This window comes from Dama dama, chromosome 22, assembly GCF_033118175.1.
Source record: "Dama dama isolate Ldn47 chromosome 22, ASM3311817v1, whole genome shotgun sequence".
NCBI lineage: Eukaryota > Metazoa > Chordata > Mammalia > Artiodactyla > Cervidae > Dama > Dama dama.
The window spans coordinates 51,912,478-51,984,566 of NC_083702.1; the positions used below are offsets into that span (position 1 = coordinate 51,912,478).

The following is a 72,089-nucleotide window of genomic DNA, read 5'->3' on the forward strand; positions in this document are numbered from 1 at the left end:
CATGGATGAGTCTATGCCGCTCTCCACAGAATTAACACTGATTGCCGCTTCCTGTCTGCCCAACCAGCTTGAGAGTCACGTCAAGCCGTTTATTTTTCCTAGTAATGCATTTTCTGTGTTTTATGAACTGATATCTATGAGAAAATAATATTTTGCTCAAAATAAGAGGGTAGATCCATAATTAGCTCCTCTCATGTTCCAGGTTAGTGTTTATTAATGGTTCCTTCAAACTGGATGCCCCAGGATTAAGTATATTGGATGCTTTGAGGATTTAGTCATTGATTGTAACTAAGAATAACCACATTTCATAGATAATAGACTTTGTTAAGAACCATATTAGGCAGTTTGCACAGCTTACCTTTTAATCCATAAAATGCTGCAAAGGAGCTATTATCCTTTCTCTTTCTCTTTACCTTTTATAAACACATGAGGGAACTGAGGCCTAAAGGAACTGGGTAGGACTAATCAGTGGTGAAGCCTGGCACGAAGCTCGGGATGTAGGACTTCCAAATTATTCTGTTGCCCCTACCTTTTCTGGACAAAAGTACATGGAAAACACCACAGGTGTTCTTTGACCAAAAATGGAAATGTAGGAAAAAATGAAATGTTTTTTCTACAGTTAGAATTTTAGAGTAGAGAGACAAAAGATGATAATTACAGGCCAATGGCAGTCAAAAGGATAATGCTGATTAGATGGAATGGAAGATGCCCCTAGTTACTATGTTCAATATCAACTTCCAGTGCCCATGGGCAGGAACTCTCAAACTATGGTCTACCAAAAGTCTTGTGGTTCCTAGACTGCTCTTGTGTAATATTCAAGATAATTTAAAGTATTTCCTTGACCTCTGCATGCTTAAAATTTATATCCTGTACTTCCAACCGTCTCACTGGTGCTGAGCTCTAGGTACTAGGACACAGTAAATAGCAAACAGAACCTGCCCATGTCCTCAGTGAGTTGATAGTCTAGCTGGTGATGTAGGTATTTTCCTAAATGATTAAAAATATAAAACGAAAATGACAGTTGTTATTCTATGGCACTGACTCTCTTTTTGCTTGTGAAATCTCTCTTGACTGGCTCATTAAATCAGCTCCTCCTCTGCTGATTTATTCCAGCGAGGCAGTTCTTTTTCAGCCTTGAATAGGAGGGAGGATCTTGGGGGACTTGGCTATGGTAAAATGGTCTGCAAACTAAAGATATTTGGGAACCACTGACCTATAGCAATGCCCTGAGAATTGCATTAGAGAACATTTCAATTCCCCATCTCTCTTTCTCAGAGTTCATACATTTGCATGCAGAGAACGTGAAGGCCAAGGTCAGAAAGCAGTTTGATGTAAAACCTCTCTGGAGCAAATCAGCATTGCCTTACCCTAGAAAATGCAAAAATGCATGCAAACTTAGGTATTTTTATCTTGCACTGTGTATGTGGAATAAATGCTTATTTTCTGACTGCACAGAGATCTTTCCCTTTTTTGAGAGAAATTATCTGCTGATTAAGGCTTCTACTTTGGGGACAGTGAGCTTGAAATCTTGACTGGGTTCTTAAATCTTCATGCTAAGAGCACCAAGTGTATTTTCTGATGAAATGAGGAGGTAAGTGTTTATTTAAAGAGATCAAAAAGTTCATCCTGCTTGGGACAGCACTAATGGTACTCACTACAAATTTATGTTCACCTCTTACGCATCAAGGGCAGAGAGCATCCTGGTACTTGGCTTTGACAAGCCATCTTCACATGGACTATGTTACTCATTTTGAGAAAAAGAAGATGGAAGCCAGTTTATTTTAAAAAAGGCATTTGGTTGTGAAAACTGGGCATCTCGCATTGGGTTGCAGCCTCTCAGAAGAAGAAAATAATTACAATTTGCTTTAAAATACTATGGACTCCCCATCATCACCTATCTGAAAGGAGGCAAAGAAAAAGGGACAGAGCTTGAAACTGGAAAAGAAAAAAAACAATCCCAACTTTTGTGAATGTATAGGCATTCAACTCACACTGTTCATTAACACACATATTGCTAACGTTTGGCAATGAAGCAGACATTTTTCTTGAGTAGGGTCGAAAAACTAATTATTCACCATATGGTGGTTGGCGCAGCAACAATTGCTAAAGTCGTGGAAGCAAAGGGAAGTTGGCTGAGTGATTTCTTTGGGCAGTTTGCACAGCTCTGACTCTCTTGACATATGCCATTCATGTGGCCTCTGGAGAACAGATGGGCCAGGGCTGGGAACGGAGGGGACGTCGTGGCTGGGATCTGGTGGCAGCCCTCGTCTCTTTATCCTTCAGAATGACTTGGAGTCACATGGCATGCGAAAATAACAAGTAGGGGATTGTACTCAGAGGATTTCCCTGCCTTCTTTTATAAAGCCACAGCGTAATTTTGACTGCCTTTTCGTATTTTGTTTATTAAAGGGATCAGGGTTTTAGATGAAAGAGATTCCTTGGTTGTGGGTAGAGTCTAGACTGTGCCAGTGACCCTTGCTCATTGTCAGCAGGAAAAATGCTGGCAGTTTGATAAGGGATAAGAAAATAGAGGGTTTTTTAAAATTAAAATTTAAATTACTCCTTGTTTGTTTTCCTCCCATTTGTAAATCTCACATCAGCAGGTTAAGATAAGAGCTGGTTCAGATAGGATACTCAAACCTTCTGAAGCGAGTTAGTATGGGTTATTATTATTATTATTTTCTCTTCAGAGGATCCCAGGCAGCAATGCTGAGCGTCAGATGGGCATTGAATAGATACAGCTTGGGTGCTTTCTGGATATTACATTGTCCAAAAGAAACAAGATAGAAGAAGGAGGAAAAAGTCACCAATTAGAGAGTAGCCGGGTATTAATATGCATAAAACAGATTAAACTGAAATTGTTCGCTCAGTAACTTCAATTTTAACTAAGAAGCACTAGCAGTTAGGGAGGGCCTGCAAGCTGCAACCTTGGGAAGGTACTTAGGCTGCCATTCTTGCTTTGCAATGATAGCCCTGGAACTCATACTAAATATAGGCCTTTGTTCTTGGTCATAATTCTGGACTTTGACTTCCAAAGCTGACTCCTCACAGAGAGAGACATCTTGAGTGACAGCTATGGTGTTTTACATTTCAGAGCTTTTAAAAGCAAAATTGCTTGGTGATTTGAAATGAAAGAATTACAGGCATTTTTTCTTGTCTTCCTACATTTTGAAATTTTATCATTGAAAATTCGATCCTAGTACAAGAAGACTATCTTGAAACCAGGTGGTTAAACAACAGAAAAGTATTTTCTCATAGTTCTGGGGACTGGAAGTCTGAAATCAAGTTGTGGGCAGGGCTTGTTCCCTATAGGAGGGTTCTCCCTTGCCTCTTTTGTGTTTCTGGTCTTTGCCAGCAATCCTTTGTGTTCCTTAGTTTTCAGCTGCATCATCTGATCATCATCAGATGACCTCACTGAGTGTCTCTGGGGCTCTTCGCCCTTTCTAAGGACACTGGCCATAGTAGATTAAGGGCCCACTACTATTCCAATTGGCCTCATCTTAACTTACACCTAAAGTTCATCCTTAAAGACTCTTTTCAAATAGGTCACTTTCACAGGTACATAGTTAGGACTTGAATAGCTCTTTCTGGGGACAAAATTCAACTCATAGTAGGTGCCCAGCATGGGACAGGTATGGCTGAGAAGACAGTAGCAACCAGCTAGATATAATCCTGCCCCTGGAAAGCCTCCGTGAAACAGACAGAAAGACAAGCACATACAGTATTTTCAGGTAGCTGTTGTTCAGTTGCTCAGTTGTGTCCGACTCTTTTGACCCCAGACTGCCACATGACAGGTTTCCTTGTCCTTCATCATCTCCTAGAGTTTGCTCAAACTCATGTCCATTGAGTCGGTGATGCCATCCAACCATCTCATCCTCTGTCATCCCCTTCTCCTCATGCCTTCAATCTTTCCCAGCATCAGAGTCTTTTCCAGTGAGTTGGCTCTTTGCATCAAGTGACCAGAATATTGGAGCTTTAGCTTCAGCATCAGTCCTTCTGATGAATATTCAGGGTTGATTTCCCTTAGGACTGACTGATTTCCTTTAGGATTTTCACGTAGGGATAAGTACTATTTAGAAAATCAGACAGGGTAAAAATATTAAAATATAGGTGGCTATTTTAACTGGAGCAGTCAGTAGAGGACTCCTTTCCACCCCCTCAGATTTATTGAGGTGTGACTAACAAATAAAAATTGTATATACTTAAAGTGTGAAAGATGATATTTTGATATATGTATACATTGTGAAATGATTCCCAAATTCAAGCTAATTAACATATTCATCACTTCACATAGTTACCATATGTTTATTAATTTTTTTGTGGTGAAGACACTTGTGACCTACTCTTATAGCAAATTTCAAGCATACAATGCAGTATTATTAACTATAGTCACCCTTTAGTCTCCAGAATTTATCTGATAACCAAAGTTTGTACCCTTGGACCAGCATCTCACCATGTTTCCGTCCCACTGAGCCCTTGGAAACCACTTTTCCATTCTGTTTCTCTGTGTCCAGCCTTATAGATTCCATGTGTAAGTGAGATCACCCAGTATTTGTCTTTCTGTATCTGGCTTATTTCACTCAGCATAATGTTCCCCAGGTTTCCGTGTTCATCTATGTTGTTGCAAATGGCAGATTTCCTTCTTTTTTTTAAGGCTTAATATTATTTGTATTACATAATATTAATCTTTCTATTCATATGTATATATACATTTTCATTATCATTCATCTGTTGATGAACACTTATTTCCATATTTTAGCTATTGTGAGCAATGCTGTACTAAACATGGGCATGCAGATATCTCTTTGAGAGAGTAATTTCATCTCTTTGGGTATATATCCAGAAGTGGGATTGCTGGATGATACAGTAGTTCTATTTTTTAGTTTTTGAGGTTCATCCATTTTGTTTTTCATAATGACTATATAAACTTACATTATCACCAACCATGTTTAAGAGTTGCCTTTTCTCTATATCCTTGCCAACACTTATCATTTGACTTTTTGATAATAGCCATACTACCAGGTGTAGAGTGATATCTCATTGTGGTTTTGATTTGCATTCTCTGATGATTAGTGATATTGAACACCTTGGCCATTTATATGTTTTCTTTAGAAAAATGTCTATTCAGGTCCTGTACCCAGTTTTTAATAAGGTGGTTACTTTTTTTGTTATTGAGTAATATGGGTTTTAGATATTAGCCACTTTTCAGATATATGGTTTGCAAATATATTTTATCATTCTACAGGTTGCATTTTCATTTCGTTGATTCTTTCCTTTGCTATGCAGAGGCTTTTTGTTTGTTTGATTTAGTCCAACTTGTTTACTTTTGGTTTTTTTGCCTGTGCTTCTGATATCATATCCAAAAAATAATTGCCAAGACCAATGTCATGGAGCTTTTCCTCTGTGTTCTTCTAGGTGTTTGACATTTAAGTGTTTAATCAATGTTGAGTTGGATTTTCTATATGGTGTAAAATACAGGTTCAATTTCATTGTTTCGCATTTGGGAATCTAGTTTTCCCAACACTGTTTGTTGAGAGACTTTCTTTTCTCCTTTGCCTTTGTCCTGGTGACTTTGTCAAAAATAAGTTGGCTGGATGTGCATGGCTTTATTTCTTTCTTTGCTCTCTGTTCTGTTTCATTGGCCTATAAATCTGTTTTATGCCAATATCATACTGTTTTGGTCACTGTAACATTGTAATATAATTTGAAATTAGGAAATATGATACCTCCAGCTCTGTTTTTCTTTAGGTAGGCAGGGTATTTGGTAGCTCCGTACAAATTTTAGGATTTTTTTTTTCTATTTCTGTAAAAAATGTCATTGACATTTTGATAGGGATTGCATTGAATCTGGATTCATTGCAATAGAGATTGCACTGAATCTGAAGATCGGTGAGGGCAGTGCTCTGAAGATCACTTTGTTGAACTCTGTTAGAACTGAAGATCAATTTGTTAGATAATAAGGACATTTTGACAATATTAATCCTAAGTCATGAATACAGGATATCTTTTCATTTATTTGTGTCCTTATTTTCTTTCATTAATGTTTTATAGTGTTCAGTGTATAGATATTTAACTTCCTTGGTTCAATTTATTCCTAAGTATTTTATTTTTTGAACTTTTTATAAGTGGGATTGTTTTCTTAATTTTTTGGAAAGTTCATTATTAGCATATAGGAACATGATGGAATTTGTATGATGACTTTTGTATTCTATAACTTTACTGAATTTATCTATTAGTTCTAACAGTTTTTTGGTGTAGCCGTTAGGATTTTCTGTCATGTAATCTACATGTAAGATAAGATCATGTATTCTACAAACAGAGATAATTTTCCTTTTTCTTTTCTGATTTGGATTTCTTTCATTTCTTTTTCTTGCCTGATTGTTGTGACTAAGACTTCTAATACTGTGATTAATAAAAGTGGTGAGAGTAGATACCCTTATCTTATTCCTAATCTTAGAGAAAAAGCTAAAAACCATTGTGTGTGATATTAGCTATGGGTTTGTCTTGTATAGCCTTTTATGTTGATGTGCATTCCTTCTATACCTAATTTATTGAAAGTTTTTATCATGAAAGAATGTAGAAGTTTGTCAGATTTTTTTTTCTGCAGCTACTGAGATGATAATATGAATTTTTTCCCTCATTATGTTAATGTGGAATATCACATTTACTCATTTGTGTATGTTGAACTATCCTTGCAACCCAGGGATGGGTCCCATTTGATTGCAGTATATGATTCATTTATTGTGCTGTTGAATTCAGCACATTTGCTAGGTTTTTTTTTGTTTTTCTGTTTTTTTTTAGAATTTTTGCCATCTATGTTCATCAGTATTTTGGCCTGTGATTCTCTTTCCTTGTAGTGTCCTTGCCTGATTTTGGTATCAGAGTACTGCTGGCTTTGTAAAATGAACTTAGAAGTGTTTCTTCCTTTTCAATTTTTTGGGGAGAGTTTGAAGAGGATTGGTATTAATTCTTCCTTAAATGTTTGGTAGAATTCCCCAGTAGAACCACCTGGTTCTGTACTTTTCTTTTTGGGGGCAGATTTTGGATACTTAAGGACTCTTAAACGGCTATGTCAGCAACTTCCCTGTGCTGTTCTTAGTCTTCCACTTCAAATTCACCCGCACTTAATTGCCTGAAGGATTTTCCCCAAACACTGCTTTCACCACAGTGACTTAGTGCCTCTGGGATAGAAGAAAGCTTTAGTGCTGCTATCAGTGGAATGAGATGATCATGAGAGTTAAATGAGCTAGTTTTGTGGAAGGTACTAAGCTCGGTACCCAGCACACACACACACAGGTCCTTGAGAAGCAAGTGCTCCAGTGTGTGAGGTTTTTCATTTTCTTCTTTTACTCCTTCTTTCTTTATACTTCTTTTGAAGAAACTTTTTTCATTGTCATCCTCTTTTCTTCCTCTGTGTATTTCTTAGAACTTCCCCCTCCCAATTTCTGTTAATTGAAATCCTCACCACTTCCCAGAGCCCATTTCAAAGACTGTGCATCTCCCCACTGCATAGGGTGGGAAGGTTAGAACCCATCCACTTACGACTTCTCTGCAGGACTTTACACCTCCAAGCCTACACGTCTACGCTGTGTCCTAACTCATCTCCCCCGGTTGGCAAGGACTATTTCTATGTCCAGCTCTTTTATTTCATTCCATATGTTTAGGATGCTAACACATTTGGCTGTTGTTCATACTTTTTTCTAAGATAAATATTTATTTGTTAATGGACTTGAATTTTATTAACATAATCTCAGATTTGCTGAGGTTCAGAACTGTATTTGGAGCAGTGGATTGGACATATGAGTCTTATGCTCTTTTCCTAAGAAAGGTGCAATCTAAGACAGTGGTTCTACAGGCTAGTCTGACTTTCAGGTATGCACGGTTTTCCTTGGAAAGCAGATTAAAAAGAAAAAAGACAAAAAAACTCACCAGAAAAAAGTATAAGTAGGTGGATATTAAAGTTTTTTGTTTTTCTTTTCAGAACAAATAACTTACATGTTTATATTTGTGTTATCTACTTGACTCTATAGATATTTGAAATTGTTAACACCTGGTCTATAGGTAGGAATGTAATATTTGAACATGAGTCAATATGTGAGAGCAAGAGCAATGTGTTCCATGATTTATAAGGAGCTTTCTTGCACATTATACATGAATCTTATGTCAAGTTCCTGAGATAGAGGGAAATAGTTATCCTTATTTTATGGGTGATATTACTAAGGTTCAGAGAGTTTGATTTCTGTTCACCTGTCATGAAGCAGCTAATGCTGCTGCTGTTTGTGTGCTCAGTCATGTCCGGCTCTTTGAGACCCCATGGACCGTAGCCCATCATTCTCCTCTGTCCATGGAATTTTCCAGCCAAGGATACTGGAATGGGTTGCCATGTCCTGCTCCAGGGGATCTGATCTTCCCATCCCAGGGGTCAAATCTGCATCTCTATCGTCTCCTGCATTGGGATGGGTTCTTACCACTAGCACCATCTGAGAAGCCCAAATGAGCTAATATTCATCCCCAAATCTTCTGTCTCTACATTTAGTTGCACCTCTATAGTCATGAAAATAGTGCATTATTGTTCAAAACATTTACTGCCTTGAATTGTGGGAGGATTTTACTTCTCTGCCTCATTGACATCAAGGTTGGCTATGTGACTTGTTTTGGCCGGTGAGGTATGAAGAGAAGTGTGTCATTTCTGTGCAGAAATTGTGAGAGCTGTGTCCTCTTTCCCCTCTGCTCTGATACCAGCAGTGCTCCACACAGAGCCTGCTCTTCTGCAGGAGACCGAGGATGAAGCTGATGTGGAGCAGAGCTAATGCCAACTTGTAGATGAACAGAAATAGAGAACGAGAATAATTCTTCATTTCCATTAACTGCAAAATTAGCAGGTTGTTTGTTACTGCAGCATAAGTTAGTCTTAAACTGACTCATTAATATAGCTTGAAACCAAGTGCTAGGTGATTTCTTATGAGCAGTAGATCTAGAAGAGTGGTTCAGACAATCCTACTTATAGGGCTGGAGCAATCAGTCGTAAACATAACACAATAATGGATGACTACTTTAATCATCCTAGCTTCCCTCCCCTTCTAGAAAAAGTCAGGCCCTATGTTTCTGCAGAGGTATCATGCTGTGGTCATGTAATAGACCAGAGTCTTTTCTGGTCCTAACTATCTTGTGCCATATGGTAGAGAAGCAGGTTCAATCTCTGGGTCGGGAAGCTCCCCTGGAGTTAGGCATGGCACCCCATTCCAGTATTTATGCCTGGAGAATTCCATGGACAGAGGAGCCTGGTGGGCTACAGTCCATGGGGTTGCAAAGAGTCAGACACGAATGAAATAATTTAGCACAGCACAGCACAACCTTCAGGAACCTGATGTTTCTGAGCTTCAGTTATCTCATCTGTAAAATGGGAATATTAATGTCTACTAACCCTACATGCCAGAACTACTGTGAGAAGTTGCTATCCCATTGGTGCAGGTTTCCACGACAGCTTTTGTTACCCTATGTGGCAACAGTATGTTTGCTTATTTTGCTCCTTCTGGACTGGAGTCTCTAGAAGGTCGAGATGGGGTTTCCTTTAGTTATTGCTATAAGACCACTCTTTAGCACAGTGCCTTGCACAGAGTAGATGGTAACATGAATTTTTAGGTGAAAGTTGTAAGTCTTCTTTGAGAGTGAATGACGCATGGAGCAAAGGCCTTTCCAAGAGGTGGTAGTTGTCCTGTTGACTTTCATGAAAGCACACCCAGTCACGTCTGCCTCTGCACACTCTGGAGAAATGGGAGCGCTAACAGTTTGTAGAAGAGTAGTCATCAGTCCCTCCCCATCCAAGTGCAAGTAGACATGAGAAGACAGAGCACAATCAGAGCCTAAATTTTACCAGCTAATGGTAAAGCTGGATGGGAGCCAGTGGCAGTTTTGCTTGCTGTGCTTACAGAATGAGCACTGAAAGGACCAGGTGAGTCCATCCTGTGCAAGAGCAGTGGGCATAGAAGGAAAAAGGAGCATGACAGAAGCAATACACCCTATTTTCCTGCTTTGGGAACAGTGATTCCTGTAGCTGGCAACCTGGCCAGTCTTACCCTGGGAAGAGGAGGAAGCTTGGGGATGGGAGAGAGGACCAATGAGACTTGGACATTGAGTTCCTCCTACACTTAAATATAAACACATGGAAACAAGATAGATGAGGAAGGCAGGTCATCTTTGCAAACAAAGGAGTCCAGTAAGGAACACAGATAACTATAATTCATGATGATACAGTGGTGAGAAATAAAGCCCAAGGAGGGTTAGAACAGAGAAAAATGATGAAAAAGGATACAACTAGAAAGCAAAAGATGAGGATTTAGGAATAAAAGTGATAGATAAGCACAATGTTGTGCTTGTCTTGGCCAACTATTGAAATAAATTCAGGCCATATTGTGCCTCTATTCTGCGGGCTTGAGCAGCCAACCACTTCAGTTTAAAGTTAATGGTTACAGATTATCCAGACTTTGACACCAAGGGACTTATTGACGCTAATGGGTCTAATCCTATTAGAACTCTCTGTGCTCTCCTGGGAGCCATTCCTTTACCTCCAGTGGAACTACCTCCTCATTCTTGAATTTACAGAATAAGATAAAACAGTCTGAAAATCATTAGTAACATCAACACAGATGTAGGTCTGCAAAATTAAGAGCCACATCTTCTGTATATAGCTCGATCTGCAATAGGATTGACTCATTAAATTTTTAAAGTGGAATATTAAAAGTATGATACTCATCCCAACCCAACAGTATAAATAGAGAATGCTCTGATATTGGTCTGAGTGTAAGGGAGGGTGTTATAAAGTCACATGAGAGTTGTTTGTTACTTATATTTTGTTATTGCTTCTGCCACTGGAAAGGTGAATGAGCAAAGGAAGTACAACAACATTTTATCTCCCTTGAAAGTTTATGGCACTCTAATTTTCTTAAATTTCGGAGTTATAAATCACAGTCTGTTTTGAAGTCTGACATCTTTGCCTGCCCAAATGAGTCATTTCACTTGACAATTTCTTTTTATCGCCTTTGTCAAAAAGACTGTCCAAAATGAACAGTGATATTATCATACAGCAATATTAGAGTCATAAAAAAGTCTTCAAGAATATTTATTGACATGAAAATTTCTAACAGTGGAGAGTTAGATTAAAAACGCATAAACATAAAATCATCTGTATTATTGTAGGTGTTATATTATGTGTGTGTATGTGTGTATATATATATATATCTTTCCATGGGTACATATATACATTACACATTTTACATATATTATGTTAATATATATTACAATCATCTGTTTCCCCATAAAGAAAGAACAGAGAAAGACCAGAATAAAAATAGCATGAAAATGCTAATAGTGATTATATATTTTTCCTTTTTAATGCTTTATTTGCCAAGTTTTGTGCCATGAGCATGTATGCTTTTATTATTGGCAAATTGAAAGCCTTTCTGTTTTGAAAAGCCCAATAGCATCATTTGGTTTAGTCTCTTTTGGACTATCTTAGTAGCCACTGAAAAAGCAAGGTGACAAAGTAAAAGATGTTAACAATTCTTACACGCAAACCTGTGACCCCTGTGCTGTGAAAAGGCAGTGACGGGAGCCCTCTGTGTGTGCCTGTCGGGTAAGTGCCGCCTCCTGTGCTGCCTCAGCCCCGAATGCATATCTATCTCACTGTCCTCAGCACATCATTTCACAGTCTCCTCTGCATTTTTTTCCCTCCCTCCCTAGGTCAGGATATTCTGAAGGGCACAAACCATGCTTTAGCTATCTTTGTATTCCTAGCTTTCGGCACGGTAGCTAGAACATACTAGGTGCTCCATAATTGTTTTCAACTCAGAAATGGTCAAGAAATACAGAGGAGGACCAGCTCCCTTTCCTTCCGAGGCACTGATTTCATAGTGTTGGAAGAATCTTTGGAATTGACCTACCCTCACCCAGGACAGACTGCCCCCTCCACATTCATTCCATTCTGTCAGCACAATGGCTTGCCCACTCCTGGAGCTAGGAAACCAGTGCTGGGAGAGGAAATGTATTCTGTCACGGCCTGCCTGTACTTATTGGAAAGGTGGTCCACCTAAGTGGTAGTGACTCAGTCATGGCTGACTCTTTGTAGCTCACAAGTTCCTCTGCCCATGGGATTCTCTAGGCAAGAATACTGGAGTGGGTTGCCATGCTCCCCTCCAGGGTATCTTTCCTGACCCAGGGATCAAACCAGGATCTCCCACGTTGCAGATTCTTTACGTCTGATCCACCAGGGAAGCCTTCTAAAGAACTGAAATATTTTTGGTTCAATAAATGTTTTCATTAAATGGAACTGGACAGTGGGGGAAGGACTGGGTTTGTGGGAGGGGGAGAGATGCATTCTGGTATTGCTGTAGAAATAATGAAAGCATAGCTGGAAGAGGATGTCTTTAATAAAAGCATGTCAGTATGTATGATACTCTTTATATAGCTGGCAGAGACTGAATTTGGAATATAAGACTCTCTGATGTTTTTATCTGCTCTGATTTCCCTTTTCCTCTGGTAACATCACCGTCCTCCCCTGCTAGCAGTTTCCTACAACTTGGGTGGGACGACCCTACTCCAAATTTCTAGGAATGAATGAGTCTAAGATCGAAATAAGTTAAAATATTCATCAGAGCATTTAATTCTGCTGGGCACTGTGATGCAGGTTTGGGGATTGGCATCTGATCCAAGGAGAGGCCATGACATCTTGCCCTGGTGATTTTACTGAAACTGATGAGAAAGAGGAATGCTTTCCCCTTGATGAGATGGCTAACCTGTAGGATGCCAGCCTGGAGCATGGGTGACCTACTTTATCCTCATCCTTATCTCCACCAGAGGAGACTGTCTGAGAATGGAGTGGATGCAGGAAAAGTAGTGCCAGAGATGGATCTGAATTCTGAGGGCATCATTTCTACACACTTCAATTCAGTTATTCCTGAGTCAAGATCCTCCTCTTTTTTTTTTTTTTTTTTTCAGTGCAAAGTAATAAGCTTGCTTTTTTTTTTTTTTTTTTTTGCTTAAGCCTGTTTGAGTAGATTCTAGTCCTTTTCAATGAATGGAAACCCATCTAATACAGAGGTCTGTTTTCATACCTCTGTAAGATTGAATTCCTAGCACTGGAAGAGTCTTTGGAATTGATCCACCCTCACCCAGAACAGACCACCCTTCTCAACATTCACTCAATTCTTTCAACAATATGTGAATGGAAAACCAGTGCTGGGAGAGATAAGCCATTGTACTCTTGCTGCCTGTATTTACTGGAAAGATGTCTTCAAGATCTGGTCTTCATCTGTCCTCTAGAGTAACACAGGCTAGTGGTCCTGTCCCTTCAGCTATGTGAGCATCACTGAAAATCAGGTTCCTTTCTCAATCAAACTTATCTTATCCAGACTAAATATCATCTCTCCCTTTCAGTTCAGTTGCTCAGTCATGTCCGACTCTTTGTGACCCCATGGACTGCAGCACACCAGGCCTCCCTGTCCATCACCAACTCCCGGAGTTTACTCAAACTCATGTCCATTGAGTCAGTGACGCCATCCAACTGTCTCATCCTCTGTCGTCCACTTCTCCTCCTGCCTTCAATCTTTCCCAGCATCAGGATCTTTTCAAATGAGTCAGCTCTTCACATCAGGTGGCCAAAGTATTGGAGTTTCAGCTTCAACACCAATCCTTCCAATGCATATTCAGGACTGATTTCCTTTAGGGTGGACTGGTTGGATCTCCCTGCAGTCCAAGGGACTCTCAAGAGTCTTCTCCAACACCACAGTTCAAAAGCATCAATTCTTTGACGCTCAGCTTTCTTTATAGTCCAACTCTCACATCCATACATGACCACTGGAAAAACCATAGGCTTGACTAGATGGACCTTTGTTGACAAAGTAATGTCTCTGCTTTTTAATATGCTGTCTAAGTTGGTCAAACCTTTCCTTCCAAGGAGTAAGCATCTTTTCATTTCATGGCTGCAGTCAACATCTGCAGTGATTCTGGAGCCCTGAAAAATAAAGTCTGCCACTGTTTCCACTGTTTCTCCATCTATTTGCCATGAAGTGATGGGACCGGATACCATGATCTTAGTTTTCTGAATGTTGAGCTTTAAGTCAACCTTTTCACTCTTCTCTTTTATTTTTATCATGAGGCTCTTTAGTTCTTCTCCACTTTCTGCCATAAGAGTGGTGTCATCTGCATATCCGAGGTTATTGATATTTCTTCTGGCAATCCTGATTCCAACTTGCGCTTCCTCCAGCCCAGCATTTCTCATTATGTACTCTGCATGTAAGTTAAATAAGCAGGGTGACAATATACAGCCTTGATATACTCCTTTTCCTATTAGTACAAGGTTTTTCTCTGAGTGTGATCTGCAGTGTTTTCAGATAGAATATAGGACACTCAGTTTATCCTTCAGATCATTTTTAGTGGTATAAGCATGTCCCATGCAATACATTTTTGTTTATCTGAAATTCAGGCCGACCTAGGCACCCTGGAATTTTGTCTGTTAAATCTGACAACCCTAACCACAGAGAATCTGTATCGGAATCACCTGGGAGCTCCCCACCCTGGGGATCCTGATTCAAAATGTGTACACTTGTTCACTGAAGCTTGAGAAAGACTGCTTTATTTCTCACACTCTTACTTGTCTTCCCTCAGGCATGCTCTTCTTGAATAATGTTCCACATTTTTGGAATGCTCAAAAGTAAAGCAATCTTAAGCAGCATCAAGGCTCTGGGGTATTTTGTGAAACATACTGAGTGCTTTTTATACATCAGACACAGGTCTAGGTAATGAACAAGAGTACATAGGACCCTGCCTTTTGGAATGGGCACTCCAGTAGGAGAGCCAGGCAGTAAACAAGTGAACAAACAAACAGATTATTATATCACTTTAGGCAGTGATAAGTCCTATGTCATTTTCTTCATTTCATATTTCTTCAAGTTAATTTAAGGAAAAAGTACTGAGATTGAGAGGTGATATTTTAGATAATGTGATCAAAGAAGGCCTCTCAGAGGAGGTGAGATTTCTGCAAAGACTGAAGGAGGCAAGAGGTTGAGTCAATGCCGATGTCCAGGGGAAATAACATTCTAAGCAGAGGCAAGAGCAAAGGCATGGGATCTAGGAGGGAATAATCTCAGGGAGGTCAAGAGGCTAGAGTGGAGCTAAAAAGATGGAGTGTGGTAAGGTGGTAGGTTGGCATGGAGGTAAGAAGGAAGTAGACCACATCAGATCTTGTGACCATGATTTGTTGTTGTTTAGTTGCTCAGTCATGCCCAATTCTTTTGCAACCCCATTGACTGTAGCCTGCCAGGCTCCTTTGTCCATGAGATTTCCCAGGCACGAATACTGGAGTGGGTGGCCATTTCCTTCTCCAGGGGGTCTAAGAGGTTTTCATCTTTCCGTAAGTGCAGGGGGAAGTCATTGGAAGAGTTTGAATAAAGAAGATTTAATTTAATCTGATTTAATCTCTAAAAAGATGCCTCTGGTGGCTCCATGGAGAATAGGCTGAGGAGCACAAGGATGGACATTGGACCCTGATGTTGAGCTTATCGTAGGGTCTTGGTTCCTGCCTTTGGCAACCTGTTCTTGTCTTGCTGACTTTCTCCCAGTCCTCTCTAGAGCTCCATAGTAAATCGGTGGAAGAATATGAGCTCTGACATCCAATGGCCTTGGCCAGCTGTGCCAATTAGTATCTGTGGGATACTAGCCAAGACTCTTAACTACCCGGGGCCTTGTTTTCTTAATTAAAAAAAAAATGAGGGTAATAATTATACCTACCTCATCAGGTTTTTGTGGGAAATTAAATTAGTAAGTACACGTAAAATGCTTGGAACAGTTCCTGGCACATCACAATAAATAATAAATGCCCAGTAAATGTTAGATACTATCATGACTCAGCACAGCACTCTCTTTCTTAGGACAATATTGCCCACTTCCCCTATTCATCTGGCTAATTTCTGCTCATCCTTTACACTTCCTATTGTCATAAGAAGTCTCCCCTATCACCTTTGCCCCACTTAATTGGACCCAACAAGTCACAAGTCCAGGGGTAGGGAGACACACTCTTATTTTGCGATGGTGCAGAGTTGTATTCCAAAGTAACGGTTGAGAATTAGGGCCATTTTTGGAGGCTTCCACCACAGAAGCCAAGAGAATCACAGCCAAAAGTTGCTGAAACACACACTTTTGGTCATTAAGGACCCCAGGGGCCTTGTTCCAAGATAACTTAAGCATCATGCTGTGACCTTCAAGGGTGATCTTATAAGAACCGGTTTCCCTGCTGCCCAGAGTGCTGGCTCTTTCCTTGGCTGGATTTGCTACTTTCTCAAGGGAAATGTTGCAAAAGGCAGTCTGGGGGGTTGAGAGCCTGACAGGGCTGTGAGGGAGGAGGACCTGTGCACCAGTGGACACACACACTTTGAGCCATGTAAGGATCTCTCAGTGGAGACAACTCCAGTTGGATGGTAAAGCTTGGGGCCACCGGGCTCGGGTCTGTAAACATCAGATCCTCCTAATGCTGCTGTTCTGGTTTGCCACCAAGTTGGTGCTCAGAAAGGCAGTCCCCCAACTCTGCCCGTGAATGAGGCCCGCCTGCCAACACCAGTTCCAGCTGTGAACATGTAATCAGCTCTTCTACGGCCCCAAAAGGAGTCCCCGAGGCCTAAATTTAATTTTCATGCATATTTGTCATCTCGCTCTACTTTATGCAAACACAGTTCTGTCGCCAACACAGGCGCCAACTGTTTTGTTTGGATAATTGCTACAAGTCAACCCCAAACTACAGGGAGCTCCCTTTTTCAGAAAGCACGTTTTGGTTAATTTTCCGTTCACCACCAAATGATACCTTCCTTCGGCACCTCCTTCAGGGGTTCCGCGATGATTTCTGTAGGCATTTTCTTCCTTTTGAAGCGGTTCAACGCCAACTTCAGGTTTATTATCCTCCGCGCTGGGTCGGTTGGAAGGAGCAAAGAAAACAGGGGCACCGCGGATCATTTGCGGCTGCTGTTTTTCTTCCAAATAATTCTCTATTCATCTTGTCACAATCGGCCGGTCCTAGAGTGGCTGAACTAACCCGAGTAGAGGTTTGTGGCCATAATAGAGATGAGGAGAGAGAGGAAAATGAACTCTTGGAAAACAAAGGTCTTATTTTCATGGAAATGAATAGAAACTCTGAAATAAGGATGAGACATATGGAAAAGCATAAAATATGAACAGAACATTTTAAAATAGAAGGTCCTCAGAAACGCTCCATATGGCCCAGCGGTATTTAAGGTAACAGAAAACAGTCCATGGTGCAGCTGCAAATGTTCATTCCTGGGGTTCAGGACTCAGTTCACAAAACTGCACTTTCCACTTTGTCTTGAAGAAGGCTTCCTTTGTCTAACTCCTGGGACTAATTCTTTTAGGGTTAGGGGGAGAGTTAAACTAATAAGTTATTAATTAAGATCTGAAATTTTAGTTAATTGTATTTCACTCTTAATGAAGTAATACATTACTCATAAGTCATCATCATTTCTCATCCTTTCCTACTTAAAAATCAATAGTTATGAAATAGTTATGAGTCAATAGTTATGAAAACTTCATGCAATTTTAGAGTTTATTGAGAGCTTATGGACTCTAAATATTGCAGCATAGTAATATTGCAGGGTTTATAATTGAAATATCAATCTAAAAATGATACAGGACATTAAAATGACCTCCCCTAAAAGCACAGTTGACATACACCGTTAATGCCAGTCAGTGACTACTATTCGAAGAGTCAACAGAGGAGTTTCTGATTTTTGCCATAGTATTAAAAATGATTTGGGGAAATTGATGTGAACATCAAATAAGTTTGTTATTTAGAATTCTCCGTAGATAGTATGCATTTCAATATTCTTTTTGCCCTGTAGAAAATGAAGATAATATTTGATCTACCAAATATGAAGCTAGGCCACATAGAATGATCACATCAGAGTCTGTCATATGACAGACTTAGCAAAGGAGAGTGCTTCTTTTTAATATCCTGAGTTGGGGTGGAACTCAGATCTCTGGATACCAGCTTTGTTTTTTTCTTGATTTGCATCTTAAGCTTGAATTTTGAAAATGAAATGTAATCAAGAGGAAAAAGAGAGAGAAATATATAACTCCACACAAAATTAATGAATCTGTTTTTGTATATTCAATAGCACCTCTATATTTCTGACAGTGAGCATCAGAAATCTTCCTCTTACTTACCTTTTAAGTCTGTAATCTCTGCCAGTGCTTTAACCATGCTATTGTACTGACCTTTGTTTCTTCATTTTATGTTGTCTGCACAGTCCTGATCAACTAATTTAATTTTTCCTGTTGCTAAACTGTATTTTTTTTTTTTTTTTGGCTGAGTTGACTGGATGTTTGGCTTTGTATAGACACAGCCTCACTGTAAGTTGGCCCCCTAATTCAATAATTCACCATGAAGACTGGTTTTTATCCTCAGTGTGTTGAACAGGCATCTAATCAACCATTAATTTCCTTTTTGTTGGATGAACATAATAACTATTTCTGTCTTTCTTTCTAATGGGAGACAGAGGCAAAGAGGCTTAGTGGCTGCCCTAAGTCAGAAATGAAGGTTGTGGAATTCAGCTTTATGAATCCGTATAGTATTCAGGATTGATGTGGTGAGAAAAGACCAGACTTTGGGGGAAAAAGAGATGGAAGAAGAGATGGATATGTATACCTATTGGGTGCTAACCATTGTGCTAAGTACTTTAAGTCAAGCCTAGAGGATTGCTTCTGCCGATGAAGAGTTTGGAAGAGTTTGGGACAAGCCTCTTAGTTTCACTAGGTCTATTTCTTCATCATCTGTAGAGTGCAACAGATAGAGTGGAACTGAGCAATATTTTATTTTTTTATGATACATAAATGCAATATTTCCAGTAGAAAATGAGCAATTATTATTGTTACCGGCAGCCTTGTCATTATTGTTCTTGTCTTTTGAATTCATTAAGAGATGGTAATAAATGTTACTATATTTATGAGGATCAAAAGTCTTCATAACTTATCTAAGTAACTTTTTTATAAGTATCCCATTTATTTAAGAGTTACAGCAGATGAACCTAATAGCATTCTTATGAATTTAGACATTTGTGATGGAGAGATCAGTTTAAATTTGTAAAGAAGCACAGTTTCAGTTAATGTGATACAATAATAGTGACTAGTTTTATTAAAACTATTTGAATAGACGTGGAGATCAATCAGAATTGCATTGGTCAGAAAGAGAGGTGTCTTATATATCTAAATTAAATGGAATTTGGGGTGAATCAGGCCTCAAGGAAGGTCTGAACCAGGGAATATGAGCTTCCTTAAGACCTTCCATCTTGTGCCTCTCATTCTCTCTGCATGTCACTTTTATTTTCTCAGAGCAGCTTCTTCAACGAAAGCTGAAAACATGGCCTCCAATAACTTTCATTTCACATGTCACAGCATCCCCTCCTGAAAGGAACTGAAATATAGTCTCTTAGGTCCTAAGAACAAAAGCCCATTGAAACAGTCTCATTGTCTAAGCTTGCATCAATTGCATGAACCTGGACCCATCAACTATGGAAAGGAAGTAAGGTACCATCTTGATGATTTTATCATTGTAGTGAAATCTAATAATCACAAGACTCTCATTCTATGACTTAGAGCCATAGAATCATTGTCCCATGTGTATGTCTGAGTGGACAGACTAAAATATGATTATATGTAAATAAAACAGTGCCAACAGAGATTTCTTTAGAATCTTAAATGCTTGTTCTTATAACTTACGGCATTTACTTGGAAAATATTCATTCACAGAGTGCAACATGGTAGGCAGTGTGTTGAATTCAAAAAAGTATAACTATACAGATTCTTCCCTCAAATAATTTATATTTTTTTTGTTAAAAAATGTGCACTTATCTAAGACTTTCAATTATACTGTGGTTCATGTCCATTGGGAATACAGGAAGAACTAGAGCCATTCAGAATTCAGGGAGAGGGCTGCGAGCATGAGCAGCAGGGGGAAGCTTCATCAAAACAGTAGCGCATATCCTGGGCCTTGAAGGCTAATTCGCTGTCAACAGGTGGACAGCATTCTACATGAAGGACATTCTAAGTGGAATTAACATACAAAGGGGGAAAGAAGACCTCAATGCCAAAACAAGTAGCTAAGTGTTGTCACTGGTATATTATGTATGTAAGTACTTTGCCTAGCAAACACCCTTTGCAAAGATGATTTAGGCTGACTTTCTCCTGTCCCTTATCTGGTTATGCTTTGTTCTTAAATAATGGAATGTGAATTGGCGAGGCTTCACTGTAGTTGCTATTCTTCTCTGTAATACAATAAAGGTGAATTGCTCCAATGCTGAATCCTTCCTTCATGTGCACAAAAATTTCTTTTATTTAACAGAAACTTGTTACAAGTCAAGAGATAATAAATTCAAACTTTGTTCCAGTTTTGTTATTGAAAGTTACTACTTATGTACAAAAGTTTGTGGAGCACCTATGAGGGTGAAATTGACATATCCCATCTCTCTTCTTATGAAGTTTGGAGTAATTTTGAAGACAAGTTGATTGAATAAGCGTTTTCAAGTGTTGAGTGTTATGATAAAGCAAATCCGAAGAATGATGACAACATACAGCATAAGGATCTGAGCAGACCAGGAGTTGTGAAAAACCATGGAGGGAGTAGAAACTAGTCAGAGGAACAGGGGCTGTGGAAAATACACCAGACAGAAAGAAACTGTCTAAATGTCAGGAGAGAGTATGAGAGTATGATGCATCCAAGGAACTAAACAGAATTTTCTCCTTTCTTTCTTGCCCTCTTTTATTCCCTCCCCGACCCCTCGCATGACTGTGATAGTAAGGTCAGAGTGAGGGAGCTGAGATATACACTTATTCACTAATCATTCTCTTGATTATATTCTTTCAGCTTTCTTAAATAATTTTCAACTTTTATTTTAAAATGACGTTTAATAAGCAGAACACCATATTTCTAGGATTGAACATAGAATAGTTTCTGATCAAGACCGTCAAGTAAGAAAGCTTGCTACCTGCTCTTTGCTGTTGTTGAGACACTCAGTTGTGTCCGACTCTTTTCTATCCCATGGACTGCAGCATGCCAGGCTTCCCTGTCCTTCACTGTCTCCCAGAGTTTGCTCAAACTCATGTCCATTGAGTCAATGATGCCATGAAAGCATCTCATCCTCTGTCGTCCCCTTCTCCTCCAGCCTTCAATCTTTCCCAGCATCAGGGTCTTTTCCAATGAGTCAGCTCTTTGCATCAGGTGGCCAAAGTATTGGAGCTTCATTATTTCATAAGGGTTGCTAAACCTGCTCTTAGATTTAGTATTAAATGCATGTGCTACCATTTAGCTTTATTCAATTCTGCTGTCATACTTTATGTAGCTTTTAACCAAGATGCAGTGTTGTCCTCAGTCCTAGACCTTTGAGTTCTTTTGTGCTAGTTGTAGTAAACCTAATTGACAGAATTTTCATGAACTTGTTGGTCTTTACTATTAAGAAGACCATTCAAGACTCTAAGCTTTAAACTATGTGATTTCTCTTCTCAGTGTGGAAAGTTATGTCTTTAAGAAGGAGATATCATTTGGTCTAATGATAACATGTTATTAAATTAATATTTTAATTGGGTTGCCTGATTATTCTAACCCCCTGCAGCCTTGAGGTATATTCCTTAAACATAATCTCTTGCCATAATGTCTGCTGCTTCAAAGAAGTGAAAGGAGATTTGTTAAGAGAGGGGGTCATCACTCAAGATCATTGCCTCGTTGGTGTCAGCTGTCAGACTAATACATTTATTTGGACAACAGTAGTTTCTGACCGTTTATAAAGTTCTCTTTCTCGGTTGTGAAATATGATGGATGTGCCATACCAGTGACCTTTACACAAGGCCACATGTTAATATTCAGGACCTTCCTTTTGTTGGCCTCAAACAATGGCTGTCATTAAGAAAGCTTGGTTTGCCAATATGCCCTCTGTTAGGATGCTGGACTACTCCTGATTGGTCACTAGGAAGTATCATGTGCCTTTGATGGAAATGACACGGAAGATGTATGGTCGAGGTGCTGTGCCCAGCACCACTGCTGTGCGGGGGAGAAAACCACTATGACCCAAACAGCCCTGCCTTCAGACAATGTCGCACCAACCAAAGACAGCATATTGGGAAGAAAAATGCTTGTAAACTGCGTGTGTTAGAAGATGTATTGGCCAGACGGCCATAGGGCAAACTTTGAACTATTGAAATCTTTAGAAATATTGTTTGGTTCTGAAACAATACTTACAAACCTAATTAATCAAGCATAGATGGTTTATTTTCAGGCTTTCCACAGTGTGTTGCTTTAATGCAAGAATAGGGTCCGTTGGGTTCTTTTTGCTGTTTCACAGAGGCATGCAAAAACTCAGCATGGGCATTCATGTTCATACAAGTTGAAGCTCTAAATTTCAAAATAATATCTACATAGATCTCTGGTGATCCCTTCAACAAAGGCCGGGGTTGGGGGTAGCCTGGATTCCTTTTTCAATTGTTTCCGATTCTATGTGTGACTTTTTCTTCCCACCCTTCTTAATGTTAGTCATCAGCATCATTTAAGAAAGATCATCATTCCCATTGCACTCTCTGGCTTAAGGGGAAAACACTTTTGCATTTTTTCTTATAGAATAAATACAATAAAGGGTTTCTTTCCTGAATATGTGCCCTTGAATGATGTGATTTAAAATGTTTTCCAGTCTTAGTATCTCATTTTAAAAGGGTCACTGAGAAACTGCACATTCTCAAGAGGGAAAGGGTGAGCAACTTAAAAACCATTTTATCTAAGAAGGCTGGGGTGCCATCTGGAGTGTTACAGATAGGCAGACAGGTAGCAGAAGCCTTTTGTGTCTCAAGCAAGCTGTGGCTGAAATAGCTCATCATTCAGATGAAAGAATTGTCCAAGTACTTGGTTGCATGCAAAACAGTGCTTGGCCAGAGTTTTAGCAAGACATGAAATATTACGCTGGGTCATGGCAGTTGAATGCGTGAGTACAATCCCCAAGGGTCAACTCCTGGTTATTTATTTAGAGGCAAATTATCGACTTTGTGGATTATCCATGTGCTCCCCACTGTGTCCTCCAGGGCTATGCCACTGTGTACCAGCTGGTCAGAATACCAGAGGCAGGAGAAAGGAAAGGGGTGGAAACTCAACCCACAATCACATTGCTTGTAAGCAATTCAGATTGAAGATGTGGTGGGAGGAGAGATGTTATTGGGAAAATGAAAAAATTAAAATCACTATGCAGTCCTGTTTTATACCCACCAGAATGGCACACATTGAAAAACACAATAAAGTAATAGCAGTGTTGACAAATATGTGGAATAATAGGAAGATTTATATACTGCTGGTAGGAGTGTCAGTTGGTAAAACCACTTTCGAAAACCGTAATATTGAAGACATGGATACACTAGGAATTGGCCATTCTGCTCCTAGAGAGATTAGAGTATATGCAACAGTGGACATGTATTTTAAAATGTTTATAGCAACCTCTTTTGTAATATTAAGAACAAAACAAAAGCAAATTTCATGCATATGCTTATCAGTAAGGGAATGGATGAATAATTTGTAGATATTTGTATAATGAAATTGAGTTGGTCTGTGGCTATTTGTTTCCTTTAAATAATAGGTATATGTCATTTATGGGCTTCCCAGGTGGCTCAGTGGTAAAGAATCCATTTGCCAAGCAGGAGACATGGATTTGATCCCTGGATTGGAAAGATCCTCTGGAGAAGGAAATGGCAACCCACCCCAGTATTCTTGCCTGGGAAAGCCTATGGACAGAGGAGCCTGGTGGGCTATAGTCCTTGGGGTCACAAAGAGTTGGACACAATTTAACAACTAAACAGCAGCATATGTCACCTATACTCTTGTAGCCATGATATTAAGTTATTAAACGTGAAATTCCCTACATACAACAATTTTTATCCTACAAAACAGCAATTTTATATGGTAACATAATATTTCCAAAAATAAAGTAGTTAAATAAAAGATGTTTCATGCAATGAAAAATAACCTCAGAGACTCACAGAATTATTAGCGCTAGAGGATATTTTAAAGGTCATTTTAATTTTTCCATCACTGAAGAAATCAAGGTCTTTAGACAGTTATTCAATGGATTCACCAGAAACCAAATGTAGTGGCTCTCAAATTATACCTCATGTTTAAGACATTTAAAAACAAAATATTTGGACATGCATCTGTATCCCTGGTTTGAAGACTCTATGATTAATGCAACTACATAAGGTGGATGGTGTCATGGGAGAAGGGTGAAGTGTATCTGAATACACCTGGGTGACCTTCCAGTGTCCTTTTACCAGAGGACTCTGATCCCTTGTGTCCTTTTACTAGAGGAAGAGAGGTGGTTGAGTGACATCAGGAGAAGGCACATCCCTCCCCCAGAAGGCAGGGAAGGCACCCTCTTACTCAGCAGAGTCCCTCAGCTAGGACAACTGCCTGCCCCTCTTGTGGTCATTTCATCCTCCCACATCCCTGGCAGACATCAGTAAATTCACCGTAGAGTGAGACACAGTACTGGAACTCTTAAAAAACTGATGCTCAAAGGGGTACTGGTGCCCAAAAATGAAAGTTTCTTAGTAGAGGATATGACGAGCCAGAATGAATGATTATGGTGAACTGAGCAACATGGGCTAATCCTCGAGGAAAGACTTGCCTTGTTGCACCCAGGCAAGTCTGCAGAAAGAGAGGATGGAGGGGGATAAGGTGGACAGAATGAATAAAATGAGGTAAACTCTGGTTGAATGAAAAGGTATTATTTTCCACTTGAGTCCTTATTGCTGAAAGAGTCCATTTAGGAGCTACAGAAGGAGAGAAAGGAAGAACACTTTCCAACAATAGCAACAACAATAATAGCATCTAAGGCTTACTGAGTACCCCCTATGTGTCACATAGGGCTCTAAACTCTTGCTTATTAACTACTTTAAAATCTGCACCTCAACCTCAAGTGGTAGATATGATCATTATTGCCATTTTGTGAATGGGAAAACTGAGGCACAGGGCACTTAAGTAGCTTGACTTAGGCAGCATAGCCCGGAAGAGGTGAACCAGATTTGATCCAAGAAGTCTGGGCTCAGAGCTTGTGCACTTGGCCTCTAGGCTCTACAATGTTCAGGTCAGGGCTTGATGCCTTCAACCTCCTCCCATGGGCTTAAAAATGTCTCGTTCCACCCCTAGGGGAAGTGGTGACATTGAGGTGGCAGACTTCATTCAAATCCATTATGTGGTCTAAGAATACTTTAAAAGCATGTGTCATTAGAGTTTTTAATATTAAATGAAGACCTAGTTAAGGTTTAGGTTTGATTTTAGTTATGTAGGAGATGGGTTTCCCTGGTGGCTCAGATGGTAAAGAATCTGCTTGCAATGCAGGAGACATGGGTTCCATCCCTCGATTGGGAAGATTCCCTGGAGAAGGGAGTGGCAATCCACTCCAGTATTCTTGCCTGGAGAATTCCATGGGCAGAGGAGCCTGGAGGGCTACAGTCTCTGGGGTCACTAAGAGTCAGACACAACTGAGCAACTAACACACTTTCATGCAGGAGATGAAATAAATTATTTGGCTTCTATTTTGAGCTTTCCAGGTGGCTCAGATGGTGAAGAATCTGCCTGTAGTGTGCAAGACCTGGGTTTGATCCCTGGGTTGGGAAGATCCTCTGGAGAAGAAAATGGCAACCCACTCCAGTATTCTTGCCTGGAGAATCCCAAGGACAGAGGAGCCTGGTGGGCTACAGTCCATGGGGTCACAAAGAGTTGGACACGACTGAGTAACTAACACACACAGCCCCTATTTATGCATACAGTTCAGGGCAAGATGAGCTTTGGGAATGAATTTCCTCTGGATTTTTATTTCTCCTTCTAGGACAAGTGCCTCTAGTCTCTTCATAACATGCTGGAGTTAGAAGCCCAAGAGAGCAAAAGACATAGGTCAGGGACACAAACACTTAGAAGTTCTGTGTTGAGGGAGAAATGCCAGGAGCATGTGTGAGGAGTATGCCACCCTGCTCCGTGGCAGCTCAGAGGGGCTCAGCGTGCAGGGGGTACCACAATTGTCTTTTCCTAATGAACAGAAAATGAATAAATCTGCATCTGTCATGATGTATCATGAGCTATTTCACAGCTCAAGAGAAAGATGAATTGTTTCTGTGAAAAAATAACACTCAGCTCTGAGGTTTATCTTATTTGCCTTGAAATCTCCTGTCTGCCACAATATTATTTCAAGAGAAATAGCAACAGATGGAACACCTGTGCTACAGCTTAAGAGGCAGAGTTGCCTACACATTGAAAGAACCTGCTAAACTTGAATGTCAGGAAGAATTTCTTAAGATAAGAAACACCCAAAAATAAGTAGCTGAGAAAAGTAGGGTCTTTGCATCAGTGAGTGAGCATGGGGAGAGGTTTGGGTTAGACTGTGGGCTTTCGTGGGACCTGATTTCAGTCACCAGTCCTCAGGCAGAGTACTTAGTCTAAGGTGCCCTGTCTTCTTCTGCACAGAAGTCATGCTGGTTGCATCAACTGCTGGCAAAGGCATGTCCAGAAAGGTGGTCAGTGCTCACTATTTGTGAGCCGTTGTCGCGGACGTATGTATCCCTCCCTTCATTAAGCTGCTTCCCTGGTGGCTCCGTGGTAAAGAATCCACCTACCAATACAGGAGACACAGGTTTGATCCCTGGGTCAGGAAGATCCCTTGAAGGGATCATCCCATGGACAGAGGAGCTTGGCGGGCTACAGTCCATAGGGTCACAAAGAGTTGGACACAACTGAGCAATTTAGTACTTCATCAAGCCCAGTTTAGGGTAGTCACCTGTTTCTTCTCACACCACTGGAATTGATGGGGCAGTAAAAAAAGACCAAACTCCTTAAAAATCTAAGACCTGTGTCCCAACCCCAGCTTCTCTGGTGCTTGATTCATGGTATAGACAGATGCTTGCTCTTCAACCTCAGGTTCCTCCTGAGTGAATAAGCTGAAGAGTTGTGGTCTAAATCAAGTGGGTGATTACTGGTGTGAAAGCAAATAGCATAAGGAATATCTAAGCTGTAAAGTAGCAGATACTTCTGGTGTCTGTTCTGAGAACTGTTCACAGAGAGATAATGCTTGGAGGAGAGAGACCTCCCTGAAGTCATGGCTTTAGCTTGTTCATGAATGTTTGGGATGTGTACAGTTTGTAACAGTACCTGACACTTCTGACGACTGAGACTTGTGGATATACGCATCATAGCCCCCAAGGGGCTTACTAACTACAAGGCTGGGACCCTGGGACCATGTGCTTGTATTTTTCAGAGCCTGCCAGATATTGGTGCATGAGCAGCTAAGATCGGGAAATACTGAAGCAGACTCAAGAGCCAAATAATGTAACAAAGAGCACTGGAATTTCAATCCTGAGCAAGGGATTTGGGCTCAAGTTCTGCCACTATCTTGGTAGGGAGATTTGAAAAATTGAAAAAAATAAAGAAAAAGCCATTGGAAATTGCAAAGGCCATTGCATTTCTATCAACACTCTCTGGTTGTTTAATGCCCAGACTACTGGTGAAATCAAGATTTCCAGGAAAAAATCCTGGAAATCTGGAATCAAGCTGGAATCAAGATGGCCAGGAGAAATATCAATAACCTCAGATACACAGATGACACTACCCTTATGGCAGAAAGTGAAGAAGAACTAAAGAGCCTCTTGATGAAGTGAAAGAGGAGAGTGAAAAAGTTGGCTTAAAACTCAACATTCAGAAAACTAAGATCGTGGCATCCAGTCCCATCACTTCATGGCAAATAGATGGGGAAATAATGGTAACAGTGAGAGACTTTATCTTTTTTGGCTCCAAAATTACTGCAGATGGTGACTGCAGCCATGAAATTAAAAGATGCTTGCTCCTAGGAAGAAAAGCTATGACCAACCTAGACAGCATATTAAAAAGCTGAGACATTACTTTGCCAACAAAGGTCCATCTAGTCAAGGCTATGGTTTTTCCAATAGTCATGTATGGATGTGAGAGTTGGGCCATAAAGCTGAGCGCCAAAGAATTGATGCTTTTGAACTGTGATGTTGGAGAAGACTCTTGAGAGTCCTTGGACTGTAAGGAGATCCAACTAGTCCATCCTAAAGGAAATCATCCCTGAATATTCATTGGAAGGACTATTGCTGACGCTGAGGATCCAATACTTTGGCCACCTGATGTGAAGAGCTGACTCATTTGAAAAGACCCTGATGCTGGGAAAGATTGAAGGCAGGAGGAGAAGGGGATGACAGAGGATGAGATGGTTGGATGGCATCACCGAGTCAATGGACATGTGTTTGAGCAAGCGCTGGGGGTTGGTGAAGGACAGGGAAGCCTGGCGTGCTGCAGTCCATGGGGTCGCAAAGAGTCAGACATGACTGAGCGACTGAACAGAACTGAACTGGTGAAAGCGAAAGCGACTCAGTCGTGTCCTACTCTTTGCGACCCCATGGACTATATAGTCCATGGAATTCTTCAGGCCACAATACTGGAGTGGGTAGCCTTTCCCTTCTCCAGGGGATTTTCCTAATCCAGGGAATGAACCCAGGTCTCCCAAATTGTGGACAGATTCTTTACCAGCTGAGCCACAAGGGAAGCCCAGACTACTGGTGGTTCTAGTCAATTCAGGAAACCTGGCAGTTGTATCATAGAGGAAACCTGAAATTCATGCGGGTGAAACTGGGAGGCTCTGAGTTACTGTGCTGAAGTCCATTTTGCAAAAAATCAGCTGATCAATTTAACCTCAAAATGATGGATTCTGTTGATGTGGGTAACATTTTGCCTTTGTTATGGTGCCTTAGTATATGATAGGAGTTCAATGAAGATTGGTTGAATAACTAAACAAACATAGTCACCAGCTGTCTCAACATCATATAAGTTGACTTTGATAATTATTCCCTATATAAAACTTGTCTATTTTCCTTTCTATCTATCTAAATGTGCCTTTTATGTGGCAAGTACAAAGTTACTTACTTGCTTTTCTGATAAGCAGTGAAATCTCTGATGCAGAGGCAGTGAGACTGAGGGCCCTGGTGGCATTTAAACAGAAGTGGGTGATGATGGATGGTGAGGGTCAGCCTCGATGACCTTTAAGTTCTCTTTCAACCCATAACTTCTGGAGTATGAGAGTGCTTACAGTGCTTTCAGGCCTTCCATTCTGTTTTTGATACCTGAACAAAAGAAAGAGGGCAGATCAAATGCTGTGGGTCCCAAGGTTGTTGATTTTCCTTTGGGATCAAGAGTCCCATAGCTACTGTTTTCAAAGATTCTAGAAGTTTTTCTGCATTTGGGAAAGACTAATATATTTGTGTACCAATTCAAACTCTGGGCTTTATGATGAAAAGGACGAGACAGTTAAGATTAAAATGAAAAGCTGGGTCTTCACAAAGTGTTGGAAGAAGTTGAGACTTCTAGAACTCTATAGTCTACTTAAGCACAGAACTTGCAAATGCATCCCCCTGGCTCCAAGCCAAGTATTTAACAAATCATGTTCTGAGATGAAGATGGTATGAGAGGAGATAAATGATGGTGTGATTTTATAGGGCTGGCCGCAGCTCAAAGATGCACACTGGTGGCCCATGGTGATTCAAAGAGCAGGTGTTATGTGGAATCCAAACCATGTATTTTTCTAAATTGAGTTACCAACATTTAAAAATCAGAAACTTTTACTTATATAAAAAACATATGTCTGCTTCTCCTGAAAATCCAGAAAAATCTGTCTTCACTGGGCCCACATCCCCTCTGGACAATAAAAGAAGGTCTGAGAAGTGACTGCCCCTTCTGATGGAATATACTCCCAGGGTGCTCCCACTTGACCTCTTCTCTCATTTCTAATATTATCTGTGGGGCCTATGGAGGCATTTCTTTTGATTCCCTACTGAAGACCAAGCTGTGGTTTAGGACTGGTGTGTCCTGGTACCTAACATGGTGAGCATCTTTGCCACTTGACAGAACCTTGAGCACTGGGAATGTAAGTCTTTTTAAGAGCTGGTACACCCAGGGAGACTTCTCTGGTGGTCCAGTGGTTAAGGCCTCGCCTTCAATGCAGGGGGCATGGGTTTGATCCCTGGTCAGGAAAATAAGATCCCCCATGTCTCAGGGCCAAAAAAAAAAAAAAAAAAAACCACCAAAGTAAAATATAAAGAATCAATGTTGTAACAAATTCAGTAAAGACTTTAAAAATGGTCCACATTATAAAATCTAAAAAAAAAAAATTATTTTTTTTCCAGAAGGGAGTTGTCATATCCTGGCACAGTTTCTGCCACACAGTACAACTGAAGAAATCCACTTCATTCCTCTCTCCACTCCACACTTCCTCACCTCTTAGGTTTTATTCTTGCCTATTCCCCAAGTCTAAACAATTTTTTTTTCCAGTGAAAAGGGCTGCTGTTAATAATTATCCTTAGATAACACGTGTGAGTTGGACCCTTTGTGGGTATATTAGTTTCCGAGGACTGTCATAACAAAAGCCCCAAACTGGATGACTTAAAACAGAATTATTATCTCACAGTTCTGGAGGCAGAAGTTGGAGATTCAGGTGTCATCAGGATTGGCACCTTCTGGAGGTTCTAGGGGAGAATCCGTTTTGTGTCTTTCTCTTAGCTTCTGGAGGATGCTGCAGTCCTTGGTTACCTTGGCTTGGAGCTACGTCACTCCACTCTCTGTCTCTGCCATCACATGGCATTCTTCCTGTGTGTCTGTTTTTTCTCCTTATAAGGACACTAGTCACATTGGACTAAGGCCTTAACACTAACAACCTCAAGATTTCGCTGATGGCTTAGCAGTTAATCTGTCTGCAATGCAGAAGACACAGGAGATGCTGGTTTGATCCTTGGGTCGGGAAGAACCCTGGAGGGGAGTATGGTAACCCACTCCAGTATTCTTGCCTGGAGAATCCCATGGACAGAGGAGCCTGGCAGGCTACAGTCCATAGATTCGCAAAGAGTCAGACATGACAGAAGAGACTTAGTCCAAAACACAGCAACCTCATCCTGATTTGACCGCATCTACAAAGACTGTATTAACAAATAAGGTACGATCACCTATATAGAAGGTTAAAACCTCAACATATCTTCTTGGGGGGCTCAACTAAGCCCATAAGCTTCAAACAAACTTTCTCACCTGAAAAAAATAGAGCCAATAATTCTATTTGTTAGATGAGGTTCTCATGAGGCTACATGACCAGCATGCCCAGGCTCTCATTCAGCACCTGCAGCATAGCTTGACCTCAAGAAAAGCATGGTCCATGTCTTTTCTTCTAGTCCATGTGTTTTCTCTCCTCTTTTTCTCTTGCTTGGGCACCTGGATCCTTGGCTTCTTTGTCATTTTGTTTGCTCAGGAGAGAAACATGAAACAAACAAAATCCATCCATGACTTGATTTCATCCTTCCTGCCATTAATTTAGTAGGTGATATCGAAGTGTATTCCTTCAAAATAGTTTCCTTTTATAGTATTTCCAGAAAGGATTTAGTCCCCAATGGCAAATAGAAGACTGCTCTACGTTCACCAGTACAGCACCCCCTGGGCCTCCTGCTGCCAGTATAGCTTCTTTCAAAGAAGAAAGCCATGGAGAAGTGAGTCCCTCCCCAACACCATCCAGTGAGTGGGAAGAGACCCCACTCATCTTTACTTTCAGGCAAAACATGAACATGGGAGCCAGAGGCACACCCAAACGGACCTGGGGTAGTTTATTTCTAGAACAGTGAATGACAAAAACGTGTGTTCAGGCCCACTCGGTAAACCCTTTGCACCTGGAGGCTGTAGGGACACACCCAGGGGCCAATGAGACTTCAGAACCTGCCCTCTTGCAGTTCCAAGGGAGATTCTGTCCCATCTGTTGAGTATTAGTTCGCGGTTTCTGTTTTTTTACCTCTTTTCATTTGGTCATATTTTGCTTTTAACCTCAATAGAAACAAGCAAAATTATTTGACTCAATAGCAGATCCTGTTCTAGAACATTCTACAAAAACTGTAGTTGCCAAGTTTTCATGGAAATCCACTTGTTGCCATATATTATATTGGAGGAGAGAACAGGTGTGAACTGATGACACATGTTTGATGATTCAGTTATTGTACCTGATAATGGTGATGAGGGCAGTTATCATCATTAGCAACCTAGCCTCCATTTATGAAGCTCTCACCACATGCCAGATACTGTGCTGAGCATTTCACATTATTTTATGAAATCCTCATATAACTCTCTTGGGCAGTTAATGTTATTATCCCCACTTTACAGATAAGGAGGTGGTGCTAGTGGTAAAGAAACTGCTTGCCAATGCAGGAGTCATAAGAGATGCGGGTTTGATCCCTGGATCTAGAAGATCCCCTGGAGAAGGGCATGGCAACCCACTCCAGTATTCTTATCTGGAGAATCCCATGGACAGAGGGGCCTGGCAGGAGTCCACAGGGTCACAAAAAGCCAGACATGACTGAAGCGACTTTAGCATGCACGTACACAGACAAGGAAGGTGTAAATTCATAGCACAAGTTAATGTGTATAAAAATTAAGTATAAAACTGCATAATAGGATGAATGAAGATGGACCAGAAAGAATAAGCTTTGAAATCATGGAAACCTGAGCTCAGAACCAGAAAGACTTGAGCTCAAATTTCTGCTTTCTCCTGTTTCAGTTCTTTAGCCATGATCAAGTCCCATAAACATTCTCTGAGCCTGGTATTTTCTGTAAACTGACAATCACTGCCCTGATGAAATGTTGATATAAAATTCCCTGAACACAGCAGGGCTGACTAAATGGTGGTTGTGAGGATAGTGGTGGTGTTCTGACTGCAGGAGAGGAAATGTAAGGAAACAACGTGTACCTCCAAATATTCTAGAAAGTGTCATGTAGAATAAGGATTCATTTCAGTTCAGTTCAGTTGCTCAGTCATGTCTGACTGTTTGCTGCCCCATGAACTGCAGCACGCCAGGCCTCCCTGTCCATCACCAACTCCTGGAGTCCACCCAAACCCATGTCCATCAAGTTGGTGATGCCATTCAACCATTTCATCCTCTGTTGTCCCCTTCTCTTCCTGCCCTCAATCTTTCCCAGCATCAGGGTCTTTTCAAATGAATCAGCTCTTCTCATCAGGTGGCCAAAGTATTGGAGTTTCAGCTTCAACATCAGTCCTTCCAATGAACACCCAGGACTGATCTCCTTTGGATGGACTGGTTGGATCTCCTTGCAGTCCAAGGGACTCTCAAGAGTCTTCTCCAACACCACACTTCAAAAGCATCAGTTCATCGGCACTCAGCTTTCTTCACAGTCCAACTCTCACATCCATACATGACCACTGGAAACACCATAGCCTTGACTAGACAGACCTTTGTTGGTAAAGTAATGTCTCTGCTTCTTAATATGCTGTCTAGGTTGGTCATAACTTTCCTTCCAAGGAGTAAGCGTCTTTTAATTTCATGGCTGCCATCACCATCTGCAGTGATTTTGGAGCCCCCAAAAATAAAGTCAGCAACTGTTTCCACTGTTTCTCCATCTATTTGCCATGAAGTGATGGGACCAGATGCCATGATCTTAGTTTTCTGAATGTTGAACTTTAAGCCAACTTTTTCACTCTCCTCTTTCACTTTCATCAAGAGGCTCTTATTGTTCTTCACTTTCTGCCATAAGGGTGGTGACATCTGCATATCTGAGGTTATTGATATTTCTCCTGGCAATCTTGATTCCAGCTTGTGCTTCATCCAGCCCAGTGCTTCTCATGATGTACTCTGTATATAAGTTAAATAAGCAGGGTGACAATATACAGCCTTGACGTACTCCTTTTCCTATTTGGAACCAGTCTGTTGTTCTATGTCCAGTTCTAACTGTTGCTTCCTCACCTGCCCCCAAGGTCAGGGGTGGCGGCCAAGAGGATAAGAATAGACTCATTTTATGTAGCTCCTTTATGGTTTTATAATGTGCTAGTTTCTGCTGTTGAACAAAGTGAATCAGCTATATGTATTCATATATCCCCTCCCTCTTGGACTCTGCAGCATCCCATCCCTCTAGGTCATCATGGAGCACCAAGCTGAGCTCACTGTGTTATGCAGCAGGTTCCCGCTAGCTATCTGTTTTACACATGATAGTGTATATGTATCAGTCCTAATCTCCTGATTCCTCCCACCCTGCCCTCCCTCGATTGTGTCCACAAGTTCGTTCTTTACATCTGTATCTCTATTCCTACCCTGCAAATAGGTTCATCCATACAGCTTTTGTAGATTCCACATTTATGCATTAACATTAAACGTTTGTTTTTCTCTTTCTGACTTACTTCACCCGGTATGACAGACTCTAGGTTGATCTACATCTCTACAAATGACCTAATTTCATTCCTTGTTATGGTTGAGTAATATTCCATTGTATGTATGTTCCACATCTTCTTCATCCATTCATCTGTCAATGGACATTTATATTGCTTCTATGTCCTGGATATTGCAAATAGTGCTGCAATGAACGTTGGGGTGCATGTGTTGTTTTGAATTATGGTTTTCTCAGGGTATATGCCCAGGAGTGGGACTCTTGGGTCATATGGTAGTTCTATATCTAGTTTTTTTGAGAAGCTTTCATACTGTTATCCATAATGGCTGTATCAATTTGTATTTCCTCCAACAGTGCAAGAGGGTTCCCTTTTCTCCACACTCTCTCTAGCATTTATTGTTTGTCGATTTTTTTGATGATGGCCATACTGTATTTTAGGTAACTTTATGGGTAGATTCTGATGCAAATATTTGTATAGTTTGTTGGAACTGACAAATAGAAGAGAGATTTTGAGAGCTTTCTTTGAACTAGAGAATAATATCCTTCCTGGGCTGTAAATTGTAAGGTTGGTGCTGGGAGATTTCCACCAAAGATGTTGAGTCAGAGATTCTTCTTTTCTGGGAGGATGGGCTTAATGATTGGATGTTGAGGATGCTGGCTAGTTAATACACTTTGAGCCTTATGTATAAGGCAATGTAATAAAATCTGAATATGCATCTGCAATTATGGTCCATATGGGTATCTTCTGAGATAAGAACTGTTATCTCCCCATGGCTTAGATGAGGAACTAGAGGCTTATAGAGATTCTGTTACTTTAGGGAGGGAGGAACCAGGATTCAAGCCTCCATTCTGACTCCAGGTCAGAGCACTCCTATTTTAAGATTCTAAATGTGACACTAATAGCACTTGGGTACTGAACACCACAAAGAAGGTTGAGTGCTGACGAACTGACACTTTCGAAATGTGGTGCTAGAGAAGACTCTTCAGAGTGCCTTGGACAGCAAGGAGATTAAACCAGTCCATCCTAAAGGAAATCAACCCTGAGTATTCATTGGAAGGACTGATGCTGAAGCTGAAGCTCCAATACTTTGGCCACCTGATGCAAAGAACTGACTCATTGGAAAAGACCCTGATGCTGGGAGAGATTGAGGGCAGGAGGAGAAGGGGACGGCAGAGGATGAGATGGTTATATAACATCACCAACTCAATGGCCATGAATATGATCAAACTCTGGGAGAGAGTGAGGACAGAGGAGCCAGGCATGTTACAGTTCATGGGGTCCAAAGAATCGGACACAACTTAGCAACCGAACAGCACCAGCAACAATTGAGCACTTACTATGTACTAGATGGTTTACATTTTATTATGTTCTTCCCTCAGATACTTGCTAAGTTTGAAGAAATGTAAAGGCTTCACAGGTGGCTCAGTGGTAAAGAATCCAAGTCCCAGTGCAGAAGATTGGGTTTGATCACTGGGTAGGTAAGAGCCCCTGGAAAGTAATAGGAAACTCACTCCAGTATTCTTGTCTGGAGAATCCCATGGACAGAGGAGCCTGTTGGGCTACAGTCCATGGGGTCACAGAGAGTCGGACGTGACTGAGCACATACGCACACATTTCCACACCCACTTTGGGAATGCAAGATGCATTTGAAGTCTACATGTTTTTTTAATTTGCCAGTGATGCCTTTCAGTTCAGTTCAGTTCAGTTGCTCAGTCGTGTCTGACTGTTTGTGACCCCATGAGCCACAGCATGCCAGGCCTCCCTGTCCATCACCAACTCCCAAAGTTCACCCAAACTCATGTCCATTGAGTCAGTGATGCCATTCAACCATCTCATCCTCTGTTGTCCCTTTCTCCTTCTGCCCTCAATCTTTCCCAGCATCAGGGCCTTTTCAAATGAGTCAGCTTTTCGCATCAGGTGGCCAAAGTATTGGAGCTTCAGTTTCAATATCAGTCCTTCCAGTGAATACCCATGACTGATCTCCTTGTAGTCCAAGGGACTCTCAAGAGTCTTCTCCAACACCATAGTTCAAAAGCATCAATTCTTCAGCACTCAGCTTTCTTTATAGTCCAACTCTCACATCCTCACATGACCACTAGAAAAACCATAGCCTTGACTAGACGGACCTTTTGTTGACAAAGTAATGTCTCTGCTTTTTAATATGCTGTCTAGGTTCCTCATAACTTTCCCTCCAAGAAGTAATCGTCTTTTAATTTCATGGCTGCCATCACCATCTGCAGTGATTTTGGAGCCCCCCCAAAGAATAACGTCAGCCACTGTTTCTACTGTTTCCCTATCTATTTGCCCTGAAGTGACAGGACCAGATGCCATGATCTTAGTTTTCTGAATGTTGAGCTTTAAGCCAACTTTTTCACTCTCCTCTTGCACTTTCATCCAGAGGTTCTTCAGTTCTTCTTCACTTTCTGCCATAAGGATGGTGTCATCTGCATATCTGAGGTTATTGATATTTCTCCTGGCAATCTTGATTCCAACTTGTGCTTCCTCCAGCCCTGCGTTTCTCATGATGTACTCTACATGTAAGTTAAATAAGCAGAGTGACAATATACAGCCGTGACATACTCCTTTTCCTATTTGGAACCAGTCTGTTGTTCCATGTTCAGTTCTAACTGTTGCTTCCTGACCTGCATACAGATATCTCAAGAGGTGGGTCAGGTGGTCTGGTATTCCCATCTCTTTCAGAATTTTCCATAGTTTGTTGTGATCCACACAGTCAAAGGCTTTGGCATAGTCAATAAAGCAGAAGTAGATGTTTTTCTGGAACTCTCTTGCTTTTTCAATGATCCAGCAGATGTTGGCAATTTGATTTGTGGTTCCTCTGCCTTTTCTAAAACCAGCTGAATATCTGGAAGTTCAAGTATTGCTGAAGCCTGGCTTGGAGAATTTTGAGCATTACTTTGCTAGCGTGTGAGATGAGTGCAATTGTGCAGTAGCTTGAACATTCTTTGGCATTGCCTTTCTTTGGGATTGGGATGAAAACTGACCTTTTCCAGTCCTGTGACCACTGCTGAGTTTTCCAAATTTGCTGACATATTGAGTGCAGCACTTTCACAGCATCATCTTTTAGGATTTGAAATAGCGCCACTGGAATTCCATCACCTCCACTAGCTTTGTTCGTAGTGATGCTTCCTAAGGCCCAGTTGACTTCACATTCCAGGATGTCTGGCTCTAGATGAGTGATCACACCATCGTAATTATCTGGGTCATGAAGATCTCTTTTGTATAGTTCTTCTGCGTATTCTTGCCCCCTCTTCTTAATATCTTCTGCTTCTGTTAGGTCCCTACCATTTCTGTCCTTTATTGAGCCCATCTTTGCACAAAATATTCCCTTGGTATCTCTAATTTTCTTGAAGAGATCTCTAGTCTTTCCCATTCTATTGTTTTCCTCTATTTCTTTCCATTGATCAGTGAAGAAGGCTTTCTTATCTCTCCTTGCTATTCTTTGGAACTCTGCATTGAGATGCTTATATCTTTCCTTTTCGCTTCCCTTCTTTTCACAGCTATTTGTAAGGCCTCCTCAGACAGCCATTTTGCCTTTTTTGCATTTCTTTTTCTCGGGGATGGTCTTGATCCCTATCTCCTGTACAATGTCACAAACCTCTGTCCATAGTTCATCAGGCACTCTGTCTATCAGATCTAGTCCCTTAAATCTATTTCTCACTTCCACTGTATAATCATAAGGGATTTGATTTAGGTCATACCTGAATGGTCTAGTGGTTTTCCCCACTTTCTTCAATTTAAGCCTGAATTTGGCAATAAGGAGTTCATGATCTGAGCCACAGTCAGGTCTCAGTTTTGTTTTTGCTGACTGTATAGAGCTTCTCCCTCTTTGGCTGCAAAGAATATAATCAATCTGATTTCGGTGTTAGCCATCTGGTGATGCCTTGTGTTGTTCCAAATAATTGAGCCATTTGCATGCTAGTCAAAGTCCTTTAAAAGCTCATAGAAAGAGATTTAAAGCATGTTAGTTATCTTAATATACGACTGAAGAATTAGCTTTTAATTTGCATAGGTCAATGGACAGGATTTCTTAAATAAAAATGGTTTTTTTTTGCACTTGTTACATGGCATGTGGGATGTTAGTTCCCCAACCAGGGGTTGAACCTGTGCCCCCTGCATTTGAAATGGGGATTCTTAACCACTGAACTGCCAGGAAAGTCCCCCGAAAATGATCTTATATGTATGACATATATTAAGATTTGATATATATATATATATATATATATATCTACATAGAAATGCATGTGTTGTATATATATATATATATATTACTTGAATAAAGAAAAAAATCAAACCTATTATTAGTATATATGTATGCCTTGTGTAGAGCCAACATCTGATTGAAACACTGTTTTAATTTTCCCATGGTTTGACATTTCTAATAAAACTCATGAAATAATTGCCTCTTGGATTTTAAATTGTCAGTCATAGTCTAAATGGGTTGTAAAATTGTTTGTTTTTCCATGACCTGTAACTCCAGAGTAATTTCAATTCAAAACATTTCCCCAAGTTTCAAATATGATGCTTTATTTTAGTCACTCATTCTTCCCTCTCCTAGAAGTTTCGAATTGTTTTCCTTGAAATTAAAAGTTTTAAGAGGATTCTGTAAAAACTATTTTGGGGGGAGGAGGTTCTTTCAAACAATAGGAAAGGAATAGATAGCACTTCATTTTCTTGAAAAAACATGGGAAACACATGAGCATAATGTCAGGGGATTTTAAAATTTTTCCCTCAGCTTGTTACAAACGTCGTGGATTTCTGAAACATCCAGTTATCAGGAGAGTTCTTTTCTTTTTCCTTTTTAAGTTTTAGCAGGGCGGGTAAATTCCTCACACTTGAGCGCCACTCTGGTTCTCCTTTGCCTTCTAGGTCTTGTTCTGAGGCCTTATTCTGCCATTGGCCTCTTCCGGAGAAGCCAGACCCCCTTTGCTTCGCCCAGAGTCTCCTGGAGTTCCTCAGAACTGGAGTTGGTGGAGAAGACAGCAGCCCCAGTAGGTACACCGACCCGCAAACCTAGATTCCCAAAGCCGGCTCCCAGGCGCGCCCGGAAATCCAGTCCGAACAGGCGCAGTTGCCATGGCACCTAAGATGCTCCCCAAGCATCCTCATCCCCGCCCCCGCCCCGGGACAACGGGCCGGGACAGACGGACGCCTCCTTCCACCTCAGTCTGGCAGGAGCGCCCCTTCCTGGATTTGCTAGTACTCCTACCCATCTCCCCTCCAAGAGGTTAATCAAGGTTTGGTCCTTCCCCACTCCCGCCCATGCGCGTTTCCATACTGTTTGTTCACAGGCCCCTCCTAGGCCGGGGGTGAACGCTCACTTACGCTGACCGCTGCGAGGGAATTGTTCGGTGAGTGCTGCCTACTTTCAAATCAGTGCCTGCCCAGAACAACAGAAAGGGCCTCAGATGTACTGGTTTCCACAGAACCATTGTCAGGCTTCACAGAGGCCGTTTAGAACCTAATAAATAATGTCAAAAGTCTCTATCGCAGCCAAAAAATGTTCCTTTTGAAGCATTTCTAATAGTATTTTTGTTCCGCGGTGTCTCCCAGTGTCACAAAGAATTTGCACCTCACAGTGGGGATGGGGTGCATCGCGTGCCACTTCGCCCTGTGCCGGCAGGGATGGGCCCCGCCCCGCTTTGTTCTGCTCCCCCAGCTAAATGGTTTCACTTGCCAACTTGGGCTTCAGTTTAAGGATGTTTTCTAGGGGCCTTTTGAGTCTCTAAACAGAGGTTTGGAAAACATAATTGAATGTCTGTAATTTAATAGTTAACATGAAATTTGATTACTCCCCATGTGCCTAGGGGAATTCTTCAGGCTATATTAAGGTTTTTATGTCAGAAACCTGAAGCTAGAACCTCTTCGGAGGCCCCTGAGACACATGGGACTAAGCTTAATTCAGAAGAGACACTTAGGGAACCTTTATATCAACTTGTGGTTTTAGGCAGTGTTTTCGATTTTGGTTTAAGGTCGGTTAAACATAACAGTTTTTCACTGTGAGGCAATGCAGAAACTAATTTAGCAAATGATTTTGAGTTAGTTTTTTCTCTTTTTAATGTACTGTTTTTTCACAGAGAGAAACACAAGTCAGTGTTACCACGACATTCACACACAGTTTGAATTGCAAGTTTCTTGCCATTTTTCCACAAACTTGGATTTAGAGAATTTGATACATGGAGGCTGTAAAATCTTACTGCATTTTCCCCTTCAGTTCAATATATATAAAATATATATAAAGCATGTATACTACCATATGTATACTGTATGTAGTATGTCTACAATTATGTGATCAGGGAACTCTGGTGTGGTGTGTATTTTTTTTTAAATATAATGCCTATAAATACCTTGGACACTAGTGTCTGTGGAATGCATTTGAGGCAACATGACTCAAAACTCTATCTAAATATACTAGAATCCATGTAAACCAGTAGAGCTCAAAGTAAAGGCTTCTTTGCAAAAAAGTGAGGTAAGAATCAAAGCTAAAGAAAGCAGTCCTTCATAAATACCTCCAGAAACCCATTCTTCCTTGGAGGAAATGTAATGAGCTGTCTTAATTTACCTCATTTTGGATGCATATGGTTGGGAGTTTAGTTGGTCTAACTATGACCATAGTTTAGATAGTGGTGGTAAAGAACATTTGCAGTTTTGACTGTCATAGTTATGGGGTACGGGTGTTCAGGTCTTTCTGAGAGGCACTAGAACTTAGACAAAAATGCCCCAAGGTCAGCATAGTTAAATCTTTCTTACTGTCATTTTTTTCTGAAAATAATGTTGATTTGAACAATTGTAATTGAGTACGAATCAATGTTAAGAAATAAATAATACGTGTATTTGCATTTGAAGTGTGACTGAGGACTACAACGAGGTCCTGTAGTATAAAATCATTGTTGCTAAGGTTTTGGGTTACAGCTTGCTTCTGTTTTTTCAGGGGTATGTGATTTGATTTAAGGGATATTTATTACCACATGCTCTAATAGTCTTCCTAAGAAGACAATGTGTCGCTTTGGGGAAAAAAAAGTTTTTCTGAAAGTCTTGTTGAAAAATAGTGATAATTTTTAAAAACTAGTACATGGAAGAAACAAAGTATTTAAGAGTATCTCTAGTGAACAATGTTTACAAGTAAGGAATCCTTTTTAATATGTAGGATAAGTAATAGTTATGACAGATAATGTTTCCTGAGTGTGTATTTTATATTAGAGACTGTTCTAAGCATTTAGAATATATTAATTCATTTAAGTCCTCAAAAATGGTTTCATGAAGTAGTTACTATTGCTATTAATGCTATTTCACATATGAGGAAACTTTATTATTAATGATTATATATACATTTGTATATTTGAAGCTTATAATTATACATGCTTACTGACTCAGTTATGTCTGACTCTTTGCTACCCTATGGACTATTGCCTGCCAGGCTCCTCTATCCATGGGATTCTCCAGGCAAGAAAACTGGAATGGGTTGCCATGCCCTCCTCCAGGGTCTCTTCCCAACCCAGGTTTCCTGCATTGCAAGCAGATTCTTTACTGTCTGAGTTACCAGGGAAGCTTTCTATGTGATAGAAAATACAATATTTTTTGTATATAAGCCATATTATTGTATACTGTGTCATTAGAACTATTATATAAGTACAATGAATATATGTGTATATTCTATCTATAGAGATATCATACATAAGTTAGTTTTTATTTCATGCTGTTGGTACCTAAGTGAGGTAAGTCTCAAAACTCTACTTATATCCCTCTCTTCCTTGTAACAAAGTGGGGAGTAGGAGGTGAGTGTTGTGAGTTGATGACATATGATATGTTTGAACACTTTGAAGAGCAGAGATGATCATCACACAGTCCTTTTGTGTGAAGCAACATCATCTCTGTGAACGAAGTCTCAGAAACTTAAGAAAGGGAAGGTGGTTTTGAGGTTTGTTAAAGATGGTAGCACTTTCCAAGATTACTGGAGCTGACCTGCATCAAAGTGGTGGAAGGGACGGGACATCGTAGAGGGAGAGGTAAGGAAGAATTCAGGAGCTGGGCTGACTTGGATCTGAAGAGCCGGGAGTACGTGCCTGTAAATGTGATCTGAACTTAGCGCCTCGTCTCTGTATCCTTTGGCTGCAGTATCTTCTCGGTTAAATTGGGGTAACGTTTTGTTTACTGCAAGGGATACTTTGGGGATCAAGTTTCTATCAAAGCAAAGCGTTTTGAAAAGCACAACTGCCGTGCAAATGCAAATAATTATTTTGTGACTAGTATAGACAATGGTGGTGGTGGTTTAGTCACCCAGTTGTGTCTGACTCTTTGCAATCCCATGGACTGTAGCCCGTCAGACTCCTCTGTCCATGGGATTCTCCAAGCAAGAATACTGGAGCAGGCTGCCATTTCCTCCTACAAGTATCAACAATAATTAGCTCAAATATCACCATCAGTTACACAGGGCTAATGGAAGGCTTCTAGATCCAGCTGCCTTATACTGACAGTGAGTATTATTTCTGGTGACCAGGTAATCTTGTCTCTATATTCTTTACCTTCATCAGAGCATTGTGGGGTTAAGTAGTACTGTAGTATCTCTTTTATTGATGAGGAAACAGACAAAGCAATTTGTTCAGACAGTGACTTCCTCCAACACTCATGCTCACAAGCATTCTGTATTTTAAAAATGAAGTAAATAGTTGATGAATTAACAAAATATTTCATTAAGAACCCTCAGTTTAGAAGAGTTCAGAGTACAAAATGACAGCCGGCAGTAGCTACCATCACAAGTAACCTTGTTTTTAAAGGTGGTTTTAAATTAAAAAAAAAAAAAAATTTCTTGGCTGTGACACATGGCCTGTGAGATCTTAGTTTCCTGACCATGGTTTGAACCCACGTTACCTGCATTGGAAGGTGGGTTCTTAACCATGGAACCACCAGGAAAGTCCCCCAAAGTTTTTTTTTTTTTTAAGAATGATTCCAGTTGTAAGTGTATTTCATAATGAAAGAACCTTCTCACATTTCTCATGTTTTGCCTCTGTAGTTAATCAGTTTCCAAAGCTTAAAGATTTGACAATCACAGATAATTTAATATACTTACATAGCAAACTCATTAAAGAAGAGAAAGGGCTGCATTTCATTTTGAAATTTACCTTTTAAGTAGACTATTTAGGAATGGATTATCTTTAGATTTCAGGGGATAAGGTTGAATTTTGAAATATCTTTAAATATTAATATTTTAAGATTAAAGTTGGAATTTCAGTCTTACTGTTAGTCATACTACATTAACAGTACTGTTTTTTCCAAAGCTATTCACAATGATTTATACTTTCTCATAAAAGTAATTACTGGTACTCGGTGTTTATCGAGTCCTTCCTCTGTGCCAAGCACAGTTCTGATTCCTTTATTATAGTATTTTTCCACTCTCCTTTAAAATAAGTATTTTGTTTTGCTTTTTGCCACAAAGGTTTGTCCGTCATTCTTGCTTGGTCTCTTTTGTTTATTTTTAGCAACTTTATTGAGATATAATTTGTACACTATACAAGTCATCCATTTTAAGTGTACAGTACACTGGTTTTTAGTATATTGACAAATACGTGCAGCCATCATCATGGTAAATTTTACATTTCACCCACTCAAACAGAAACTCTATACCCTTTAGCTATCATCTTTCTGTTCTCTCCTTCTCCACTCTCCAGCTCTGAACAATCACTAATTTGCTTTCTCTCTCTATGGACTTCTGTATTCTGGGAATTTAATATGAATGGAATTATATAAATATGTGATCTTTTGTGACTGGCTTCCTCCAGTTAACATAATTTTTCAATATTCTTCCATGTTATAGGATGTCAACATGCTATTCCTTTTTATGACTGAATGATATTCCACTGTGTGGCTAGACAACCTTTTGTTTTTCCATTGGCATTATTTCCACTATTTGACTATTATGAATCATGCTGTGATAAACTTGTGTGTACAAGTTTTTGTGTAGATGTGTTTTCATTTCGCCTGGATGCATCTCTCCTTTAATCCTCCCAATATTTCTGATGGCCTGTTGCTGTTACCTCTTTTCACACAAGTGGAAACTGACAAGAGGGAGGTTAAGTTACTCCTCCAGAGTCACATGGCCTAAACAAGGCAGAATCATAGAGCTGGGCTGATTCAGATCTTCCTTGTTACTTCTCTTTAGATCATCTTTGCTCCGATGGGTTCTGAGACTTTCCTGTTAAAGATATCTAAGAAATTGCACAAAAGAAATAACTACTATTTAAATATATCCACCCACCCAGCCATTACCTATCATCTGACTACATGACAAACACATTTCCCAAAGTGCATCTAGAAAATAAAACTCTTAACAAATGCAATAGCCAGCATGGAATTAACACCACTTGTATACATTATTCTTGGAAAAGTCACATTTTTCTCACTTTGCCCTAAATTACACTTATCTTCTTAATACACAGTGTGGATGGATATTTGGAATGGCAAAGACCATCCCCAATCATGTCTATTAATTAATCCTCTTGGGGTAGATCCTCTCCCTTCCTAATTCCTCTTTGGGATAAAATCAGTATTGCGTGTTAGTTTCTTTCTTCCCACACCTCCTCTAGGTTAAAGTTGAATTCTTTGAGATTGAGATTTTTTTGTGTGTGTGTGACTTTAACAATGTCCTCTTCGCATGTCCTTGCATAGGGCCAACAATTGCTTGTTGACCCATTTTAACCTCTTTTGAGCGTCATCTTCAAAGTGTAACTGTCCTTGACAATGAAAGAGACCTTCCTATTGTCTGGTCCTTCCAGGCAAGCTATAGGATGGAGCTAAATGGCTTTCAGATGGAGGAGTTGACCAGAGGAAGGAGACAAAGTAAGCTGTTGTTCCTGAGTGACTTTGCGAAAGTTTCCCTTTTCTCTCTTAGAATGGTGCCTTTCTATAGAAGATGACAGACGTTTTGACAGGTGCAATATGCTTTGAACTGTTGTGTCCGAAAATTCTTTTGTCTTGGATTTTCCCAGCGGAGTGGTACATCTTGGGATGCTGATATGCATATTGTTTGCTTTTCATTTACTGTGGCGAAGTCTTCCTTCTCGCTTCCCCTCCACCTCTCTTTTTAGGCCCTTTGCATGCATGTCACTAACCCAGATGGGAAGACAAGTATTGGTGCAGAAGCTTCTCCCTAACCTCCCCCAGCCCCCCTCCTTTTTTTTTTCTCAAAATGGAAATCACTTCTTGCATAGTTTTCTCATTATTGTTAGAAAAAAAGAAAAAGAAATTACTTAGAAGGAGAAAAAAAACAGTGACACATCAGAGGCAATGACTGATAAATTAAAACCCTAATATGAATAATACCTAATATATATGGACCATGTGTCAGGTACTATTCTAAGACCTTGACGTGAATTGTCTACTGTGGAAAAAAGTGAAAATTGTCTATGGTCTAATAAACCCAGTCACAGTCACTGTTTACATTTTGGAGCATATCTTTTTAATACTTTTTTCTTAACATATTGCATCTTTGTACTCTTTTTGCAAAAATGAGCTCATACTGCATACATTGTTCTATAAGCTGATTTTCCTCCCTATCACACTGAACTGTGGCTATCTTTGCAATATTATTAAATAGTGACCTTTATTGCTGTTTCAAAGACCTACAGAGAATTTCATTGCATAGTCATAATGCAATTCACCAATTCATTGTTTTGGGACATTTTAGTGACTTGCAGATGTCACTATTAGCAAATATTTTTGTAATTAATATGATGAATATATCTTACATGTTCTTATTTGTATTCTTTTGACTATTTTTATGCTATAAATTCCTAAATGTGGAAGGCTGGTTGAAATGTATGCAAGATTTAACTTTTGCTTCTCTTTTGCCCTTGTCAGAAAGATCCCAAGATATTTTACGGGACATGCTCTCTGACTTCCAGAACTTAAAGAACTGGTGATATTAGAAAAGATTTAGCCTAAACTAAAAATACACACCTAAACTAAATCATTTTGCGTCTTCATCTTTTGTCATGGTAAATTTGATCTGCACAGATTTTTCTGCTTTGGTATAAGTGTGGGAAAGTTTTTATTTGACAAATTAGAGGACTTCTTTTGTTTTAGGGACTAAACTGGGGATTTCCAAGCACTAACTGTTCCATATCTAAGTGGATATGGAAGCAGAACCTTAATATGACCCAATTTGTTTCTCTGGATGGTATTTTGGGTATTTCTGTTAAATGTGGTTGTTGCCCAGCATCTTATCCCAAGTATGACTAAAAAGAACAGCCCGAACCAATGTAGGAGGGAATTGTTTATTAAATAAAATTGCCTTGCCTTCTGTAATACATGACTTTACTTTTTAATTTATATTTTTCCTTAGTGCTCAAAAATTTTTAGAATCAGAGGAAGAATGTACTAAATCTCCCTTTTTATTTAGAGAGGCAGTTTTGGATTTTGCTAACATAAGAAATACTTAAAGGTAATGTTGAGATGTTCAGTTATCTACCTTTCAGAACCATCTAAAGATACTCTTACAAATAGTTGAAGGACCTTAGCATATGAGCAATAACAAACAGAAGTCAAAGACGGTCAAGATGTGTCCAAGTCTGACATAATAGTGACTATTTATGCTTACAGAGCATCTGAAAAATCAAAATACTGTGCCCTGTGGAAAATGATAACACAGCATCTATGATTTAGATTGAAAAAAAAAGGACAAGAATAAATTTAAATGCATATGGAAATAATGAGGAAAGGTACTTGTAATTTTCAAGTAAGGACACATTAAGTAAAACTGGGTAATCTGCTAAAATGTGATTTTTATTTCCAATTTGTTTTTCTTGTAAATCTTATGGCCAGCTTATCTTGTTTACTTGGTAACACCACCCCTGTCAACACACACACACACACACACACACGCTTTCCCACCCACCTCTGGGTTTTTTACTTCATTTTACTCAGTGGCTCTCCACAGTCTAAACTGAACCCTGGCTATGAAAAATCAGCATAGGTTATGAATTCAGCTAAGTGGGAAGAGTTACAAAGTCACTTCTGCTTTCGTTTAAGCAGCAGGATGCTGGCCGTTTGGCCGGCCGTGGGTCATGTGATCTGCTGACCTCTATCTGGGTTCCGTGACTCTGCCTAGTAACAATTGATTAATGGTGTATGGCGACTTTGAGAGCAGATCTCATCAGTTCCCCTGAGTGTGAAGACTTCCTCATTATCTTAGACCTTTCACTGCTGCCCTTAGGAAATTTTACTCACAAATTAGGTGGAACAAAGTCTTCTCAAAGAAAATTATTTTCGGTGTTTGGTCATCGGGGAGCAGAAGGCTTGATGGTCATTTACTGCATTGAAAAGGGGAGTGGGAGGCAAGTGATAATTACAGGACCCAGACAGCATTCAGGCTTCCTCCCTCTGTGCGCCAGGGCTGGGTTTTTAGAAGAAGCTATGTAAAAAACCAAACAACTGCAACAACAAACTTGTCACTCCAGTGACGAGTTGGCCTCAAAACAGTTTTTTGGTGGGGCATGGTGGGATAGGATATTGATGTTTGTGCTGGCATAGAGGTTATGAGCACATTTATTTCTTGAGCTTTAACGTCCAAGAGCTGCCTGGATTCATTTCGGGGACTGCTGGTTGTCTACCCAATAAGTACTCTCTACTTCTCAGGAACAGAACCTAGTTTTACTTAAGGCAACAATGTGCCAGGTTGAGTGTTCACATCTCCATACTTCCCTGCAGCTAGAGTAGCTGTGTTAACAGCCTGTTCTGGTCAACTAGTTATAAATAGAGTTCTACTGGAAAAGCTGCCATTTTCTGGATAAAAAAAGGACCAGATTTGGTGACATGTCTTTTGTCTCTGATGGGCTTCCCTGGTGGCTCAGATGGTAAAGAAGCTGCTTCCAATGCTGGAGACCTGGGTTCGATCCTTGTGTTAGGAAGATCTCCTGGAGAAGGGAATGGCAACCCACTCCAGTGTTCTTGCCTAGAAAATTCCATGGACAGAGGAGCCTGGTGGGCTACAGTCCGTGAGGCAGCAAGGAGTCAGACATGACTGAGCAACCTTTGTCTCTTGCTTTTCTGCTTCTTCCTGCTTCCTGACAGATGCAGTGCCTGGAGGCGCAGAAATCCTCTTCTGACTGTGCGGACAACAGCCACAGGTTAAGGGTGGTGCCTGTGGAATCAAGAAGGCAGCTGGGTCTTTGGGTCTTTGATGACTTCCTGGGCTGGTTATGAGCCCTGAGTTCTTTATGCTTGAATTCCTTGTTATGTAAGAAAATCAAACCCTTATTGGGTTAAGCCACTGAAATCTGGTTCCTATTACACACAACTGAATGCAGCCCTGATCAATGCTATTCAAATCCTGGCTGCATCATTTTCCACTTGGCTGATGCTCTCTAAACCTCACTTTCCTCATCTACCAAGTGGGTGTTGACAATAGCCGTCCCTGCCTCAGAGACTTGTTGTAAGGATGAAATGCAACAGACAATCCATGTCAAAATCATAGCATGACATCTGACTGTGGGAGATGTTGATATAAATTAGATATTATTAGGGATTTACCTCTGATTGCCGTCTCCTCTGATGTGCCACTATGTTTAGTCTCTCTGATATTCAAGTTAATACCGTCTTTTTAAGATCCAGATGATTAGATATTTATTAATGTTGGGATAGCATTTGACACATACTTATTTCCCACCTACTCTATATGTACCCATTTCATGGACAGATTGCTAAATTAAGAAACAAGGTAGAATAAAAGCTGTTAAATATCATGGGATTATGATCTGAGAGGCTGTTTCTATTTCCAGGGGGACGGAGAAGCTGGACTTTTAAAATGCTGAAATATAGGTGATTTCTTGTACAATGTTGTGTTAGCTTCAGGCATACAGTGAAGTGTGTGTATATATATGTGTATGTGTGCATTTTTATATACATAAACATACACATATATGTTCGTATTCTTTTTCACATTCTTTTCCATTATGTGTTATTACAAAGTATTGAAGATAATTTCCTGTGCTATACAGTAGGTCACTGCTGTTTATTTTATATATAGCAGTGTGTTCAGTCATGTCCAACTCTGTGGTTCTATGAACCATATCTAGCCTGCCAGGCTCCTCTGTCCATGAGATTTCTCAGGCAAAAATATTTGAGTGGGTAGCCATTCCCTTCTCCAGGGGGTCTTCCTGATTCAGGGATTGAACCTGCATCTCTTACATCTCCTGCATTGGCAGGCAGAGTCTTTACCACTAGCGCCACCTGGGAACCCTCTATGTAGTAGTGCGTATCTGTTAATTCCGAGTCCCTGATTTATCCGTTCCTCCCCGCTTTCCTCTCTGGTAACCACATTTGTTTTCTCTGTCTGTGAGTCTGTTTCTGAGAAGCAAGAATCCTCCTGCAAGGCGGGAGACCTGGGTTCAATCCCTGGGTTGGGAAGATCCCCTGGAGAAGGGAAAGGCTACCCACACCAGTATTCTGGCCTGGAGAATTCCATGGACTATACAGTCCATGGCATCGCAGAGAGTCGGACACGACTGAGCGACTTTCACTTTCTTTCAATCTGTTAATTCTGAATCCCTGATTTATCCCTTCCTCCCTCCTTTCCTCTTTGGTAACCATAGTTTGTTTCTCTGTCTGTGAGTCTATTTCTGAGAAACTAAGCATTTTCAAGGGGACACAAACCATGATTTGATCCCAGATCATTTATTTTTTACTGAATTAGAGATTTCTCTTTGTTTCCAGGGGCAAGGAATCAAGAGTTCAACTTGTGACTAAGCACACACTTTGGATTATGAAATCTTTTGAAAGCAAGGTTTGTTTATCAGGTGTTTGTGCCATTCAGAAAAACAAGGAAACTTTGGTATTTTCTGTTATTTATAACCAGAAAACACTTGCTTATTAACTCTTTTTATGCCAGGATGCGAGGGTAAAATGATGGCAAATGGGCAGCAATTGACTCCACTAATAATCAGTTTATCTTAGGCATTTCTTTCACCTTTAGATTGTGTTTTTTGATAATAATTTTTTTTTTTAAATTATAGGCTTTAGGAAACCTAAGTTCTAATTGAAATTCTGTGTTACCTTGAGTTAATTATTTACCTTCTCTGGGCCCTGGTTTCAGAGAAGACTCATTCATTACTCTGGTAATGAGAAGGACTTTCAGGGATCATGCTTTAGGATTATAAGCTATTTCTAACTTTACCAACCTCCCTCGTATACCCACGATATCCTATTTTATCTACTTCCATTTGTTTGTGACTGTCCTTTCTTTTTGCTCTCCCAAGTAGTAGCTTAGCTTAGTCCAATATGCTTCTGTATTCTGTGATTCCATCTCTTTATATCAGACCTTAGGAGAGAGGGACAAATGGATCTAGAAGTTGACAGATGGTCTTGATTATAAACAGAAAGTACATATGTTTTGCCTCTATTGCATCATTACCACCATCATCACAGTCACCACCACTGTCATCATTATCACCGTTACCACCATCATCACTATCATCTAGTAGCTAAATTGTACTGATTAGTTAGTAGATGCTGGGCCCTGTACTAAGCACTTAATATATATTTCTGGCCAATGGAACATAAAAGAAAGTCTCTTGGTCTTCTTAGGAAAGAACTACTTATTGCTGTCAAAAGGGAGGCACTTGAGAAGCAGCAGGTGTTTTTACACTGTGAAGGCAGGTCAGGAGAATTCCAGAGTTGCAGGACCAGATGCCCATCATGGCTAAACAGTTTTGTGGATTGCCCACCCCAGGCTGCTTGTTAACAGAAACATAAATACATGATTTAAGCCACTGCTGGTCAAGTTTCCTGTCCCTTGTAAGCAAAAGCGTTCCAACGGATATAAATGACTACGTGCTAGACACCAAGGTAAGTCTTTTATGGTCATTGTCCCATTTAATCTCACAGCAATTCTAAGAGGTAAGTACTGCTATTTCCCTAATTTTAGAGATGAGGAAACAAGTTGAAAAAGCTTATGTACCACATCCAAGGCACAGACTGTTAGTGACTCTCTGATGATGCCCTGTCTTCCCTGGAAGCCCTGAGTCACCTGTGGTTGCGGAGTGTCAGTATCATATCCTCGTACCTCTAAGTAGCAGGTAGATCTCCATAAGTTGGTGGGGTGATTATCGAGTGAATGCTCTGCTTTTCATTTCCAGTTCATTCCACCCTCTTTTTCATGTCGGCCTCAAGTCAATACAAGGATCACCATCAAGGGATGGTGCTTATTGATAAAACATTCTATTTTTCCCATGTTTCCAAATAGGCATGATGGAGTAAGACATAAAAATACCAAACAGTTATTTATATCATCAGCAGTGTTGCCATTTCATTTTACATTCTTAGGGGAACTGCTTAGATTAGGAACACTCAGGCATTAAGACTCGCAAGATTCATAAATTCTGTCTCAAGTCTTTGAGGAGATTCTGTCTCTTACTTTTTCCTCATCCCCAGAGTTACCTGAAAGGTGTCTTGGGTGGAGCTGGAACAAAGCTTTCAGTCTAATGTGTTGTTGTTGTTGTTGTTCAGTTGCTAAGTCATGTCCAACTCTGCGACTCCATGAATGGCAGCATGCCTGTCCTTCACTATTTCCCGGAGTTCACTCAAACTCATGTCCCAACTGAATCAGTGATGCCATCCAATTAAAATGGAATTTTAACACATTATTGACTGGGGGATTTTTGCAGAAACTTATACTTGTGGAGTTAATACATCTCTGGTCAATGATGTGCTAACAAAGTATGTATTGCATTAGAAAATTCTTTAGGTTATTCATTCTCTTTCAGCCTTAGTTTTCTGGACTTGTGAGAAGATGAACTCTTCACTAGCTCATTCTTTCCTTCTGTCGCAAAGCATTTATTGAACAGCTACTATGTGTCAGGGAAGGTGTTAGATGCCAAGAACAGATAAAAAGAAGACATTACCTTTCTCCTTAAGGAGCATAGTGCCAGTGAGAGGGAAATATGAGGAGCTGTCAGAATGTAGAATAGGAGAAAATGGATTTATTAGGGGGTCAAAACAAAAATAAGGGTTAAAGGAAGAAGGTTTAAGGAGGAGAACTGGTTGGTCTAAGTCTGGGGAGAGGAAACAGACTAGCAGGCTTGAGACTGCATGTCTGGAGCACAGAGAGTGAGGAGATCGTGGTCAGAGATGAAGTTGAATAAATTGGTGGAGGCCAGACCCAAGAGCTTGGAGGCCTTGATAAAGATTCTGATTTTCTACTGATAGTGATGAAAAGGTGTGGAAGGGTTTTTGTTAGTCGGATACACTCTGTATACAGACCAAAGAGTGGAAGCAGGCGGTCCAGCTTTGAGGCTGTACAACCATGGTCTAGGAAGAGAATGGTGGTAACTTGGACTGGTGACTTCCCATGTAGCTCAGTGGTAAAGAATCCTCCTGCCAATGCAGGAGACTCAGGTTTGATCCCTGGGTTGGGGAGATTCCCTGGAGAAGAAAGTGGCAACTCACTTTTTGCCTGGGAAATCTCATGGACAGAGGAGTCTGGTGGGCTACAGTCCATGGGATTGCAAAAGAGTCAGACATGATTGAGCGACTGAACAACAACTAAGATAGTGGTTGTGGAAATGGACAAGTGGACAGGGTCTGAGGGTACCAGCTACCAGATCTCGTCTTCTTTGTCAGCACCTCACTCTGTGTCCATGTAGTATGCTGATTGCAGACCAAGGTACAGGCTAAAATGCTGGGAAACATTTTCAGTTCCAGATAGCAATTTTGAAACATTGTTTTACGTTAAATAAAAGAGAATACGCAATCAAATGAAGCATTCATAGGACATTTTAAAGCCCCGTCGGGAGACTTGAGAGACATTTCCTGCTCAGGCCAGAAGGTTTTAGGCTCTACCTCCTGTTTCGTGGAGTGTTTGTCTGTGCACTTGTCATTTGCCTCTAAGAAGAAAAGTGCTTCTATGGAATAAAATACTGTCCTGAGGTTTTACTAAACCCTCCCTCAGGGCGGTTTCCCCATGTAGAGCCCTTGTGACATGTCCACTTCACTACAGTGAACAGGTGAAGAGGTGGCATGTGCCATTGGTTCATCAGTAAGGACACCAGTGTGCCTGCTCTTTCGTGTGGCAGAGAAGATGGGGCACCTCACCCCAATACTGACTGACACATGCAGGGTGCCAGTCAGAGCTCAGTGCGTGGGCAGAGGTCAGCATGAGAATCTGATCCCAGCATCACTCCTCCAAGTGGTTCCACTGCCTCTGCATGTGCAGCTAGACAGACCTCATCTTGACAAACCACATAAGCCTGGCCTGTAATGTTATGTCCTTGTTTTTTTTTTTTTTTTAATCTTTTTGCTTCTTTTTTCATGGTGGAGGAAAAAAGATGATTCTTGAAAAGCATATTTTTATCAAATAGAGGAAAAAATAATTTCTGGAAGCATATTTTGAAGTGAGTTCGTTTTATTTTCCTTTGCCGTAGGAAAAGATCCAATCAATAATCAAAAATGCCTCTGAGACTTTCTATAGAAAATGTGTCCCATTTTTGTTCTTTGTAAACAAATGTATCATCTAGCCAAGGATAGTGTTCCAGCGACAGCAATGAGAGACATGAGAAGCTGACTTAAACCTAAGGTCTATCCTGGATACCTACTGGAGTCAAGTCCAGCTGAGCTCAGCCACACCCAGCAGACCCAGAACCCAATTTACAAGTGTTGTTCAGTCACTCAGTCGTGTCCCACTCCTTGTGACTCCATGGACTGCAGCACACCAGGCTTCCCTGTCCTTCACTCTCTCCCAGAGTTTGCTCAAACTCATGTCCATTGAGTCGATGATGCCATCCAACCATCTCATCCTCTGTTGCCCTCTTCTCCTTGTACCCTCAATATTTCCCAGGGTCAGGCTCTTTTCCAATGAGTCAGCTCTTCACATCAGGTGGCCAAAGTATTGGAGCTTCAGCTTTAGCATCAGTCCTTCCAATGAATATTCAGGGTTGATTTCCTCTAGGACTGACTGGTTTGATCTCCTTGCAGTCCAAGGCACTTTGAAGAGTCTTCTCCAGCACCAAAGTTTGAAAGCATCATTTCTTTGGTGCTCAGCCTTCTTTATGGTCCAATTCTCACATCCATTCATGACTACTGGAAAAACCATAGTTTTGACTATATGTACCTTTGTCAGATGGAGAAGGAAATGGCAACCCACTCCAGTATTCTTGCCTGGGAAATCCCATGGACAGAAACCTGGTGGGCTACAGTCCATGGGGTTGCAAAGAGTCAGACACCTTTGTCAGAAAAATGATGTCCCTGCTTTTTAGTACACTGTCTGGGTTTGTAATAGTTAGTCTTCCAAGGATCAAGCATCTTTTACTTTCATGACTGCAGTCACTGTCCACAGTGATTTTGGAGCCCAAGAAAATAAAGTATGTTTCTCCAAGCTGGAGGGTGAGAAATACTGATTGTTGTAAAATGTTGTGATCAGGACTGTCTGTTACCCGCCATTGTCACAGCTGCCTGCTGTCACCCGGTGCTGAGCACATCATGAGAAATGCCGGGCTGGATGAATGACAAGCTGGAATCAAGTTAGGCAGGAGAAACATCAACAACCTCAGATATACAGGTGATACCACTCTAATGGTAGAAAGCCAAGAGGAACTGAAGAGCCTCCTGATAAGGGTGAAGGAGGAGAGTGAAAGAGGTGGCTTAAAACTAAATATTAAAAAAACTAAGATCATGGCATGTGGCCCCATTGCTTCATGGCAACTAGAGGGGGAGAGATGGAAGTAGTGACAGATTTCCTCTTCTTGGGCTCTAAAATCACTGCAGTTGGTGACTGCAGCCATGAAATCAGAAGACGTTTGCTTCTTGGCAGGAAAGCTGTGACAAACCTAGAGAGCACGCTGAAAATCAGAGATGTTACTCTGCCGACAAAGGTCTGTATAATCAAAGCTATGGTCTTCCCAGTGGTCATGTACGGTTGTGAGAGCTCAACCATAAAGAAGGCTGAGTACTGAAGAATTGATGCTTTTGAACTATGGCTCTGAAGAAGACTCCTTAGGGTCACTTGGATAGCAAGGAGATAAAAACAGTCAATATTAAGGGAAATCAACCCTGACTACTCATTGGAAGGACATATGCTGAAGTTGAAACTCCAGTATTTTGGTCATCTGATGCAAACAGTTGACTCATTGAAAAAGACCCTGATGCTGGGAAAGATTGAAGGCAGAAGGAGGAGAGGGCATCAGAGGATGAGATGGTTGGATGGCATCACTGATGCAATGGACATGAACTTGGGCAAATATCAGGAGATGGTGAGGGACAGAGAGGCCTGGTTTAGGGTCACAAAGAATTGGACCTGACTGGGAAGCTAAACAGCAACGACAATTGTCACAGTATACCTTACTAATCCACATGGATGAAGTAGGCTAATTTTTGATGACTGACCAACTTGAGGACTATTGGTCAGGCATTTTGAAGAATGTCCCCCAGTTAGGATTTGTATGATGTTTTGCTTAAGGTTAGACTAGGAGTGTGGGTTTTGTGGAGGAGGATGATCACAGAAGTAAAGTCCCATTCTCATCACATCATGTCAAGAATAGATGCTATCAATATGATTTAACAATGTTGATGTTGACCTTGATCACTCAGCTGAGGTAGTGTTCATCAGTGGTCTCCACTGTGAAGTTACTCTTTTTATTCCCATTTCCAGACTGTACCCTTTGGATGGAAATCACTATGGGCAGCCCACACATAAGAATGGGAACATACAGTCCACTCTTTTAGGGTGAGTACCATTTCTAGGTTTTGCTAGTGTAAGTTACTGATGTTTTAATTGATTTTTATATGCAACAACTTACGTGAAATTTGTGAGTTCTAATAGTTTTTTGCATTTCTTGGGTTTTTATTATAAATGATAATACCATACAACTATGAAAATTCTGCCTTTTCTCTTTCAGCCCTTATATCTAATTTTTTAAAATGTTTATGTTGAAAAAGTCCTCCAGGACTGTATTGATCAACCCTCATTAGGTTACAATATGATAAGAAATACTGTCAAATCTCAGGTTTCCAAAATCAAAGACGTGATTGCATCTACCCATTGGTAACAATTGGCTGTGAATGGATGCAGTCTTGCCTCCTTTCTTTTGGGATCCAGTGGAAGAAGCAGCTCCCATCTGAGAAATAATAGCCTTCTGATGGCATAGGGGAAAAGGCAATTGCAGAACCACATTGTAACTCTTCAGTTCAGTTCATTTCAGTCACTCAATCATGTCCAACTCTTTGTGTCCCCATGGACTGCAGCACGCCAGACTTCCCTGTCCATCACCAACCCACGGAGCCTACTCAAGCTTATGTGCATCACTTTGGTGATGCCATCCAATCATCTGATCCTCTGTCGTCCCCTTCTCCCCCCACCTTCAATCTTTCCCAGCATCAGGGTCTTTTCCAATGAGTCAGTTTTTCGCATCAGGTGGCCAAAGTATTGGAATTTCAGCTTCAGCATCAGTCCTTCCAATGAAAATTCAGGACTGATCTCCTCTAGGATGGACTGGTTGGATCTCCTTGCAGTCCAAGGGACTCTCAAGAGTCTTCTCCAACACCACAATTCAAAAACATCAATTCTTTAGTGCTCAGCTTTCTTTATGGTCCAACTCTCACATCCATATGTGACTACTGGAAAAACTATAGCTTTGACTAGATGGACCTTTGTTGACAAAGTAATGTCTCTGCTTTTTAATATGCTGTCTAGGTTGGTCATAGCTTTTCTTCCAAGGAGCAAGCATCTTTTAATTTCATGGCTGCAGTCACCATCTGCAGTGATTTTGGAGCCCCAAAATATAAAGTCTCTCACTAAAACCTTGTGTGCACCAGGACCCAGGAGAAAGGAGCAGTGACCCCACAAGAAACTAACCCAGACATGGTAACTCTTAGAGCTTCTCAATGGATGTGGCAGAGCCAGACTTGATAACAATGCCCTGGGAAGTCCACTCTGCTAATGGGGGGGGGGGGGGGGCCCATGGGGGAGCTGGCTAGAGATGAGCCTGGTAGAGAGGACAGGGGGTAGTTAGGAAGCTTCCACAAACACTAGGGAGAATGATAATGACAATAGTCACCCCTGTCTTTCTCTAATGTCTAAGAAAATGACTGAAAATATTTTTCATTAAATATGATGCTTGCTATAGGTTTTTGATAGCTTGTTACCATGTTATCAAAGTTCTCTCCTATTTGTAATTTTAACTTTTTAAAATTTGGCTTGGTATTGAAATTCATTAATAAATTTTTTCTAACATACACTGAGGTGAACATGTAATTTTAAAAAAATGTCTATCTTGATTTTTGTAAAAAGACAACTGTTTGATCATGATACATTTCTAAAAAATATTATTTGAGAGTTTTGCCTCTATTTTATTAACTGAAATTAATTCTAATCTTCTTATATGTCTTTACCTAATTTGGGGTATAAACTCATAGCCCCATGAAACGAATTGGGTTCCTTTCTGTATTGTTTTTAACTCTGTAGCAGTTTATCTAAGATCAGGATTACTGGTTCCTTCGAAGTTTAGCTTAGGGTTTTGGGGAGCAGAGGGAAGGGATCTTAGGCATGCAATGTTAATATCTTTAACATGTTGGTGCATTGGTTTTCTTTTTCTTCTTGCTTCAATATTGGCTTTTTACATTACTTTCCAAAACTTAATGTAGTTAATATATGTTTCAAAATTACTGGTATATAGTTATTCATGATATTCTTGTATAGTTAAAAAGGTATCTGTTACTTTTTTTTTCAAATTCTGTTAACATGTTTTTTTTCTTTTATGTCAGACTTTCCACTAAAATAATTATTCCTGAAGCTTGTAGATGAAATAACCATAGAAACAAATTTCTTCTTTTCTGGATGATCAGCCACAGGAAAATGGAATGTAGGAGATGCTGGTAAAAATATGGAATTTAAGAATTGAAATCCAATTGAACTTGGGTAAGGCATTTACTTTAAATTTTAGAAATAAACTATAGATGGGAAAAATGAGTGATTTTTTTTCTCTAAAAATCACCTCTTTTCTCATGAAAGAAAACTCTAATTTGGAATGGAGCAGTTAATATAGACCCAAGCAGTTAAAATATCAGGAAGAAAGAGCATATCAATTAGGACCCTTGGAAACTAAAGGAGATTAGTTTTGAACTGAGCATAAAGTGTTTTACTAGATCGAAAGAATAGCAGCTGGAAACTTCTGTTTATCAAATTTGAAGAGGATGTAATTTTGGTTTTTTTCTTCCAGACGGAAAATGCTAAACCTTGAGAGGGATTCATTTATTCCATCCAAATGAAAATATAGTTTAAAATAAGTGCACACGTGCACACACACACACACACACACACACACACACACACACACACGCACCAGAAAAACAAATACTTCTTTCTGCTTTTGAACTTTAACTTTCTAGTTCAAATAATCAGTATCCGGAGGAATTCTGCAAGTGTGTTAATCTGAAGCTGCACATACATTTGTGCTGCTTCAGACCCATGAAATAATCATGTACTCCCCCCCACCCCACCTCTTCCTTGTCTCCCTTCTCCTCCTTATTCTCTTTCATCTTCTTTTCCCTAATTTCTATTTAATTTAATTATCTTATTCCCATACCACCTCCTTATTCTTACCTTTTAGACCTTGAGACACAGCACCCTAGTATATTAGTAAACTAGACATATTTTCAGTCATGACACTAAGAATGAAAGAATCCAGACCTTTCATTTCATAGATGAGAAAATATGCCCTGAGCGTTAAATCATGTGCCCAAGATTACAGAGTGGATGATGGAGTTAAAGTTACAGTTAAGATGTGTCCTCTAGCAGAGTGGTACACTCTCCCTTATCATAGATTATGCCCAATACATAATGCTATGTTCATTTTTAAACTGATTATTAAAAGCAGTCATTTATGTCTATTGAATTTTACCTCTAGCTTTAGTTAGATAGTGTATAATGTATGCAAAACACATTCTTGATCTTTTATTGCCTTTTTTTTCACCTTAGTGATTCCACATGGAGGAGGAGGGTCATAGTCTTTCTCTTATCAAACTGAACCTGGGCACGGTTTCCTAGTTGCCACCTCGTGGGTCAGTGGCGGATCTAAACTGGAGACATGAATTCCAGCTCCCAGATGGTCTGAGACTGAGTCACACCAGCATAGAAAGAATGACTAATGTCCTAACAGCTACACTTCATCAGGTGTTGGAGCAAAATAAACTGTGTTAAAAATATTCCTCTATTTCATGTCTTCTGGGAACACATAGGTAGCATAAAAATAAACTGGAACAAATGAGCAAACTAGATTTTACCTATGCATATAATGAATGTGTGATTTATTGGAAGCAGAGAGCCTGGAAAAGTTCTTGAGGAAAAGGCTTGGGTGATGGTTGACAGAGAAGAAAGTCATGCTAGGTTAGTCCAGGGGCCTGTCCTGTCCTCCCTGTGGCCCTCACTAGAGTCACTTCCCCTCCCTGGGCTTCAGTTTCCCCCTGTGTTGAAGGAGGAGTTTAGACTCACTGCTCTCTAAATTCTCTTTAGAGCAAGAGACTTTCAGTGGTTCAAGGCCTACGGTCCTATCTCGTCTTGACCTTGTACTATTTCCTGGGGGTCTGTTTTCTGTCGTTCTGTATCAGATATCAGAGGCGGTACAGTAGAGTTCTTCAAGGCTCTGTTGTATTTTTTTTCCTTTTTCTCTCTCTTTTTTCTATCTCTGGATAGCCTTTCAGTAGATAGGCTATCTATTCCTTTTGTGTCTGGTGAACTCCTACTGATCCTCTAAAACCCATCCTAAGAGTGACCTCTTGGACTTACCTCAATCCAGTCCCACAGTAAATAACTGCTTTTCTGTGATTGCCCAGTACTCACATCATGTTTCTATCAGAGTGCCCACTATATTGTATTGTAAATATTTGTTGCCAAGTGCTGGTATATCACATAGCTCCCCTGCTCAAAATCCTTTAGGGACAGCTCATTAATTTCAGAATAAATTCCAAACTCAATCTGAAATCCAGAATCCTTTGTGGTATAAGCCCTGAGAACCTCTTGTTTCACATCTTGCCAGCCAAAACGCTTTCACAAAAAGCTGGAGTGTTGAAAAGGGCTTCATCTCTAGCTCATTATTTCCCCAGTGCCTCCAGTAATTACCCACCGCCCACTCTTTCCCACTGCAGATGTCACCACTCATAAGAACCTTACCTGAGCCTGCCTGGCTTCCCAGGGGCCCTCCCGTGGTACTCTATGGATCATAACCACCCTGCTGAGGCCCCTGCATTGGATTTGTTTTTCCCCCACTAGACCATGGCTTCAGAAGTTCTGGATCTTCTATCTGTATATCCCCAACACCCAGCTGAATGTCAGGGACTTTCTAGGTGCTCAGTAAATCCTGTTGAGTTTAGTAAATTAAGAACAGTCATGGCCAATGGTGATTCTGGTAGACATTGCATGAATATCAAACACTGATTTATAAACCTATAACAAGATAGCAGAAAAGATAAGCTGTAGGGCAGGAGACGTTCATGGAACAGACATTCCAAACCCGTGATTATGGTCATTACTATTGTTGTTGTTTGATCCTTCTTAGTTTTGGAGGGTGAAACCCAACCTGAACACACTGCTGCTCAGTTTGACTTGGGGCAGAGCTCTTCCCAGGGATTCAGCCCAGATGTCCCTCCCGGACAAAGCTGCAGCCGCACAGCACCTTGGCTTTGCCACGTCGTCTATTTAGGGCATTTATTTGCTTCCACTGAGCAGTGCTCTCTCAACTCTGATTTTGTATTTGACCTCAGCAGCTGTAGTATAATATTTTGAGGTGGTGTACAGTTGTTTTAAAACAGCACTTCATTCTGCAGGTTACAAAACTAACAGAGACCCTTAAAATAGCGCAAAGATAATGAGGACAAAAAGCAAACACCTCCACAGCTGTAGTCAGAAGTCATGTCCCTCCTCGTTTCTGGTTACTCTCCCTCTTAATTCCTGGCAGCCCTGCATTCATAGAGCTCTGGTCGCCAGCACCAAATGGTAATTTATCATCTTTCTTGGCAGGCTTCCTGCTTCATCCTGCACCTGCCTTCTTGAAAGAAAACAAGACATCAGATACTTACTCAAATAATGGAATAGCTGATCAACTAGGTTTCCACACAATAGTGAGTTATCCATGATAAAAGAACAACTTTTTTCATGTGTTATATGTGACATATGCATCCTTTCTCTTAAGATTTATGAACCCATGACTATGAGTATTGTTAATATAATCAAACCTTTTACAGCCTCACTCTGAAGCTTAAACTTACTATCAATTGGCTGCTAGAGGGGAGTCAATCAATTTCATAAATGCTTAAACACCTGCACTTTCTTTGGATCAGGGGGTAAAAATCAATACCAAGTCCTGATTTTTCTCCAAGTATAATGCAACCAAATCTTGCTTACAAGTTCAGGAGCACTTGTAATTCAGACAGCCTCACTTAAAAGACATTGTGAGCCTAATCCTGAGTGGTGGTGGTGTTTTTTTTTTTTTAATCACTTCTTTAAAAAAAAAATCCTGAATCCAAATGAAAAGCAAGACACTCAGGAAAAAAATAAGTGAAACGGGTACTGCTACTGCCATTTAGAATTAAGTTCTCTGTATGTGTGTGTGTATGCCCTGTAAAAAACATTTATGACTATGTGCCTATTAAGTAAATGTGATACCACTCCATAAAATGTGCAAGACAGACAGATATGAGACAGAGGCCCAACCTTCAGGGTGCTTTAATCTAGGAATGGATGAAGACCTTTAAACAACTTCCTCTAATTGTTATATAAAACAGAACAATCTAATTGTTGAGTATCCGGGAAAAAGAAAAGAAGGATAAAAAGCAAAGGAAAGGAAAGAAAAAGAATAAAAAAGAAAATAAAAGGAAAGGATTGTTTGTAATGCTTGTTGCTACTAGCTAGGCTAGAAGCTCCATTTCTGTGCTTACATTTAATTTTTGTAATATGTGGTGAAAACACAGAGGGAAGTATAAATATTCTTAAAGGCTATTAATTCCTTTTTGTTGCCTATTTCTCCTTTAAAAAAAATACTTCAAAATGCAGAAAAGCTGAGTCTCATAGAGGAAGAACTGTTTATTCGTCAGAAAGAATTAATTAAAATTCACGTTTTTTCCCTTCTGCTTTGTATTTTATTTAAATAGTATGAATAGAATGTTGCAGATAAACTTGAAGTCACTTCCTTTCCCTTTTCCCATCCCACTCCTCACCCTTCCTGACTCTCTAAAGGTAACCCCTCTGGGAATTTAGTGTTTCCAGTTCAGTTTGCATGTTTCTGAGTTGACCCACTTGCTTACTCTTTGTACTTGTCATCTGTGATGTAATGTTATTAAAATTAGCTATTTTTCATACCCCATTAGGCTTTTTTGAACATTGAATCCCGATGTGAAAGTGTATTATCAGGCTGTATGTTACTATTGAAACATTATTTATTGTTATTCTTAGAAATAATTCTAATTCTTTTCATAAACAACTGCAGTACCCTTTACATGCTTAGAGTCTGCATAAATTCACACACACACATATATTGCAGCTATCTTTTTGTTCCTCAGTAAATGAATCCATCTGCAATGTGGGAGACCTGGGTTTGATCCCTGGGTTGGGAATATCCCCTGGAGAAGGGAACTCCAGTATTCTGGCCAGGAGAATTCCACGGACTGTATAGTCATGGGATCAAAAAGAGTCGGACATGGCTGAGCGACTTTCACTTCACCTCTACCCATGTGCATGCTCATTGTTAGAATCGTGCCTGGCCCACGCTGGGTACTGGATCAATTTGTTGTTCATAGAATGCCTGGCATCTCTGTTCCCATGAGATGCTTGGCAGCTTGAGGCTAATGTCTATCTTCATTTCTACTGACCCCTCACTAGCTGGCACAGTGTTGGTGAATTGACTGGAACCAGATGTCCTTCTTTCCTGGAAGGGATGATGTCTTATTGAAGCCTGGAAAGTTATCCAGTGAAACATGGATGAACTGGAGAATAACAAGAGAAAAAGCCAGTGATGCTGAAAGCAGCCACCCCTGCCTTCTCCTCTGCTTTTTGCGGGCTTCTTCCTAGATATGAATTTGGAATTGTCCCTTGTTAGCTTATATCTGTTTCATGATCATATTTTCTCTGTGGTCAAGTTGCAAAGCAAAATGGCTGCCAGGGGTTAGGAGAATCGTTGTTTGGCCTTCCGGAATTTTCCCCGGATACGCTAGAAGGTTATTTTTCCACTTTCTACACTTGGTGTGCTGTTTGATAGTGTGACACCTGGTGACTGGGGTTTTCTAGCTCTCCACCTGCTCACAAAATATGGCATTTCTTTGATCTAAAAATACTCTTCTTGTAAGATGTAGAAGAGAAAAAAACAAATTAAAAAGTTTAAATAGTCAAATTAAGCAAGCAGCATTCAAGATTAACCTGGGCTCCATCTGACGGCAGCTTTTGTTCCCCTCTCCCCCAAATCCAGGGAGGAAGAGGAAGAGACAGCCCCTATTTTTGCACATGCTTATCTTGACCGAATTGACAGTCCCTTGCTTTTTTCTTTGTTATTTCTTTGAATTTATTCAGAATTTAAAAACGACAAAGGAATACAAACAGAACTATTTTAACCATAGAGAGAAAAACATCTTGCTGATCAAACTAGATAACCAAATAGAAATTAGCCTTTCTGACTCCTCTGGTGACACAGTGCATACGCATGCTCCTGAACAGTGGTCCTCAGCTGAACAGTCCAGGGGTGGGCCAGCTGACTACTAACATAAAGATTCAGACATAATTATGACCAACCCTGCAGATTTTGTTCCAAGGCATTTCCTCCTCCTATTTTGGATATCTAGTTTTCAGGAGTTTGGTCTCCTTTCTATATAAAAATATATTCTCCTATGCAATTATCATGATTTAACATTTTTTTCATGATTTGACATTTTTTAAGAAGTATTTTATTTATTTATTCACTTGGCTGCCTTGGGTCTTAGTTGTGGCACACAGGATCTTTATAGCTTCATGCGGGGTCTTCTGCTGTGGTGCAGACTCTAGTTGTGGTGCTTGGGCTCAGTCGTTATGGCATGTGGGCTTACTTACTCCATAAGCAACATAGGATCTTAGTTCCCTGACCAGGGATCAAACCTGTGTCCCCTGCTTTGCAAGACAGATTCTTAACCACTGAACCACCAGGGAAGTCCCCATGATTTGACCTGAAAGAGACCTCTTCAAGAATGCACTTGTTATATGCTTTTAGAAGCTTTTCGTAGAAGTTCATTAAAAAGAAGACACAGTGTCTGTGTTCAAGGAGTGTAAACTCTACTGTAGAGAATGCTGGTAAATTTGTCTGGCAAAGATCTTATCCTTTGCTTGCAATGTTGGTAGTTTTACTGGTGACATGGGTCTTCTGTCAAAGGCCGGGGAGAAGGAGAGTTGTTTAAGATGAGCACCAAAGTTGGCCTTGATCAACAGACCTTCCAAAGCAAGAGGTTCAGGATGGTGATAAATGGATTTGTTGCAGCAGCATGAGTCCCATAAAAGTCAAAATGAATAAATAAACTAGCCTAAGAAATTTCCGAGCAGTGATGGTGGGCAGTGTGCATGGACTATGTAATGGACTATGGACTATGCATCTCCACTAGATGCCAGGTCCTGCTTTCCCCACTGCCTTGTCCCCATGTGAGTCTCAGTCCCTTAGAAGCAATACCTGCTAATGGCATTATGTTCAGTGTCTTGACAGCGTCATCTGTAAAATAATATCAGTAAAACTAGTTCCCTTTCCTACCCCATAGGACGTTTCTTCATTTGAAGTATAGTTGATTTACAATATTTGTGTTAATTTCTGCTGTACAGCCAAGTAATTCAGTTACACATACATATATATTCTTTTTAAAAAAATATTCTATTATGGTTTATCACAGGATATTGAAAGGTAGTTCACTCTGTTATAGAGTAGGACCTTGTTGTTATCTGTTATACACACACGTGTGTGCGTGCACACACACACACATATATAATTTGACTCTGTTAACCCCAAGCTCTTACTCCACCCTCCCCCTTGGCAACCACAAATCTGTTCTCTATGCCAGTCAATCCATTTCTGTTTTGTAGATCAGTTCATCTGCATCTTATTTTAGACCCACATATAAGTGATATCATATGGTATTTGTCTTTCTCTTTCGGATTTACGTCATGTGGTATGATAATCTCTAGTTCCAATCCATGTTGCCACAAATGGCTTTTTCTTTTTCACTTAGTCACAAAGTTGTATCTGTCTCATTGCGATCCTGTGGACTATAGCCCACCAGGCTCTTCTGTCCATGAGATTTTCCAGGCAAGAATACTGGAATGGGTAGCCATTCCCTTTTCCAGAGGATCTTCCCCACCCAGGATTGAAACTTGGTCTGCTACATTGCAGGCAGAGAGATTATTTCCTTCTTTTTTTGTGGCTGAGTAGTACTCCTGTGTGTGTGTGTGTGTGTGTGTGTGTGTGTGTGTGTTTGTGTACCGTTATCTTTATGCATTCCTCTGTCAATGGACATTTAGGTTATTTCTGCATCTTGGCCATAGTGAATAGCACTGCTATGAACACAGAGGTGCATGTATCTTTTGAATTAGTTTTGTCTGGATATATGCCCATGAGTGGGACTGCTGGATCATATGGTAATTCTATTTTTAGTTATTTGAGGAACATCCATACTGTTCTCTATAGTGGCTGTACCAACCTACCTTCCCACCAACAGTGTAGGAGGGTTCCCTTTTCTCCTTTTCTCTACACCCTCCCATGGAGTTTTCTTGAACATCAAATAAGATACTGGCTGTGAAACTACTTTGTTAACTAGAAATGTCTCTTGAAATAATATTTATCATTTTATTATATAATTCTAAGTCTATTAGAATAGAACAGAATGAAATGGAATCAAAATATATAATTTGCCTACCATTTTGGTAGAAGATAAACAGGGCAGGGACATTATCTGTGCTGTTTATGGCCGCATTCCTAGCACCTAGCATAGTGTCTGGAACATAGAGGGAACTAGATAATTATTTGCTGAAGGAAAACAAGTGTTTCACAAAATGAGTGAAAAAATGTTGCTTGGGGCCATTTGCATAGGTATCTATGGAGATATAAAGATAAATAAGGAGAAACTGTAAGAGATGAAAGTAATCATCCAATCAAACGAAAGCCCCATATGATCAGAGGGTGCTTTAGCTTCAGACTTTAATTTTGGAGTTATAAATAAACATAATTCTTTTTGCTCTTAAGTCCACTCATTTTCTATTTTTCTACAGGTTAGACCCTACAAATCCCAGACTTTAAGTAAACCAGTCAAATCAAAAAGATCAAGTCACATGCTAAATTGTTGATTGTTGAATGGGAAATGTCAGGCTACAGAAATTTGTAGGCTAAACTAATTTGGAGTATATGGAATAGCATTAAAAACCACTATTCAGTCAGCTAGTAAATACATCAGAGAGTCTGCTGTGTGCCAGGACAGTGCCAGGGACCATGGCTGCCATGGTCCTTAGAGCTTTTCCTTTGTCGATCCTGGATGGTTGGCTCATTTCCTTCCTTCATCCTTTGGAACACAGTAGTCAAATGGGTAGTATGCTCTGAATTAAACCTCTCTCTTTTCTAACCATTTCAGCATCGGTTATGGGAACATTTAGTTCATTTTACAAAGGACACCAATGGCAGAGTTCATTTTACAGCCACAGGGCTGCAGCACTACTGTGACCTAAAGCCTGGTGAACCTTTTAAGTGTGGGTTTACTCTAGGCATGGCAACCCACTCCAGTATTCTTGCCTGGAAAATTCCATGGACAGAGGAGCCTGGCAGGCTACAGTCCATGGGGTTGCAAAGAGTTGGACATGACTGAGCAACTAAGGCTTTACTCTGGGTATATGATTTAGAAGCATCATCACTCTCAGATTTGAAGCTAACAGTGCAGAACATTAAATAAATATATTTCCAAGATGTTTCCAAGATATGTTTTGATGGCACAAGCTTCACAAGAACTGGTTTTTATAGAGAAAGGGAGGACAGCATTTTGCAAGTCCCTGTGAAATACACAGGGGACATATAACCCACCTCAGGCCAGGTGGTAAAGGATGGGAAAGAAATTCCTATCCCTATCTGATGGGGAATGGCCCCAGGAGACAGGTTTCAGTTCAAAAGTAAAGCACGGGAGATATTCAAGGAAGAGATTGGCAGTGTAGAATACTGTCCAGGCAGCCCTCCCCAGGTTGTACTAGAAGGGTTTGGAGTCACAAAGGAGTGTGAGAAATGAGACCAGACTAGGGGACAGACAGAGACGTACAGGAATCAGAGTTGGGGTTATATGGGATGTCCTGGGATCATATAGAGTTATGAAGGGGCATGATGGGGTTCGCCTATGATCCCAAATGCAGGTTAGGGAAGGCTGAGAATGTGTGGCAGGGAAGGAGAGGGACTCCTGGCTAGAAATGTGACCAGGCTACCAAGGGTTATTATCCTTTAAGAACTTTTCTTACTCTGTGGGTGCCCTTCAGGTTCAGTCCAGAAAGGAAATATAACTATGACAAGTGAAAAGAACTCATTAAAAAGTTTAAAATAGAGAGGTATTACGGCTTCATTTAAACAACTTTTTTTTCCCCCTGTGGATGTCAGTTCAGCTTGGCCACCTGCTGGGTCTACCTTGACTAAAAGGTATTCTTTTTACAGTAACATTCGTTTTCACTCCCCTTAGTATACCTGCAAACAAGTTTGTTTTATAAAATTGGATACACAGAAAAAGTAAAAGAAGAAAATTAAAATCACTGATTTCTTATTCTGAAGTAACCATAGTTATGAGTCTGCTTTCTTCAGACTAGAGTGGACTGCCGCACATATCTAATTTCATTTTACTAAACTGTGTGCTATTTTACGTTTTCAAAACTTAACATTATACTAAGTAAGTTTTGTTGCATAACTGCACCTTCTTTCAAACTGTATAATAGTCTGCCATACAGGTGTCACATAATTTATGGTTAGGCATTTTGATAAAAAGCCTGCCATAGAGTCTTATATCTGAATCTTTGTGTGCATCTCTGATGATTTCCCCAGGATAAATCCCTAAAAATAGAATTACTGAAACAAAAAGTAGAAATACTCTTACGTGTCTTGACTGTGATTATAAGCATTCTTAATACAGGTTTATTTCTCTTCTACTAGAGTCCCTGTGTCAAGCAGCAACCAGTAACCATTTCCAGGTACCATGAATGTCATATTCTGATGAATTTCTCATCTATAAACATATTAGAAAATTTAACAAGTAACTTCTGACAGAGGAAAGTCCTGAAACCAAAGTCAAGATATCTAGCTGTTATTTTCCACTGTGGCAGCAACCAGCTATTTTCCCTTAGGCCTGACACTACTTCTACAGACTCTTGAAAAATTCCCTCATTATCTCTGAAATCTGTGTGTTGAATTAGTAACCCTCAAGGTTCCTTCTAGCTGTCAAATTCTAATATCTTATTTTTTTCATAATTCTGTAAAAAACAAAAGCTGTTTCAAGAGAAATAGAGTAATAATATGTTTCTGGTGGATATTCAGTAAATATTTGTTGAATGAGAGGAAAAATGAAAGTTACAAACTTTGATATAGAAAGTAGTTAAATCTTTAAAAGTTTTAATTAAACAAATTTCATTCTACTCAAAGAATAAATTACTGCCTGTCTTCTCTGAGTTTTAATTTTTGTTTTAATCTTTGTTAAATTTTATGGAAGACAAAAAATACAAACAAAGGATTTATGGAACTTTTACATGAATCAGTTATGAATTTTGGTGGGAGAATTTAAAAATAAATAGGAATTACTATAACATTTACCCTTAATGTGATTGTAATCTCATAGAGACAGTTTGTGGACCCAGATGACATAGCTCAAATAAAATGGTTAAGAAAAATTTAAGGGTGTAAAGATACCACTAAGAAATTGTATAAGAAACTGTATGCTACTCCCAAGTGCAACCCTTAAATTTCTTGAAGACAAATATCAGAAGAAATCATATTATATTTTTAGGAAAACTACCCTCACTTTTGTTAAGGTAGGAGAGTTCAGGGGAACACTAAGACAAATATGAAAATGACCTGAGTTTGACAGTGTTACTGAGACAAAGACATGCCTTCAAATTCACCATTATAGTAAGGTGGTAAAACTCAACTTAACTTCTTGGAAATGGTTTCTGAAAAAGCAATGCAAAAGCAGATATGCATTTGGGATAGTTTGCCTAATAGTTTCATATTGTTGCAAAGCACTAAAGATCTCTTTGTCCACATTTGGTGAGAACCATGTGGTATCCAGCAAACTAATCTCTTAGATCTTGTTATTTGGGCACTTGTCCTTTAATATTATTATTGTTAAGTTTTAATTTGCTTGATCACCTTGTACTCTCCTCCACTGGTTAGCATATCCTCATTTTCCCAAAGAGCACTTGAGTTAAAAACCATTTACTTAAGACAGCCTTTAATGCCCATGACTTAGAAAGTTCATTCAAAAGCCAAAAGAGCAGAACTAATGTACAAAGCTTGGTGGATCTGGTTGCCTGGGCAGGTCGACTTGCCTTGCATATGTGAAGATATTAAATTCCTAACCAGTTAATTAAAAGAGCTTCTTCATGTGTCAGTGTAAGACCTGGTCTATAAATGGGGCATTAGGAGTTGACTCTTGTTTCAGGAAACAGCATCCTCTCCAAGTTTCTCACACTTTAAAACATTTGTTTTTTAGAAGTGCCTACTAGTCACCTGTGCATTTCTTGTTAACAGGCTAAATATTCTATTAAAAAATAAAGTTGACTTAGTTCTATAAAGATATTTTGGGGAGAGATAACTGGTTGGTTTTAATTAATTCAGATTTATAATTTTCCCTTTACTCTGATTTTAAGACTGAAAATGTAGCCATTCAATTTCAAACAGAGCAATGACAAAATTTTATAGAAAGACTGTGGAGGAGTCATCAAGAGATCAAGTGCTACAGTTCAATAGACATATATGTAAGCTCATGTTCCATTACTTCCTAGCTAATTGACCTTGACCTTGGGTAAATTATTAATCCCTTGTACCCTCAAATGCACCAAGCATAAAACGAGGGTGATATCCTGTCCTTGTAAGGTGGTTTTCAGGATCAACTCCTATAATTCATATAATATGTTGAGTAAGAGTGTCAGATTATGATAAAGGCTCTAACAGATTATTACATTTGGCCTTGAGACAGAGGGATACCTGAGAATTTTTGAAGTGCTTTTGTGAATATTATTACATTTTATCCCCAAATGAGTTAAGAAGGGTGAAGTCACTTATCACTGACAAAAGACAACGCTACCTTCCATGCCAAAATGTTTTCACTCTACCTTAATGGAAAATCTAAAAATAAGCCTATACTATTTGGAAACTGAACATTCTAAATTTTAAATTTATTTTATTTATAACAAAGTTATGATTCCAGGAGAGCAGTAAGGTCTTATTGAGTTAAAGATCTCTGAGTTAGGAAGATTGATCCCCTAGAGAAGGGAATGGCTACTCACTCTAGTATTCTTGCTTGGGAAATCCTATGGACAGAGGAGCCTGGCAAGCTACAGTCCATGGGGTCGCAGAGTTGAACATGACTTAACAACTAACACTTTCACTTTCAAGGTCTTAAAACAGTGAAATCTGAGCCCTGACATAATGCTGGATTCCAGACTCTAAAACAGAATCAACTAAATCAATCATGACTCAGGATTCAAATTCCCATTTATGTGTTTCTGTTTTTGGATTCTTTGACCTATTCAATTGGTCTATTCATCTATTATGCTACCAAAACCACCACTATCCTAATTACTACAATTTTGTTAGGAATTATAATGTCTGGGAGGTTGAGGACACTAGCTAATTTTTCAAAACTGCTTGGCCATTTAATCACTCATGTGAATTTTAGGATCAACTTTTTGTAGGGTTTGAATTGAAATTATGTCAAACTTATAGATTAATTTGAGGAGATGATATTTTTATGATGTTTAATCATGTCATCTATGAGCCTAGTATATCTCTTCTTTTATTTCAATCACTTTTTGAGTCTTGCAATAAAGTTAGGAAAGGCCCAGTATGATGTTTCAATACGTAGTTTCAAATCCTTTTTTTTTAAATTTAAGAAAGTTTTCTATTTTGCTCTTTTGCTTTGGTTTAATTCTTCAGGAACTCCTAGTATCTGTATATTAGATAATCTTTGCTCATCTTTGTATTTGTCACTTTCTCTTAAAACTTAAAAAAAAAGTCTTTATTTCCACTGATTTAAAAAAATTCCCTTTTCACCTTCTATTCTTTAGCTCATTAGCTGAATGTTTTTTCCAAACTGTATCTTTCCATTCTTGTCTTCATTTCTTATAGGATATTTTATTTCTAGTTCTTTCCTGAGTTCTAGCACTTAGATTCTCAGCTTTAACAATTCTGATATATATTCTTTTTTCATATTCTATGTCATCTTCTTAATGTCTTTTAACTAATTTTTAAATAGTAAGTTGCATTTTGTGGACATACCTCTCTGGCATGCTTTCATCATCTCTGAAAATGTTACTATGCTCCACATTATCTCATTTCTTATTATAACATCATATGGGATTTGAACTTGATACTTCTCTGTCATTCAGTTTTTATGTGAAATTAGTTTTCCTGACCCTTTAGATTAAGGCAGAATTTAGGAAAGCTCTTCTAATGTCACAAAGCTCCTCTTTTATCTGTTATTTTTATGTAATGTTTAAAACTATGGTCTCTTGCTTCCAAAGATTTCCTTTCTCCACTTGGGTGGAAGTATTCTCTTTTTAAATCTTAATTTTCTATAATTGCTCAA

The 72,089-nt window shown here is 39.9% G+C and overlaps 1 protein-coding gene across 1 annotated transcript; it reads left to right on the top strand.

Moving 5' to 3' along the window:
- The first annotated feature begins 16,881 nt into the window (after window positions 1–16,881).
- Window positions 16,882–39,631, top strand: C22H12orf42 (chromosome 22 C12orf42 homolog). Its single transcript, XM_061123983.1, is given in 5 exon segments — window positions 16,882–16,955; window positions 31,575–31,794; window positions 32,824–32,833; window positions 39,319–39,410; window positions 39,413–39,631. Coding segments are annotated over 5 exon segments (615 nt in total).
- The last annotated feature ends 32,458 nt before the right edge of the window (window positions 39,632–72,089 follow it).